Raw genomic sequence first — 72,089 nt, forward strand, 5'->3', positions numbered from 1 at the left:
AGGATACATACGACTATCCCATTCACCTAGAGGATGCTTCTAAGTAGGACATGCAAGAAATTGCTACTCAAATCATATCCAGTAGCTTTTATAAAAAAAAAAAAAAAGAGAAAGCATGACATAATATAATCCATGATATACTATGTCTGGAAAAAAAAAAGGCAAGATAATTATGGCTAGGATTCTTTTTGAATATAGAAACTAGGGATAAATAATAAGAAATGATGGATTCTCACCCATCCACTGCTTTGACTAAACTTATTTACTTTCACCCAAATTTCGGTATTTTCAATAAACTGTAAACTGGACTGCCTAGATTTCAATGAAATAACTGAGAAACTAATTGAAAATGGTGGGATTCTATTGGCTATTGACAGTTTGTTTTTAATATTATCATAACATACTACATTAACCAATCAGAAACCACGATTTCAGCAGCAATGTTTAGTTAGAAGTAATCACCTTCTTTGAAAGGTGTAGTAAATGAATGAATGCATTAAGGCAGAATGAATATTGAGCAGTCACAACACAATGAATCACTGTCTACAAATCCAGACAAGTAAACTCGATGTCCAGTCACTGAGATTGTGAGCGAGATTTAGAAAATAGGCAAATGGAACAGAACTGGGAACTATAAATAAAGTAATTGTGGGAATGATCTAAATACAACAAAACCACCAGAAATAATAGACAATGGTTTTACGCAAATCACTTTTACACAATTCATCTTATTTGCATCGTTCAATATATACTTATATATATATATATTTGTATATACACAAGAGCATGTGTATAGGTGTGAGTATATGTGTGCATGCATGTATGTGTGTGTTTGTGGAGAGAGAGAGAGAGAGAGAGAGAGAGAGAGAGAGAGCTCACATGCATACATGAACGCATACACGCATTACACACACACTCATACACACAATATGATCATTGTCATCATGATCTTCATCATGATCATTGTCATCACTTTATGTCTGCCTTCCATGCTGGGATGGGTTGGGTGAGTGGACAGGATCTGACAAAACAGATGACCACAGCATGCCTCAGTTTTGGCATAGTTTCTACATCCTGATGCCTTTGCTAATGCCAATCAAATTACTAAGTGTACTGAGTGCATTTTACATGGTATCAGCGCTAGTGGGGGTCAGTTTGTAAGACTAAAGAACTTCCACAACTGAAAGAACACGTGAGATGTGGGTTTAGGAAAGAGTGAAGCATAATAGGAAGACTAGATTTATTGTTGTGAGGGATTGGTGGTGGGAAGTGCAACAGAGTAGATATTGTTGGCAGAGGGAGTATGGAAGATACACAGATAAAGAGGATGAGAAGGAATTGAGTCAGGAATTTCCTGGAAAGAGGGAAAAGGATAACGGAAAAGGCTGGTAGGATGGTTTGTGTAGTGAGCATCCAATGCCATCCCATGTTATAAGGATGAATATGAGTGGAAGGTGAGGGAGGAATGTGCCATGACATGGAGAGGGATATGAGGGCGATGTGAATTAGGAGAGGATGTGGGAAAAGAGACAGTGTAGATTAAGGGAGAAGTAGAGGAGGAGAAATGAGAGTATGCTGAGGAAAGAGAAACTGTGAGGGGAGAAGAGGGAGAGAAAGAGAGGCTGGGATAGTGGAGGAGCAATGGGTGAATACAGTGAAAGTAATGAGAGAAAAGAGAGGCTGAAAGGCAACAGAGGTGGCAGGAGCGGAGATGATGAATGCAATTAAATCATTACAAGAGAAAGGAAGTGGGGTAGAATGGGTCGATACATCGAGAGCATCCCAGACTCTAGCCACTCTCTTTGTTAGAATTCTCTCTACATGCATGCCCAAAAGAAAGGGTTTTCTCTAGTCCATCAGGTTACCAATTGTCAATGTCCCTCGTCATTCTTTTTTGTAAGGTGTAGCACCATGAGATCAGTTTTCCCCACCACATCCCATGTTGTTGGGATGCAAACTTCTTATCACACAACCATCCCAGGTAATCAAAAACTGTTGATTGAAATACAGTTTATTTTTAACAGTTGACAACAAAAAGAAAAAGAAAAAAGGAAAAACTATTGATTTACATAACAGTAGCTCAAATCAGTAATTAATCAAATAATAACAAATATTTAAATATTTATATACTGTAATGTAGTTTGCATCAGGAAGGGCATCCATCCATAGAAACTATGCCAAAGCTGACTCTGGAATTTGGTGCAGCTCTGAAGCTTGCCAGATCCTGTCAAACTGTCTAATCCATGTCAGCATGGAAAATGAATGTTAAATGATAATGAAGGTTTAGATGTATATTTTTTAAAAAGTTGTTAAATCATCACATTTTATTAAAATTTTTTTTTTTTTTAATTTTTAATTAAAATGTAAAAACCAGCATAGTTTATGAGTGTGTGTGTGTATGTGCATGTGTGTGTGTGTGTGTGTATTATGTTTGTATTCACAGTCTAAAAATTGATGTCCTTTGTCTGTAAACATAAACACGACAGACACACACTGACACACACACACAAGCGCATATGTATGTGTGTATGTTGTTATAATGTGAAATTCTAATATATTTTTGTAACTTTGTTTAACAGCCAATTTATTTGTAGAGTAGAACCATTAGCACGATTTTCAGTTATTGATTCAGTTATCACAGATTGTGAACCAGCAACGATAAAGGTCACAAAGGGACATTAACAGAAACTATACCAGATTTCCAATTACAAACATGATAAACACAGCCTTTTATTCTTTTATTCCATTATTTGTTTCAATTACTGAACCACATCCATGGTGGGATGCCACTTTGAAGGGGTTAAGTGAGTAAATCAATGTCAATACTTATTTTAAGACTGGTGATTTTATTTTATTGGTCACTTTTTGCTGAACTGCTTGGTTACAAGGATCTAAACACACCAATTCCAATTGTCATTTAGTAGGGAACTAACATGAAACAAAAAGATGAGTATTTGCACCCCCCCCCCCCCCACACACACAGAGTCATTTTTACTCCTCAGCCAATTCCAGATTCTTACCATCTTCCTCCCTGACCATTCCTTGACATTGCTCAACCACCCATTTGTATTTTGTCCATATGTTACCATATTCAGCAGGACTAAGAGGTCATGGTGTTATGTCACATGACCAAAATCATTTCATTTTCTTTCTTTTGACAATTGACAGAAACAAAAGCTTCAAACTTTATAATCTTCCCAACAATCTCTTTCCTAACATTCTGGTTACTTCAATTCTCTATATATAGAATGAAAATCATCTTTTACTCACATTTCAAAGGCCATCATCTTTTCCCTTTCACTATTCAACATTCATAACTTACACCCAGAGAGATACAGCAGAGATAAAATTACAATTGCACTTAAAAAATGAATTTTTGTTGTTATTGTAATTTTTTTTTTGTTTCCAATCATGGTCTAATTTTTACAAGTTATTCTAGCTGCTGCGTTCTGACATTCTACTTCTTTCTTTGATTTCATATATTTTGCTATCATTTTCCCAACAACATTAAAACTCATCTATTTATCTGAGCATTTTACTCTCCTATTTCAACTGAATTCTTTATTTTCTTTCTGCTATTTGTTGCCATTTCTCTCAGCATATTTTTCCATTCCATATTTTGTTGCAGTTGTAATAAAGAAGAGTTGTTAAATCTCTTATGACGTTATGTATATAAAATAAACTTCTGTTTTCACTCTTAAAATTTAACAGCAATTACAGCACCATGGAGAGAGTAAAATTGAATTAATTAGAATACGTGTGGTTCAGCTCAGTTGAATGGTTATGAAATTTGTTTTGCAATTTCAAGATCCCAAGTTCAATTCCACTGTGGAATCTTGCATAAGTGACAAAAGATTTAAGAAATAGAAAAATTAAAATTTCATAATTTGCTTGTTTGTTGGTTTTACGATGATGATGATGCTATATATATATATGTATGTATGTATGTATGTATGTATGTATGTATGTATGTATGTATATATGTATGTATGTATGTATGTATGTATGTATGTGTGTATGTATGTATGTATGTATGTATGTATGTATGTATGTATGCATGCATGTATATATGTATTTATGTATGTATGTATGTATACATATACATATGTGTGTGTGTGTTTTTGTGTGTATCTACTACTGATATATTTCTCTGTTTTTTAATACTATACATCTACAAGAGATACTTTCTCAAGATGAATGCTGCAGTTTAGAAGGCTTTCAACAATACATACACTTTAAGTATGATATACAGGTTGCCAATATATGTCTAGATATAGCTTAGTGACAACTAATCATGGTGCTAAAATATTTCATGTAGTGAACCAAGAAATTTTAATTAGTCAGAATTACACCAGTAGTGAAGAGAAAACGTTATCTTCTTGACTAATTCTGGTCAAGGAAGACAAGGGAGGCAACTCAGTTGGATTTAAATTAGATATAGAATGCAGTTTGAAAGTGAATGCAATCTTTATCAGAGTGGAGATGGCTCTTAGAATGTTTTAGTTTTATTAGAACTTCTCAGTTTGGCATTGTCAGAACAGGTCCTCTGTTAATAGTCACACAAATCACTTCTTGGTAACATTTTGATAACTGGAGACTAGAACTATAAAGTCAAATCAGCATGAGAAGCTCTAAATCACTGCACAACCTGCTAGAAATAGCAGCAAAATATCCCTTAAATAACACTATAATTTTAAAAATGAATATGTTGAGAAATGTGATATGGGGTTCCCTCTACATAGAAAAAAGGACAGAATAGTGAACACTTATGCAGGGTTAAATAACAATAACATTAAACCAGGTCTTTAGGTAATGAAGAGAGATTTTTTTTCTAGAGAAATCAATGGATTTGTTGTGGCTATTCTTCAGAACTTATTGTCAAAGAAGGGCAGTTTGAACAGAAGGGCATGTTGTGTGTTTGGTGGAATTTCAAGGAGGTGTTGCCCTTTGAATTTGTCCTAGATGATCATTCTGTGAATGCCAACCTTTATGCTCAAAAACGATGCTTTGAAGGGTTTCTGCATGACATTGGTCAGTGAAAGATGCATGTTCCTACTGCATGACAATGGCCTAGCACAGAGACTGCCAAGGCAATCAAGAGCAAACTTGAGGAACATGAGGGGCTGGAAGTGATGCTTCACCTTGCCTGCACTCCTTGCACCTTCACATTACCACTTTTTTTAGTCATGGCTTATTTCCTACATGAATGGAGGTTCGATAATGCAGATGAGTTTTAAAAAAAAGTGCAGACCGTTTTTTGCCTTAAAAGCAGCCAAATGGTATAAACATAGAATTTAACTTTTGGCTCAATGATGGCAACAAGCAATAGAATATGGTGGAATATATTTTCGTATGTAATTTGTTTGAACTATTACTTAAAGCTTGAAAAACTAAAACTTTTGACTTGGCCTGGACTATATATATATATATATATATATATATATATATATGCATATATATATATGCATATATATATATTACTTATATTATTATTTAATTGAATGCTACACATCCATTTCCAAGTATATGTATATATATATTATATATATATATATATATATATGCATATATATATATGCATATATATATATTACTTATATTATTATTTAATTGAATGCTACACATCCATTTCCAAGTATATGTATATATATATTTATATATACATGAATACAGACGTAGTAGATAACAGCTAGCCTTCGTCCACTTGGACCCTGTTGTGTCCACTGCTCTGATTGGTTGGTATAGGTGCAATTTGTCTCTTGCTCTATTACACGCCAGTGTGCAACCCAACCAATTGCAGCCTTCTGATAAGGTCACATGAGACAGTCTCTTCTAAATCTCTGTTTGTGCTGACTGGTCCCTATAAAAAGCTAGCTTCAACACTGTATTTTGTCTTTTGGTTCTAGACCTTCTAAGGTCTAACCACTGACCACAGAGCACACAGCCAGTTCCAGTGACAACACCAGCAGCCACATGGAGAAACATCAACACTTTGTCCAGCAGCATCAGGACCTCCATCTCTGTCGCCTCCGTCTTAATGTCAACAACATCTCTCTATGTACACGCAGGTCCTATCTCAACACTGTTTGTGAATTACTTCACCATGGTTAACAACAAATACAACCTGCGAGATCTTCCGGTATCAAGTGACCGGTAGCAGCATAGTAGCCACAACATCTCACACGACATGTGCTTCAACTGGCTCTGTTTCTTCGCCACAACTTCTTCTTACAGCACTTCATCTATTGCGTACCTTACTACGAACTGGTATTTATTTTCATTGTGTCTGAACATTCTTCGAGCATCCTATTGTAGACTCTTTCAATGCTCTGTATTTTATGCACACACATACACATTATGTATGCATGACGGCCTGTCTGTTATTATTAGAGACCGAGACCTATGGAAGTATGCTGTGCGTGAGAAGACCTGGCAAGACTAATGAGACCATAACCCGTGGCCTCTACCTGGTATGTAGCCAGTCGACTTATACATACCTTTCCTTCTTGGGACACAAAACTCTAAAATTTAGATTACATAAAATGAATTAGACATGGAAATGTTATACAATGAGGACTAGTTAGTTTAGGTGGTGCTTACAGAGAAAACTGGATTTATTTAACCGATTAACACATAGTTAATGAGTTAAATAATTTGAGGTCATTAAGCAGGGAATTATTGTTTGTGAAAATAAAGGCATAACTACAGATTTCTGCACACACCCCTCCGACTTTGGATGATCACAACTTTCAGAAAAATAGAAATTTTTTAATGAAATTTTCTACGAATATGTGTTATATCATGCAGATTCCAAATATACAAAACATTTTGGGGAAAACGTTTTAGGAGGGGCTGGGTGGGGAATTTCGGAAAATTCACCAGAGTTCACTTCAATTCGTCTTAACTTTCAAGAAAATGGATGTTTTTTAATAAGATCTTCTACAAATATACCTCGGACTATGTAGATTCAGAGGATATAGGAATTGGTGGGGGGGGGGGGAAACAATTGGGGTTTATTTTTGAGAACTGTTCTCCACTCAGGGGTGTTTCGTACCAAGTCGTCCATATTTGTTTCCTTTTCTCCGTTTTGTGTGTTTGTGCATCTGTAGATTTTTACTGAAGCAACGAAGGCAAATGAAGCCCTCACCAGAAAAATCGTAATGCTAAAAACAACAGCTAAAGGTCTGGTACACAGAAATATGTTATTAAGACGACTTAACTGTTGCATACCATTTTGGATCTTTTCGGTTTGAACGGCAGTTTTTAACATAATTTCTAGTTAACTAAACACTTTTAAACTTTGTATACTGGTAGAATGTGTTTATAAAACATCTTTTTCTCTTGGCTTTATTGAGAAAATTCTATAGTTTGTAAGATATTTTTTTGTTGTTTTTTCTTCAATTTCTGCAATTTCAACCAATCAATGACGTCTATTGAGGTAAAAAAAAAACATTCTGTGCTGTATGAATATGTCCCTCGTTTAAGAAACAGATTGGGTTTATTTACATTTGTGAAGAAAAAAAGATACCCTTCCCCCACCCCTAACCCTAACCCTAACCCTGATCCTAACCCTAACCCTAACCCTAAAACAGATTGAAATGCAATAGATCGATACTAGGGTCATAATTATGGGTGACAGTTTCATATGACACCGCTAGAAAAAACTGCCGTTCAAACCGAAAAGATCCCGATTTTTCCTCATTTTAAATAAATTCCCAGGTAAACATTTGTAATAACAATTGCAGAAGACACCAGAAGCAAAAATAAGGAATATACACGCACAGTTAAATATAGAAGTGTAAAGTATAATTTGGTACATAATCTTTATAATAATTGAATGAAATAATTCCCCGTTTGAACTTTTTTAATTACATGTGTGCCATGTGGATGTGTGTGTGTGTGTGTGTGTGTGTGTGTGTGTGTGTGTGTGTAGAAATCTATGGATGCACAAACGCACAAAACGGAGAAAATGAAACATGAACGACTTGTTCTGAAACACCCCTGAGTGGGGAAGAGTTCTCAAAAGTAACACCTGATTGTTCCCCACCCCAATTTCTATGTTTTCGGAAACTAGATAGTCCGAGGTATATTTGTAGAAGATTTCATTAAAAAATATCCATTTTCTTGAAAGTTAAGACGAATTAAAGTGGACTCCGGTGAATTTTCCGAAATTCCCCACCTCACCCCCTCCTAAAAGACTTTACCAAAAAAGTTTTGTATATTCGGAATCTACATGATATAACACATATTCGTAGAAATTTTCATTAAAAAGATATCTATTTTCTGAAAGTTATGATCATCCAAAGTCGAGGGTGCAGAAATCTGTAGTTATGCCGAAATAAAATGGGTGGTTTGTTAGTCATTGTTTATAGGAATGCATGCAAACTGACATCACGCAGACACATTAGATGGATGGACGGACAGATGGATGTTTATTAATATGTAAGATAAACAGGATCATATATTAAGAGACTCTACCCATTTCGAACACAATGGGGTATTGTTCACTTTTGTTTTCTTACAACTAAATAATTATATATATGTATAGTATACATTTAATATATATATATATATATATAAACCGATCTTCTGATTACTTCATTTCTTCTAATATATATATATATATCATCATCATCATCATCATCATCTAATGAGCATTTACCATGCTGGTATAGGTTGGATAGTTCAACAAGAGCTGGTGAACCAAATGAATGTACAAAACTCTACTGTCCGCTTTGGCATAGTTTCTGTGGCTTGATGCCCTATCAGGATTTTTCTAGATCTGAGTTTTCCCACCCAAACCAATTACTTTTATTTTGCTTTCTAACATGGGCTTTGAGTGATTATAGAGACCCAGAATTGTTTGAAACATTTGATGACAATCTTTGCACTGGATTTTAAAGAGTTTTTTCATTGATGGTGGCTGACCTTCTTTCTCATCACCTGTCTCATGTGCCCCTTGTCTTTTCTGTCCTGTTCAAACAGTTTGCAAGACAAGACAGGTGAGATTCTTCTATTGCTCTCTACCCCCTATGACAATCCTGATCTTCTTTGGTTGGATACCACAGAGTGTGAGGTTCTTCTTTGGGAAGTCTCTGAACCTTACTTGTGGTCTGCCACTAAGATGTTTTCCCATTGTCAGTTTAGAATAAAAGATGGTCTTCAGGAGTCATTCATTGTCTATTCTTTGAACAGAGTCAATCCAACATAACTAATGACTAAATATCATGATGATCCTTAATGTTTTGTCACTTATGCTTGTTCCAGGACAAAGGTGTTCAGCTTTTTTTACCAGTTAATACCTAGAAGTGAGCAAAATAAGTTTGATTGGCAGAACTGCTACAAATGTTTGATGTGAGGGCAATAATATGTCCATATCTTGCAAACATAAAGAAGTGTACTGATAACTAGTTTCGTACATGTATAGCTTGCTGGTAGTTTTGTGGTTCTTGAAGCCTCTTTGGTAAAGCATTCTATATGAAGAATGAACTGCAAGTATCCTGTTGGTGATCTCATTGCTTGTGGCTGCATTTGAAGATAAGATGGAATAAAGATATGGAATGTGGGAGACCTGTTTGATTGGGTTGTTTTATTGATTGGGTGGGCCTTAGAAGAGATTGGTACAGGTTGTGAGTATTGCTGATGTTAACTGTTAGGTTGTAATTTTTATATGTTGAGACTAATAAGAGTCACTTATTTGTTGGATGTGAATTTAGTCATGACTGGGTACAGCATTGTCAGCTGCATGTTACAGCTCTAAAGTGGTATTGGTTGATGTATTAGTCTTTGAGAAGAATTGGCTTCAATTGAAGACACCTTCATCATACCTAATTGTTAGTTTCACATATAAAGAAGTCTCATTTTCATTTACAGCAACTAGATGAATGACATAAGTAAATGAGAAGAGGATTGGTGCAAGGATGTCCACTTGCTTCACACCAGTTTTAACTTCAAATGATGATAATGCTGATTGTTTTGATAACACTGGAAACTCCCTATTGTCATAAAGCGAGTGAATGATGGCAAGGAATTTTGGTGGAATGTCTACTTCCTGAAGTATTTTCCATGATATTTTACAGCATATACTGTAAAACATCATGGAATCATAGAACAAATAGCGTGGTGACTTGTGGTCTTAGGATTTTTCTTGCTGTTGATGAAAAGCAAGACTCACGTGCCACATCAAAAATATTTGTAGGAGTCTTTTTTATAAGATTCTTGCAAATATTTTTCCAGCAGTGTAATGAAAAGCTGTGAAATTTCTCTATTCCACTCAATCTTCTTTCTTAAAAATTATTACAATTTCTTTATCAAAGAAATATCATGTCAAAGGAATCATGTCTCTCCCAGATTTGAGGTATGAGAGGATGCAATCAGGTAATCAGTAATTGTCTACTTTTGTTGAAAATACCAGCAGGAATATTGTCTGGCCTGGAGATTTGTTATTTATTTTATCAATGAGTGTTTTAACCTCAGTGAGAGTTGAAGACAATGATGCTCAAGAAGAAGGGAAAATTGTGGAATCAGTTGATGGTGGTAGTGTTGATGTTAGTTGGGTACCTGAGAAGACTGAAAATATTCCATGTAATGGTAAAGGATATCAGGTTCATCCTTGAAGACTGTTGATCCACTTAATGAACTGAACAGAGTTACAATAGACAGAAGAAGGCCATTGTTGATTTTGATTTTACTTGCTAATGGTAAATCTGAGAAACTTTGTTGTATCTATGGTCAGTGTTTTCTTTAAGTTGATCTCCTACCCTGCAACGCATTCTCGTAACCCTGGCTCTTCATGATTTAGCTACATGGAAACTTGTCAACAGCTTTATTGATGTCGTCAGCATTTTCACCGATCCTCCCCCTCAACCTTCCCCTCAACTCATTCTCCCTGTCTCAATAAATCATTACCCCTCCCCACCTTCTCACATGTTTTTGTTCCATTTTTACATGTAAACAACTTTATAAAATGTACTCTTAACCTCTACTTCATGTCAGCAACACCACGTGACTAGTGTAAATACTATAGTTGCTGTTGTTGTTGAAACTCAGCAAGTTTTTGCCACCTGGCTTTCACCCTGCCAGGTCAGTCAGCCTGTTTGGGAAGCAACCGAACAAAGCACGCAATCCACATTCTGTATAGAGTCACCACACACGCTCTAATGGGTATTAGTGCAGCAGCTGTCTTACTCTAGAACTAGGTTTATTTGAAGATGGACAAACTTGCCTCGTCACAAGCTCATTGTTGGGAATCAGTCGTGTCCCCTGCAGACTCCTCTCATGCTGCTGCTGCTGCTCTGTAATTGCTTGTTTGGCTGAACCTTATTTACAGCAAACCTCCATTATTTGAAGGCCACTCCACTATTCATTACCTGTGGATGTGCCATGTAAATATACATGCATGAGTGTGTGTGTGTGAATGCATGTGTGTGTGTGATGATGATGATGATTGTAGCAGCTTTGCTGTTTCCAGCATGAAACCTCACAGGTTGCAAGTAAACTTTGCAAAACAGCACATATTGCCCACAATGCGTTGAGTACTTGTTTTGATTTGCAAACATCATAGCTCCACCAATAAACATACTCATACTACTATACATACATATACACATACGTGCATATAGGCATACATAAATAGATTTTCTTTTATTCTTTTATTTGTTTTAGTCAATTTGACTGTGGCACCACCTCGAAGGGTTTTGGGTTCATCAAATCTGATGCTTATTTTATCAATCACTTTTTTGCATGCATATACACAGATGCACACAGACACACACATACACACGATGGGTTTCCACACAGTTTCCATCAACCAAATTCACTTACACCTGGGGCTAGTTGAAAGATGCAGTAGTTACAAGGGTTTTTACCTACAAGTAAATTCATATACAGAGGAGAGAGAGAGAGAGAGAGAGAGAGAGAGAAAGAGAGGAGAGTGATTAACAGAAAAAAGTAAATTGAAAATAAAATTGTTATTTATGAGATATATTTTTCAATCTTTATCGAGATCAGTGATTGTGCATCACTTAAAGAATATATAGTATTGGCCAGCTGGAAAAGATGTTTTCCTGGGACCAAACCAACAGTAACATTGTCCTTTATAGGACTGTCACATTCTGTTGGCATATAAACTTTACTATTTGGTACTGTTACTGTATCACTCAGTGATTTAAAACAAATTGTTTTTCTCTATAAGAGATCACTGTCTGTGCGTTACTTAAAGAATATATAGCATTTGCAAGTGGAGAGCTTTTGTTGCTAGCTTGTGGTTTTCTCACACCAAGGACGAGTAACCACTCAGAAACCTAGGTCTGTGAGTATCACGTAATGCAAGAGATAGGAGTGATGACCTCCCTTGCAAATGCTATACGGACACAGACTGTTGATAGCCTGCTGTAAAAGATGTTTTTCTGGGGCTAAAACAACAGTAACATCATCCTTCATAGGACTGCCACATTCTGTTGGCATATAAACTTTACTATTCAATTTTTATCCTTTTCACTAAAATAATTGGATTTTTTGTTTTGTTTTTTTGTGGGTTATTTTACATGTATAGACTAGAACGAACCAGCCTTAACTTCCTCCATCCCTTCATTTACAAATACTAATGTGAAATTATATACATAAATAGGCGCTGGCGTGGCCCTGTAGTGAAAAGCTTGCTTCCCAGCCAATTTGTTCTGAGTTCAATCCCACTGCATGGCACCTTGGGCAAGTGTTTTCTACTATAGTATTGAGCCGACCAAAGTTTTGTGAGTGGATTTGGTAGACGGAAACTGAAAGAAGCCCATCGTATATATGTATGTGTATCTATCTTGGTCATCTCCCACCACTACTTGACAACCAGTGCTGGTGTGTTTACGTCCCCAAGTGAATGATAGAATAAGTACCAGGCTTCGAAAAAGTAAGTACTGGGTTAGATACATTCGACTAAAATTTCTTCAAGGCGATGCTCCAGCATGGCCGCAATCTAATGACTAAAACAAGTAAAATATAAAAGATAAAATAAAAACAATATAAACAACAGCTACTGAACTGTTTTCTTTTGGATCTTTCTTTTCTTTTACTTTTACTTGTTTCAGTCATTTGACTGCGACCATGCTGGAGCACCGCCTTTCGTCTTATTCTTTGTAAGCCTAGTACTTATTCTATCGGTCTCTTTTTGCCGAATCGCTAAGTTACGGGACGTAAACACACCAGCATCGGTTGTCAGGCGATGTTGGAGGGACAAACACACATATATATATATATATATATATCCGACGGGCTTCTTTCAGTTTCCGTCAACCAAATCCACTCACAAGGTATTGGTCAGCCCGGGGCTATAGTAAAAGACACTTGCCCAAGGTGCCACGCAGTGGGACTGAACCCATGACCATGTGGTTGGTAAGCAAGCTACTTACCACACAGCCACTCCATGTAATTTCTTTATCGAATAGTTGTTTAACCCCATTTCAACCGAAATCGAACAGACAGACGATCAATAGTGCTACAGCCGTCTCCATTTCTCATTTGAAATATACTTACAGCATTACATTGTTAAATGCATTCTTCATATTGTGGATCAGTGATTTCCAACCATTTTCAAACCCATGAACCCTTATGATTCCTATTTTACTCGGGTGGGTCCTCGTAACCATTCGATGTTTAGAAAATCCTATAATATTTTTATAATTAAATGTTATTAGGAATTATATTAAAAAAATTTGGGAATTGTAGGCGTATATCCAATTTATTACACAAAATTTAATATGGACCCTCAAAGGTCAAATGCACCTCGGTTGAAAAATTATTGCGGCGATCTTTCGTCTCTAGTAGACCTTTCCGTCGATTACACAACATACTGTCTGTCTCCCACACCCCATCAAACACACACATGTACATCAATGCTCCCATGCACGGTAACTTCAAAAGAACTTCCCTCCTCATACAATCGCTTTGTCTTAGTCTCTTTCGCTCTCATTACTTCAAAAGTTCCCGCAAGCCCATATGTAAAAAAAAAATTTTTTTTTTTACGGAAATCGACGGAAAGGTCTACTAGAGACGAAAGATTGCCAATTATTGCTGTAGAGTGTGATTTGTGGAAAATTCCGCTGCAGAGTTAAGTGCGCCGTGACTCCATACAAAATGTGGGTTACGAGCTTTGTTTATTTTGCTTCAGAAAACAAGGTTGGCTGAGTTAGCAGTGAAAACCAGGTGGCAAAAGCTTGTCAAGTTTCCATAATAGTAACTGCAATATTTACACTATTCACGTGGTGCATGAAAGCAGAAGCTACGAGTACTTGCTATAAAGTTGTTTACAAGTAAAAGAAGGAACAAAAGCATGCGAGAAGGTGGGGGGGGGGAGAAGGTAAAGATTAACTGAGAGAGGAAAGGGTGAACTGAGTAGCAATTGAAGGTGAAGGTCGATTAAAATGCTGACGACATCAGTAGTAAGGCTTGTTGACGGGTTACCAGTAGCTAAACCATATCGAGCGCTCGAGCTTGTGTCTGTCCCCTCCCCTATACAGATTTAATCTCGAGGGTTTAAAGGTATCTATTTCCTCCTTTTCAGAGTGACTGATAAAAACAGGATTAAGTTTCTTTTTGTCTTGGGGAGTGGGTGTGCTTAAGATATAAATTTCATTTATTCTTTTGCTTATTTCTCTTACTGGACTGTATCTATGCTGGAGGGACAGTCTTGAAAGACTTTCCTTATTGGTCTTTTGCCGAATCGCTAAGTGACACCGACGTGAAAACACAACACCAATTGACAAACGATGAGACACACCTTCCACTACCTCTCTCGTATTTATGTATATATGCACGTGTGTGTGTGTGTGTCTGCATTTATGCACGTACATATGTATGACTACAGCTGTAGGAATTAGAGCTCCACGTGGATTATTATTATTATCCAGTTAACATCCAGTACAGCGACATTCATTCACAATAATCGTGTGATGTGAAGACAAGGAGATCACAAACGTTGTTCTCAGGTGGTCCCATTCACTCTAAGGAGTAAAGTTCAACACAGAATAGTAAACTAAGTAAACCACTCAATTTTAATTAACACCGTTTATTTATTTATTCATTAATTATCCTGGCACTCCATTGTGGAATTAATGTGGGCGTGGCTGAGCACTCCACAGACATGCATACCCTTTATGCAGTTCTCAGAGAGATTCGGTATAACACAAAATGTGACAAAGCCCAGCCCTTTGAAATACAGGTACAACTCATTTTTGCCAGTTGAGTGGTCTGGAACAACGTGAAATAAAGGGTCTTGCTCAACAACACGGTACCACCACTGGGAATCGAACTCATGACCTTATGAATGTGAGTGGATTACCGTAACCCCCAAGCCACACGCCTTCCCTATTTATTATATGACTTTATTCAAAGGAGGAAGAGAAGCATTTTTAGGCCCCTTGAGGCTTATCAAATGGAATTATCTTCACACTGGTAATCAGACCTGAATGCTTGGAACAGAGTTACCTTTGCTTAAGATCCTCAAGGGCCTGGCAGTGGTGGTGTTAAACTAGGCACTCCATCATGAAGCACCCCAGACAACATGAGTTGCAAGGTACCTTCAGCCAGCCCTGAAATACTGGAAACTGAAGTAACAATTTAAGTAACTTGATTCTGTTAAAAGATCTGTCTCAATATATCTCAAATTAATATAATCAATAAACCACTAAACTTAATTACTGAGGGAATATTATCCACAGTTAAGTTAAAATTGATTTCAAATTTTGGCAGATGGCCAAAAGTTTGGCAAGGGGGGGGGGTTTAAGTCAATTAAATTGATCTCAGCGTTTATCTGGTACTTATTTTATCCACTCCAAAAGGATGAAAGGCAAAGTTGATCCCAGCAAAATTTGAACTTAGAACAAAAACACAAATGACATACTGCTAAGTATTTTGCCCAGCATGCTAACAATTCTGCCAACTCACCTCCTTCATTTAAGTGAATATTAACATATTTAATGTAGTGAGATTAAAAAACGATAATTGGAAATATATGTAGAAATGATTAAAATAACGAGTCATTGAACTACTTAATGTTGTCTTTTCCTCACCATATAACAATTATCTAATTACATTTTCTGATATTCATTAGTTTTTTTTAGTATTGAATGGGCGCAGGAGTGGCTGTGTGGTAAGTAGCTTGCTTACCAACCACATGGTTCCGGGTTCAGTCCCACTGCGTGGCACCTTGGGCAAGTGTCTTCTACTATAGCCTCGGGCTGACCAAAGCCTTGTGAGTGGATTTGGTAGACAGAAACTGAAAGAAGCCTGTCGTATATATGTATATATATGCATGTGTATGTTTGTGTGTCTGTGTTTGTCCCCCTAGCATTGCTTGACAACTGATGCTGGTGTGTTTATGTCCCCGTTACTTAGCGGTTCGGCAAAAGAGACCGATAGAATAAGTACTGGGCTTACAAAAGAATAAGTCCCGGGGTCGAGTTGCTCAATTAAAGGCGGTGCTCCAGCATGGCCGCAGTCAAATGACTGAAACAAGTAAAAGAGTAATTGTGAAGCCTACCAAGAAATGCTAGTTATACATACAACAGGCTTCAACACAGTTTCTCTTTTATCTTATTTCACTCGAAAGATATTGATCAACCCAAAGCTATGGTAGAAGATATATGGTCAAAATGATATGCAGTGGGACTGAACTTGAAACCACAGGGCTGTGAAACAAATTTCTTAGCCACACAGTCTATTGTCATTGATAATGTAACTGAAGCTACAAACAGTTGACATTACATGGCTAATAATCAACATTGTACATGACAAACTTCTAATTACTATAATTATCATTCTGACAAAATACACAGGTATCCTGACTACACATTATAGAAAACAACATTGAGTCAATGACAAGAACTGTAAATGTAGACACTTGACCTACTAAATAAAAAAAAAACCCATCAAAAATCAGTGTCATTCCAGAGATTAGTGTTTCAAATCTTTTACAACTTTAACAAATTAATAAACCTTCAGTGATCCTTTTTGTAAAGAATATTTCTATAGGACACACTTAATATTTCATACATTTGAAGAGAAATATTCCCTTTTTTTTTTGGTAAATTTTGTCTTGTGGCCTTTATGCTTATACCTTACTGTATAACATATTCTTTAACACTTCACATTTTCCCAAATTAAAAGATAATGACACTGCAACTTTTTCAGAATTATCATTTGATAACCTCACAAATACACAAACTCCTGTGTTACAACAAGGTCACTTCATACCCAGAATCTCTAGTGATGGCCATCTGGAGAACAGTGTTTGCTACTTTACTTGCTTATCCAAAAGGTTCCAAAGGGCAAATGATAGTACTAGCTTATCATCTGCTCTCGAGTTCAGCAAACTGTACTTTATGTAGCTTCATCGTTTCTGAGATAAGTCCCATATCTTTGACTTGGTATTAAATTGTGTTTTCCATGAAAGATTTTGTGCTCTATGTAAAAGTTTCAGATGTTATACCATGACCTCAAGAATTACTGCCCAAGATAGATTTTGGCTCAAGGAAACACGAGATGGTCAGAGCTGGAACTCCTTGGACCATACATCTGTCTGATCAGGTTTGACCTAGAGCTTAATGCTTTTGTTACCAATATTTCTGTTGAAATACCCTGCCTTTCTTTCAATTATTTTCGAAAATAAATTTATTATTCACTGGTATTTGGATCACCAATTAACATGAAATTTTGCTAGGTTTTAATTTAAATCAACTTTCAAACTAAAAGTTTGTAATATAGAAAGCTAGTTTTACTATCAAAAAGGGCTTAAAAGAAAAAAAAAGGTTGTGCAAGATCCATGAATGACATGTCTTTTTCACACTTAATGCAGAGAGCTACACATTTTAATTGAAACTTCTTGATGTCAACTTTTAGAAGCCAGAGCAATCTTGGTGAAGATGCATTTTCCAACAGAATTCAAAAGTTTTAAGAATGTAATTTCAACATTGACTCCCTCCCTCAAGTTAAGGATAGAGTGACTAATGTAATCTGGAAAAAAATGAATGGTCATAGATTTTAATTCATTCAGTCTGGGTTGAACACCACCACCAAAAACAACACATCATTAGTCTTGCTCAATATGGAATACAAACCACACAGGCCTTAAAGAGGAACTTTCTTAATTGCTAACACAGAGCTGAAAATTCTATCATTTGAAATGTTGGGGATCACATAATAAAACTGAAGTCCATGCTCCTCAGAAGGATATTAACAAAGGAGAAATTAAGTTTCATAACCTATTGAATTTAATAATAAATTAGTTTCAATTTATCAAAAATTTACTCTCTACTCAATGGTACTTGCATTAGATGAAACTGTGATTACTGACCCAGTTTAGAAGACCACAGATAATGTGGATGAGAATAAGGCTGTGATAATGGTCATTGCTTGCTTTCTTGTATGTATTGAGCAAGATAAATGAATTGAAATATTAAGCTAGAATTGAAAATTACTGATGAAAAGTACATCTCAAGGTTAACATTACCCTGGTATTTACCACAATGTAACTAATCAATAAGGTTTAATCAATATGAATTTAACATATTTAAGGGTATATCATGGCTTAGTGGTAAGTAGACTGACTTCAGATTAAGTTGCTGGGCTACACAGAGGAAAAAAAAAAAAGGTCATGAATTATCAAAACTATACTATTGTATTTAGAAGCAATGTATAATATTCTGTTTGTTTGTTTACCAAGTGGGAAGTAGGTATTTGAACTTCACAGCAAATAAGTTATAAAAATATTTAGCTCACAAGAAAAAAAATCCTACTCCAGTAGACTTTTTTTTTTTTACACTACTTTTCTTGAAAATGATGAATAACTAATTTAACTGAAAACCAACCCAGCAAGCAGTAACTTTATATGTTGAGAATGTTTTAGTACTTGTATGTATTTAAAATGATAAAGTGTAATGAATGATCATTGACTAGACTAGAGGGTCAGTAAAACAGGTGGGTCACTATCACTGAGTTCCCTGTGGGCCTCAGACCTTTTCTAAAAGGTTTTAAAATTTAAATGAATTTGCAGGGTACTGAGCAACTGATGGCTTTTGGAGTGTCTTATGCTACAGTTTTATTCTTACTTACATAAACATTGTTAATAATGGAAATAGGGAGATACACAGGGTTGTTTTTGTGGGCTATAGGTATATGTAAAAGAGAAAGATTATACCTAATATATAACAACCAGTTTGATTAGCTATCCTTTTGTCACAATTTTGTTTCCACAGAGCTACTTGGGACTAGATTACAAAAGCAACTGACAGCAGATTGATATGGGCAAGTTTAGGATCAATTATATTGAGGTAGCCAGTAGACATCTTAACTTTACAAGATGTACCTTTTGGTTAGAAAGACAATTGTTAAGTGACCAGCATCCAAATTAAATTACGAGGTTTGAAAATCTGAATCAAAGTGATTTATAAGATATTTGATAAAGTATTGTAAGATGAAACTAATAAGAAAATGGAGGAAACATGCTTGGAAATTGGACAGATGGAATGAGGTAAAGTTGGACAGTAACAGGTTTTATGAAATGATTATCAACATTTTTGAAAGAGCAAATAATATACAATTACAGCATAAATGAAAACGGGGACTTGAAATTTTCAACGGTTGATCTAGTTAGACTTATTATTTCATTACTGTCACACTGGCCCATTGGAACTTGTAACCAAAGGTGCTTTTATTGTTCAAAATTTGCCATATAAAATAGAAATAAATTAGAGTTAAAACAGTCAAGCAGCTCAACCAAACTGTTAATTAATCAAGATGAAATCTAAGCATTTTCTAATGATGAAGCACTGACGATAAACAGACATTATACACTGCCAGACTCTCTCCATCAACAACAAAAAAAACCCCATCAGTGTTAATAGACATAATATTGTTTACTTAAAAAATAATAAATTATTTCGACAGTTAATAAATAATTATTTATTTGAGTTTGCTACATTACTTCTTTTGTACAGGAAAAACACAAATTTTAAAGAAGGTTTTTAAATTTCATTAATGCATGTATTTGAACATATAATTCTTTGGACCATTGCTGTAAAATATTATGATGATAAATGTAGAGAACAAAACAAAACATCTTGGAAGAAGATCTAGCAAGGAAAATCTAATACATTTTCACTTGCTGGATATAATTAGCTTACTTCACTCATCTCTAATGACATTTAGAATGGTATAAATACCACACTCACTATAATTTTCATTTCTTCTCAGTGAAGTTAGGACCTAGTGCCTATCTAAGAAACTGATATTATTCAACAGGCACTGGGATAAAACCAGTTATCTGCAACAAAGAGGTAAGCTCCAAGCAAACCATGTTTAATCCCAGGTTATATCCTATCACACAATCTTACTTTCCATCCTAAAAAAAACAAACAAAAAAACAAAAACAATTTGGACTAAAACCCAAAGCAAAATGAAATACTTTAAATGGTAGATAACAAATAACAAAAAGTTTTGACCTAAAAATTATTTATTTAAAGATTGGATTGGGATCAGATAGGGGAATTTTCAGAAGTCAAAATGGGGCATTTGACTGAGAGTGTCAAATTTTCACAGTAAAAGTCACAGGTCGACTGCCTGCTTGAGTAGAGGCTGCAGTACTGCTGCTACCAGCATTTGAACCTTTGTTGCTAAATAGTGCTTTATGAATTAGATTCACATCAACTACAGCAGTTGATGAAGTAGAAGAACTCTGTGAGGTTGTTCCACCACGGGTTGATGTACCACTATCCAGTTTAGGATTGGCACCAGAACTACTGTTTAAATCTTTCCGGAACCTGCAATCAAAACAGGTGTGTCAGTTAAAAGAGAGAACAATAAAACAAGAACAATTCTTTTATTTAACATTTGCACAACATTCATAAAATGCATTCTCAGTTTTTGTCAAAGTTTCTACAAAGACCGATTTATAAAGGTTACTGATGAACCAATGAGTTATTTCTATTTTTCTGCTGTTTTTATCCTTTTCACAGCCGAACTGTTTCACACATAAAAAATGTTGTTTCAGTACACACACAATAAAACTTAAATGATAAATGCAAAAATAGCTGTCAAACTGTGTTAAATTAACTTATGTAACTTTGCATGGAAAGTGTTAAAAGTTCGCATGAATGAAAATTATCTTGATTATATTGGTATAGCAAACTTGAAAAATAAATCAAAAAAAAAAAAAAAAACATGTACTTATTAATTTTAGATATTGTAATCCCCTTTTCAAAAAAAAATTATTGCAGATAAAAAAGAATAAAAGCTAGATAGAGGAGTGGCGGAATAGATATGAAAAAAATAAATAAATAAAAAGAGTTACGTGTCATTAGATCTCCAGTATTCACTTTTAGATCTCTTTATAATTAGGAGAGAAGGAAGTGTTGTGATGGAAAGGAGGAAGAAATCCTCAATCTGACACCTGGCCTCAATGCTTGCTATGGACTAAACTCTGCTAAAGGAATGCAAGGAGCCAGGTGATGAATTAAGTCCACCACCTAGGTAGGTCAAGGCAGGATTTAAATTTTGAATGCAAAGAACTGGAACAAATCCTGCAAGGTATGTGGCACAACAATCATACACTTGTATATATCTACTGTACTTTATTTTGAGCACAAAAAGACAAAAGGTAAAATTGGTTTCAATGGGATTTCAATTCAGGGAGTTGAAACAAATAGCATGAGACATTCCATCTGATGCTTGACAACTCTGCCAATTCACTGCCAACAAAGAATTATATGGTATTTATTCTTGTAGTTGGGTAATCCTGAAATGATCTGGTTTAGAAGCTCAGTCGCTGTGAAGTACTTTGATGTTTAAACATCAACATGCTGTGATAATGATCATTAATTAATTACATCAGAGAAGCACTCAACATTTGGTTAGCATTATACAAATGCATCTTCAATTTGTGATGTTTATTGACCTCAACCCTAAACAATTTTATTGTATTATACCTTTTAATCTTATGACTCCCAGCTTAAAAGAACCAACAACTGACAGAATTGTTAGACCTTGTCATTAATATAGCATCGTAAACTAGACTATGTAACTCAATAAAGGAATCACAAACGGAATACATACTTGAGAGGTTCTCCCAGAGATTTTGGTATTGCGGAACTGGAGTGGAGAGAAAACACTGGAGATGTAGGAGTCGTCATTTTTACTATCATTGGCTGACCTATATATATGTGAGAGAGAGAGAAATGTATTTATAATGTTGTTTAGTCTACAAAGAATACAATTAAAATCTTAATAGTTAAAAGTAGGCAGCAAATGAAAAAGTAAAAGGCTTTGTGACAACTGAAATTTTAATTAACATAATGGATCTTTCAAGAATTTTGACACCGAGCATTCAATTATCTGATCAATTCCACATTCAACTTGTTAAATTAAAATATAAGTGGCTCAGTATTCTACAGACACACGAATCCTTAATGTAATTCTCAAGCTGAGTCATGATCCGTGACACAGCCCATCTTTGAATTAAAGATACGATTCATCTGATAGGCTTCCAGGTTCCAGCTTCCCAATTCCACTCAGAAGGCTTGGACTGATCTGAGGCAATGGTGGAAATATTTCTTTAAATTGCTATAGATTGAACCCAAAGCCTCATCACTGCAAAGCAATCTTCTCAACCACTCAGCCATGTTTGCATTTTCTTCAACATAATATCAGGGATGATTTTTTTTGTCAAATTGAAAACTTTCAATGACTTTAGATTTGCTAATGGACAGCCAATATCAGACAAGTAACATCAGATGGTGAATCAAACAAGTCAGAAATGGTTTGATTTTACAAGGAAGAATGAATAAACATGAAAAGATTTTTAACCAGGGTTTTAAAAGTTGCTATTCACTAAACCAGCAGGTCACCTTTAGCATAGGATTGATGTATTTCAATACTGATTTAATCATCTTTCTACTTTGCCCCAGTAGTATACTTCAGTCACAAAGTTTGTGTTAAGAAAAAAAAAAACACCTGCCTTATGTAAAGACAGTTTTATAACTATTTTAAAGATAGAGCTGACAGTATTACAAAACTGTTCTATTGAATGAGTGGTTTTAGCCATATAGATATTCACAACAATGTTTCCATGGAAACTCAGCTTTCTTTTACCAAATTCATTTGCTATATTCATGACTATGAGACTGTTGTAATCACACTTGCTGTTCAACTCTAACAGAACAGCTCAAAGTTGTTCCAACAGTGACATCCCCACAGGTTTTCAGGCATAATGTATCTAAAACTATATTGTCCAAAGTGTTCTTTCCTTTTTTTTTAAAGACAGTAGGGAAATTAGTCAATTTCCGGCAGGTTGAGGAACAACAATAAGGTTCACTCATTGCAAGTTTTCTATTCTGGAGGAATTTAAAAATAAGCTGGAGTGCACTTCATGGAAGATCAATTGTGTATGTGTGTGTGTGCGTACACTAAATCCTCACATAAAAACCAGTAATATGTTGACATTTCTTGCCAGCAAATCTTCTCTAGCTCTGCACTTTCAAAAACAAAATTTAATAAAAATCCTTTACACAAAAAAGTAATGGTTACCAACAGGAAAGGCATCTGGCAGTAAAATGAATACATATCTATCAACAAAATATGAAAATATTCTAACAAAAGGCCTTATGTACAGATTTTTATGTACTATTTGATATCTGGAATCAATATATAAAGTTGAACAACAGTTGTCAATTTCCCAACACATTTCATGACAGAAGAAAAAAATTAATTTATGCATGTGAGGGTCAAATATGAACAACAGTGAAAATTCGTAAAAATCATATCTCAGTACATCTGATAACAACTATTTAGGGGGTTAGGCAAACAAGATTATAGTTTTAAAAGTATATTCTCAAACCTTTCTATTATATTTTATATCATAATTTTCTAATTTTATGACAAAAATCGTTATCAGTAAATTTATAGCCGATAAGGGCTTGTTCCTAATGTGCTGAAAATAAATACATAAAACAAAATATAAATATCTACATTTCCAGAAGTATCAGACATCACGTGTCATTAAAAAATTACAAGTATCTGAGCAAAGACATTTCACACTTTCTGGTCTAGTTCATTTACTGTCAGTCACTAGCACCCTTAGGTAATTCAATGCTTTGCAACCCTGTTGCAAGAAAGAGGATGAATAACACCAACATGCTTCTGATAATTATAATTAGTATTAAGGTGATGAAAGGCCGAATCATTTGTACACAGACAAAATGCTTAGCAGCATTTCATCCACCTCTATGTTCCGAGTTCAGATTCTACTAAGGTTGACTTTTACCTTTCATCTTTTCAGAGTCAATAAGTACTGGGGTCAATTTAATTGACCTAGCTCTGTTCCCCAAAATTTCAGGCCATGTGCCTATAGTAGTGAGGATTACCATTTGGCCTTTTATCTTTTCAGAGTTGATAAAATACAGTCAAAAACTAGTACTGAGTAACCCCTTTCCTCAAAATTATCAGTCTTGTGTCTAAATTAGGAAACATTACTATCCAAGATGATAATCACAATGACAAAATAGTAGATACTACAAATATATATATCTCAGACAGTACCTGAAAATGGGTATGTCTGAACATAGATATAGCTCTGAAAAGAAACACTGGTTTTTTGGATGCAGACCTAGGGATCAGCTATTTTGTGGACGTACTGGGAGAGAGGGAGAGGAAAAAAAAAAGTAAATTTTATTTCATTCTATTTCTCTCTTGGCTATCACTGCCTCCAAGTTTCCTTATTTCTTCACACCAATTTCTTTCAAATTTTGCTGCTACCCTCTGTCACCATTGCTTTGGTCAATTATTTTTAATTCCCCACCATTCATTCTCCTGACCAAACATGGATCACTCTGGCCACTGACTTTCTTTCCCAGTTTAAGTTTCCATGCATTGAGAACTACAACAATTCAAGGTTGCTGCACCTACATGTACCTACATGCTTGCAAGGTTCAGCATTAGTAATAGTGGCTTGTTGTGAAAATGCAGTTCCTTGTCGAAGATTTCTTTGCTTTGTATACAAGTTACACTACTGACATATACACGAGTAAATAGAGTATCTTTCCTACTGGCCATAGAAAATCTTCCAGCTGTCATATCCATTTAATATAGATGCTTCTATACAATCACACACACCACAAAGAGAAATAATAGAGCTAGATTTGAAAGAAAACAAGAAAGGAAGCCTACCATCAAGTTCTCTGTTGTGGTATTTATTGACAGCAGCTACAGCATCATTATATGATAAATAAACAACTTCTGCACAACCAGCTTTCAATAGATGGGCCTTTTTTAGGGCTCCAACTGCACCAAACAACTCCTAAAAGAAAAAAAAAAGAAACCCAAATCATTCAACAGATATTATTTCAAGTATATGAATAATGAAAAGAATTTATGATTTAGGCACAAAGCCAGTAATTTTACCTAATTCAGACTACTTTAACCCTTTAGCATTTAAACCGGCCATATCCGGCCAAAAATATTCTACCTGTTTTATGTTCAAACTGGCCAGATCTGGTCTCTCACACCAACCCTACAATATCATTTTAAAAATTAACAGCTACCTCATCAAAATCTCATAACTACAAGATAATGCATTAGTTCAAAACAATGTGGATAAAAAAAGCATTAATTTCGGCAGAACATTGTGAACACTAAAGGGTTAAACCATAAACCAAGTTTTCTAATATAAAATGAGTTATTTTTTGCTGATGGAATATTGTAAATAAAATATATATATATATATATAAAAACTCTGCAAAACAATATACAATGAGTAAAAGAAAGAGATGCTATATACCAGCTGATGTTTTTCTTTTACAGATTTCAAATACTAAAAGTCATTGTTCTGATGACAAGACAATGAAAATATGCTAATACCACTATAAACGGATATGATTTGGAATGTTGTTAAGCCTTAATGTCTTACATACAAGCTGATATCTATGAACATAGATAAGGTAGCAGGAGGCCATAAATGTCTAGTAGCAATAGGGAAGCGGGTTTTGCAAGGCATCCTTGACAAGTAAAGGAACAAACCTGATACTGGGTCAAACAATGTCTAACCCTACATGCCAAACAGCGACAGTTTTGGTAAAAAAAGAATATGACTTTTGGTGCAGTAGATGTACTGGAATACTTAGCAATAGAAGTAGCCATGAAATGAAGGCTAGAGAGTGACCAGGTGGGTCACTGGAAAAACAAACAAGTTCTGATATCAATGTTTGTTTAATTTGCTCTAGAGAAAGGTTGAATGACAGTTTAAAAAATACATAAACTTGGTAATGTAGAAATATATAAAATACAAATTAATAATAACAGGTTTTATGCAATAGAAAATACTGAATGGACTATATCTTTTTTTTTTTTTTTTAATTTGCCATTAATTACTGACTGGTAAAAAAAGAAGACAGTAACAGTAAAAAGATTTCTACTTCAGTGTTGTAAAATGTTAGTTCTGGCTAACAAAAAAAATCCCAAAATATAATTTCATAAAATAGAAAGACAATCTGGGGAAGTCAGTACTTTTTTTACTCTATTGCAATGGAATACTAAATTAGCAAAAGTGTAAAGCAAGACAGGCTATGCATGTGTACATGCATAGATGTGCATGAGTGATCAATTTTCATTCATTCTTTTTTTTAATACTTGCAGAGGTCAGACAGTTCTCCAATACAGTACCTTACTATTTGTCACCATCCTTGTCATATATTTATAAGTTTCAGTTTTTACCACTTGCCTCCTCCTCTTATATATTTTGTATATAGGTAGCAGGATTGCCAGTGAGGTGACTTTCCAAAGCCCGGTCGAGTAGGAGGGCGCCATGGCGAGCATGGAAGTAGCTCTCGGTGGTAGTAGTAAATATTCATATGAGATCTTCAAAGACTGAAGTGGAGAAGGGTTCTGTGCCAATGGCAGTCGAGCAGGGGTCAATCAGTCAGTCCTAAGAAGCTGGTGAAAGCTTCCATGAACCCCCCCCCCTTGCACTTCAAGGTAGTGCTCCAGCATGGTTGCAGTCAGATGACTGAAACAAGTAAAAGAATGTACATACCCAATAAATTAAACCAACACATACACACACACACAGTGATATATCTGAATATGCACATATGAGGTGTCTGGTGAATATTGTGCTCATACAAACATACATGTGTATATGTCTATATATTAAACGAGTACACATATAGGTGGATCTGAGTTGGTGTATTCATAGATGGCATGAAGCTCTTGCTTTTAAAAGTTAGCTGCAATTACATAACAAATTACAAACTCAATTCACAAATTCATTTTGACACAATTACAAATTCACTTCAGATCTTTGAGGATGTCATACAGGACTCCAATTTCACTACTGATAAACCTGATAAAAGGAAGACTCAGCATCAACTGAGATAGGCTCACTTGCAGAGTGATCCAGTATTTCATCTTGCTATTTGTTTCTTAGTGATTCCATTTTCTCACTAAAATGAGGAAAACTAAATGGGGACAACATACTTGTTCTCCAGCTCAATTTGCGCAGATACTCTTTTACTCGTTTCAGTCATTTGACTGCTGCCATGCTGGAGCACCGCCTTTAATTGAGCAACTCGACCCCGGGACTTATTCTTTTGTAAGCCCAGTACTTATTCTATCGGTCTCTTTTGCCGAACCACTAAGTAACGGGGACATAAACACACCAGCATCGGTTGTCAGGCGATGTTGGAGGGACAAGCACAGACACACAAACATACACACATACATACATACATACATATATATATATATACGACGGGCTTCTTTCAGTTTCCGTCTACCAAATCCACTCACAAGGCTTTGGTCGGCCCGAGGCTATAGTAGAAGACACTTGCCCAAGGTGCCACGCAGTGGGACTGAATCCGGAACCATGTGGTTGGTAAGCAAGCTACTTACCACACAGCCACTCCTGATACTTTATTTTAGTTGAGAAATATGTTTATATATAAATGGCACTCCATTGATTATGACAAGTGTTCCAGTTGATCTGATCAACAGAACAACCTGCTCATGAAATTAACACACAAGTGGCTGAGCACTCCACAAATGTACATACCCTTAATGTAGTTCTCAGGGAGATTCAGTACAACACAGGTGACAAGGCTGACCCTTTGAATTAGAGGTACAACTCGTTTTTGCCAGCTGAGTGGACTGGAGCAATGTGAAGTAAAGAGTCTTGCTCAAGGACACAAATTGATACCAGGAATCAAACTCACAACCTCGTGAGCCAAATACCCTAACTACTAAGTCATGCATTTTCTCTCTCTCTCTCACACACGCATGCATGCACACACACACACGCATGTATGCACACACATACACACACACACCTGCTTCTCGTTAGTTGATTACGATGAGTTTACATTACCAGCAATTTAAGCGAGGAGGGTTAACGTAGCAAGTGACTAATACCAAAGAGAACACTACTTCTGGAAAACAAACAGTGGCCTAGATAAACCAGGGATGGCATTACAAAACCTACATAATTAACTATTTTGTCACAAACTATGCAGATTGTAATTTAGTTGTACCCCAATTTCTGAATGGTGAAAATAGGCATTAATTACCGACACCAGCCAATGACTATTTAGTAATCTATTTTATTTTCTCTTGCATTCTTGACTAGGAGACCTCACTGCCACTTCTCAACTGGGCTTCACATGGGAAGCAATTATTAGATTTTCCTCACAACACACATTATGTACTTTTCTTCTACCTAGAGTAAAGACTCTTGATTTATTAAGACTACACACCCACTCACATGTGTATATATGTGAACACACAGAGAAACACTCTTTCTTTGCACTTTGTTTGGCTAAAGGCGGTGCTCCAGCATGGCCGTAGTCAGATGACTGAAACAAGCAAAAGAATAAAAGAATAGCAATTGACTGCCTTCTTTAACCAACAGACAGGAGATTATACTGCACAGTAATCAATAGAGTTATTGTTTACAAAACCTGCATGCTTGTTTGTATTATGTCAAATCATTTTAAAAGATGACCTTTATATATCTATTCAATACAGAATACACCTATGTTTGAAGATAAGCTTAACTGAAAGTAAACAATATCATGATCAAGGCCACATCAAAACAACATTTAAAAACATTTGAACAATATCAAGCAGTTAGTAACAGATGGCATGCTAAGAGGATATATATATATATATATATATATATATATATATATATATATAAAATCAGTCCAACCCATGCTAGCATGGAAAACAGACGCTAAATGATGATGATGATGAATAATGTTTAAAAGATAGAATTAAAGGCAGAGACTTTTTATTCTTAATCCTGCTCAACAGTCAAATATCCTAACCCAAATCAACAAGTACACAAAACAAAACCAATTATAAGCAACAACTACGTGTATGCAAGCACTTGTAAACAGATCGGTCGACAGGACAACTTTCAATTTAGGTATATTTCTTTCTGATTCACTTCAATTTAAAGACAAGAGAACTCAGAGACTGCAAACCTCCAGCAAGGTAACACCAACAATTAACCAGAGATGATTTTTAATGAGAATATTTGAAATAAACTAGACTGCTCTCAAAAATGAGAATACTAAAAATGAACCTGACCCCCCCCCCCCCCCCAAAAAAAAAAAAAATTAAGCAAAAGACCAGAAAAATTATACAGAATTCTTGTCTGGTAACAGATTGATCCCAAAATCTAATCAGTTCGTGCCAGTCACAAGGCCAAACATGCCTGAAAGTTTAATCTGAATCCATCCAGCGGGTCTTGAGATATCTTGTCCACGGACAAACAAACAAATGTGACTGAAAACAATACCTCCGCCTTTGCTAAGGTAGAGGTAGTCAATAGCCTAGTAGTAAGATTTTAGAATACGTATGACTATCATTCTATAACATAATTCTAAAGTATGGAAATGTATCATTTAAAGTAAGTTAAACAGAAAATATAATTAAGGACATATATAGTAGAAAAATTTACTTTACTGTTGTGTAACACCCACCCACTGACTGTATCTGGGTCATTTTGTTCACATTTTACTGACAAATAATGTCAACTAGTGTGAGATATGTCTGGGTGACATGTAGCTCTAATTCATCACCAAATATATGAGCCACACCCAAAAACAATATAATTATGAATGGAAACTTCAAGAATGTTGATATGCAAATCTAAACAAGTGAAACTGGATTCTTAATATTGGGTCATCCCATAAATGTGGTTTTTTAGACTTCTATTTTCAAAAATTAAGATATCTTTTTTTAAATCTGAAATATACTCTCCTTCATTTTCTACAATGCTCTTCCCCTCTATCTTGTAGACTTGCAAGGACCCTCTTCCAAAACTCACTTGTCCGTGATGAAAAATACTCCACCAGTACTTTTCTGACCTAATCTACAGAATTCATATTTTTTCCATCCAAATGATTTTATGGGGCAATGTCCAGTAAATATGGTGGGTGGGGCATCATTTCCCATTCAAACTGCTTCAGCCTTTGGAATGTCATCCTCGTTGTAGGTGGCCGACCATTATCCCGAGGGAAGAACACCTTTCATCTTGAAACCAAAGATGGTAGTTTTTCTTCTAGCACTGACTTAAGCCACTCAAGCTGCTCACAGTAAATCTCCTTTGTTATTGTTTGGTTTGGGTTTAAAAGTTCAAAGAGGACTGAAGCTTTCATATCGCACCAAACAGATAACATCTTACATGGGTGAAGGTCTTTAGCCTGGGGTGCCGGTGTTTCTCCTTTCCCTACCCACAATCTTCGGCCCATTACTCATCACCAGTCACTATTCGGTTGGAAAAAGGTTCATTTGTGACTGACAGCAAAGAAAAGCACACATTCAATCTCTGCACGCAATTAGACTCAGAAAGTTTGTGAGGAACCTACTGGCCCAATTTGCAGACATTTCTAGTAGCATGCAGTTGTTGATGAATGGTTGAATGACCAAATCTAAGCTTCTCTGCTAGTTCCTCAACAGTTACGATGAGATTTTGTTCCACCAGGGTTTGCAGGACATCCTCATCAAGCTTTACAGCTCTTCCAGGACGAGGCTCATCCAGGCTGCAGTTTCCGGCTCGGAATTTCTGGAATCACCACTGACACTCGCTCACACTTATTGTTTGATCCCATATACTGCATTAATATTCCTCAGACTTTCCATTGTGCTGGTGCCTTTATTGAACTCATACAGCAAAATATGCTGAATATGCTCCTTTGTCACTTCTATTATAACTTTGAAAAAATAACTTAAAATCAAACTGCACTCTTGAAAACTTGCTCAAAGAATAAGAACAATGTAAAATTACTACCTGCTTTTATAGCAAAGTTGATGCCTGTAGTTTATCCCGTCCCCCCTCCGACTTTTAGTTCATGCAACTGGGCAAAACTGCATTATTTATGGGATGACCCAATACAAATACTTGTAAGAAACAGGTATAAATATTAAGAATTCTGATTTGAAGATGGAGCAAGGTTCCAATCAGGTGTAGAATGATATTGTAGATAAAGTCATAAAGCTAAGAGATAAATAAAAAAAGAAAGAAAATAAATGGATAGCAAGGAATACTATCAGACAACTTGGCTTGCTAATTTTCCATATAGAAGGGACCAAAAGCAGAGGTATTCTGAATTATGAAACTGTACCAGTGTGAATCAGAATATTGTTGTCAAAAACTTTGTATATTTTGTGTAATTACCCTTGCCAAGACTGGGGCATGAATGCTATTAATAGTTGTTGAAAAAAAGGGAATACAGTAGACTCCTCTGAAAAGACTCAAAAGTGGGACCAGCTGTTGAGGCAGCCAACTATACAGTTGGAAGAGCCATTATGAATATGATAACAGTGAAAGCAGAACTACCAGGGATAGTTGATGCTGAAAATACCTAGTGAATTAAGGGATACACCAGTTATTCACATAGCTAAACAGGTAGTATAGGGTGTCATTCCCAAAGACTGACATATTAGCAGCATGGTGAAGAGTTCAAAGGAGATTCTTTAGACAGGAGCAATTACAGGGATATGAAATTGATGAACCAAGACATGAAAGTGGCAGAGAGAATTAGAGGAGGCAAAGTTTGGTTTTGTGCACTGCTCTATTTTTAGCAAGGAAGCTAGAGAGAAATCTTACCCAAGAGTGCACTACTGTACCTAGTATTCATTTATTTTATACATGTTAAATAAAAAGGAAACTAAGATATTTCTCCATGTTGCTGCACTCATCTGCTACTTAGTTTGTAACCCAAATATACAATCATCAGCAAATTCCCACGACAGAAAAAAATCAGGCTAAACAAATAAGATACAACAATCTATTTCTGGATTGTACTAAATATCACAGGACAGAATAATGGCATTATAATCTCAGACCCAGTTCTGCAGTCATTCTCAAGACACTGATTATGCCTATGCCGTTTTAAGATTGTACAAGTAGAGTTGATAGAGACTAAACAATAACTGCATCATGATAGCTTATAATAATTTATTAAGAAATAACTACATGAAGAAGTATTTAATAAGTATTTGACAACTCCATAAACATATATTGACACTGCTTACTTAATAAAGAAACCAAGGTAAAATAAGTTTACAACTAACAATATTTTTTACTACTGTGCCACAATTTTTTATAGAATGAAGAACTGTTTAATCTACACCTATTTTCTATCTAAAGAAGAGTCATGAAATTTGAATGGGTACTTTAATTCTATGTCTATGTGAAGAATTATCAACAGAAAAACTCCATAAGTTTCTAGCAGTCAAGTGTAGAGTTTTAAGATTTCCAGCAGCTCCCAAAATTTATGCAAATACTGAAATAAAATCGTCATCCATTCTAGCAAGACAACAGATGGTAGTAAAATACTCATTACAATTATTAATCAACCTTTATTAAATTGAAATGTATGAGCATTTGGAATCATTGCCCATCAAAGAGAACAAGTAACTCCAAAGAGGAACTCAGGCCATGACAAATCATCCAATCTAAGCTGATATGAAAAGCAAATGTAAAATTATGACTGATGAAATAAAGTATATGAAATAAAATTGATATGGAATATGTTTCATCTTTTTTAGCTACAACTCCTCATTCCAGAATATGAAGGAACAACAGTACAACAAAAGCAGGTACACTGCAATGGGTGCAGCATGATTGTATGGTTAAGCAGTTCACTTCACAATCACACAAGTCCAGGTACACTCTCACTGCATAGCACATGGTGAAAATGATCTTCTACAATAACCCCAGGATGAACAATAAACCTGTAAGTGGAATTTGGGAGTTAGAAACTATGTAGAAGCTCTATTTCAACTACTGTGAAACTATTTGAAAAAAGAATGTTGCAGTAATGAAAAAGACAAATGACAAAGATGAAAAATTCACCATGAGCTTTGCTCTGCTCTTTCTATGATGCACACCTTGTGCAGTCATATGCTTCATGCAAATATTGAACTTCTTAGTCACCAGATGAAGCAACATAAGAAATATGTGAGAGAAGAAAGAATACTACTTGGAAATAAAAAAAATTGGTGATATTATGTGTGTGAATGTGTATATTCTACCAATGCATATCAGTAAAGTGGGTAAACATCACTGAGAAAGACAAAAGAATGATTCTCTTTGAATGAAATTTTTTGTGATATTTGTTCTGCCCTGAATTTAGAAACTTCCATGTGTCACTTTTACAGTCAAAAATGCAGTGAACTAGAGACTAGTTGAACAGAAACTGAAAATGTGATATAAATACTGCAAAAGGTAAGCATGCTCAGGTCATTGCTACAGGAAGGGAGATAATAACGGTTAACCCCTACAACTAGCGTTAAAAATTTATAAGACTCAATTTGTGGAATTTATCACCATTACATCACATATAAACACTAATTTACGCTAGTATATACATACAATTAAAAGTACTTTTAAAATAAGCTTTTGAGGTCCCACTCTCTTTCCAGAAGAAAATTAAAGACATTAGACACAATTCTCAGTAATATGAAAATATCACTATTCCCACATTCATCACAGCTAAAGTTAAACTATTAGAATTTGTTCATATTTATTCTTCTTTGAGCTATTAGGATTTTGTACGGTTGTAACATTTTTCTTCTAGAGTGAAATAAAATGCTTTGACTTACAATTATATCATCTTGAGTGACAATTGGATGAAGATTAGTGACCAACACACGGTAGCCAGATGAAGATGAAGAATTGGAGAGAATGTCAGAAGAAAACTGAAACAAATCAAATCAAGAAATTTATGAACAAAAACATATTTAGATAAAGAAGAGTTCCTTTCTAAATGTATCTGAGACATTAAAGAGATTTATCTATCAAAACCATTTACTGTGAAAAAAAAACCCCATTACTATCTGGTTTAAATGGTTCCTGTATATTGTACATGACTGCTGTAGGAAATATGTAAACAAAGGCTACCAAAATGAGCATGCAGTGAAGAACAGAGCACAACAGAATAATTGCTGAAAACAAGTAAACAAAAAATGTGGTACACACAAAAAAAGAAAAAAGTTTGCTTCAAGCTTAATTTTCATGGTAATTAAATGGATGACATTACAAGACTTGCTGCCAAAGAGGACAGCAGCTTGTTGCAAGGCCAATCCCAATCCAGCTAACTATTGCTGGTATGTGTTTTCAGCTGCATAGATTGTAATGAAATGCTTTCCTCAAAAACACAACATCCTGCTCCATAAATATAAAATTCAAAAGTTCTTGATACTGTCAAAATGATGAATCTATATGTATGGGAGTATTCACAAATACTTATGTATTTATATAAATTTGGTTGAAAAAACAGGAGAAATTTAAGTGAATATTTTAATGTCTACTATTCCAAGCTTGCATAGGTCAGAATTCACTTTGGCAGACCTTCTCCAGTTTCCTGCCCCTCAAGTCACCAACCTGTCAGACTTTCTCCAGTTTCCTGCCCTTCAAGTCACCAACCTGTCAGACTTTCTCCAGTTTCCTGCCCTTCAAGTCACCAACCTGTCAGACTTTCTCCAGTTTCCTGCCCTTCAAGTCACCAACCTGTCAGACTTTCTCCAGTTTCCTGCCCTTCAAGTCACCAACCTGTCAGACTTTCTCCAGTTTCCTGCCCTTCAAGTCACCAACCTGTCAGACTTTCTCCAGTTTCCTGCCCTTCAAGTCACCAACCTGTCAGACTTTCTCAGTTTCCTGCCCTTCAAGTCACCACCTGTCAGACTTTCTCCAGTTCTGCCCTTCAAGTCACCAACCTGTCAGACTTTCTCCAGTTTTCTGCCCTTCAAGTCACCAACCTGTCAGACTTTCTCCAGTTTCCTGCCCTTCAAGTCACCAACCTGTCTGACTTTCTCCAGTTTCCTGCCCTTCAAGTCACCAACCTGTCAGACTTTCTCCAGTTTCCTGCCCCTCAAGTCACCAACCTGTTTGTTTCCAAACAAGCTAATATTTCTCCGTCACATGACATCTATGGATGACTAGAAAGAACATCATTTGGATGACAGAGGCATTTGTTTAACTATCGTGGGATGCCAAGACAATAACATACACAACTAGCAACTTTCTGTTTCCATCTACCAAAAGCACCTGCAAGATTTTGGTTGATCTGAGGCTGCTGTAGAAGACACTTGTCCAAGGTGCCATGTACCAGGACACAACCTAAAATCATATGGTTAAGAAGCAAACACCTCAACCACATAGTCATACCTGTATACACACACACACACACTATATATATATATACATTTCCTATCCATGCAAACATGGAAGATGGATGTTAATGATTTTAAAACAATGACTGGAAAATTTGGTAATTTTTCATTCCTCGTTGTTTCATTATAGGAAATACAGTATGAATAATAATAATCTTTTCTGCTATAGGCACAAGGCCTGGAATTTTGGGGGAGAGGACCAGTCGTTACATCAACCCCAGTGCATAATTGGTACTTAATTTATTGACCTGAAAAGGATGAAAAGCAAAGTCAACCCCAGCGGCATTTGATAATGATAATTTTACAATAGTTATTTATATACATGTAGAGGATCTATTGTAACTCTTCAGACAAAAATTATATTTCAATCTCACAGGAGACTTAGCGGTTGATCAAAAACAAGATGCATGGATAGTATCCAATCCAACCAAAAAGTGTAATGATGGTTACTTCTGATAATGACCCTATGAAGAAGGTGCCTGGGGACAATACCCCAACAACCCTCCCAGGAATAATGGACAAAGAAAATGCATGGATGGACAATGGGTAGAAATCATGTTACCGTTTTACAGAGTTTATTAACATGACAGGATATATTATAGTCACGAGGAATATTTTTTAAAAATATGTCAAAAACTGTAGTTCCAAGAAAGTACAATTCATCTCAAATTACAATGCCAATCTATTTTCATCATTTGACATGTAATATGGAGTTGGAATACTTGGTCTGCTAGTTTCTCACTTAGAATCATACTCTACTGAAACACTAGACTAATTGGTCCTAGATAAGGAACTCAAATTTGAGAATGGATTTCAATGTTCCTGTGGAGAATTTGTGGGCAATAGATACCATATAACTTGGAGATGTTATCTGTAATAAATCAGTGTCTTAACTAGGAGATATTCAACTCACATCAGTTTAACCCATAATAAAACTGGAGTTAACAACCATTGCTTAAAAATTATATGAGGTTTAATTTTTTTTCATGGCTTAGTCGGGAGTCCATGATCTCTGAAGAGCTGTTGAGACTGGGCAGAATTGAAAAGAACTAGTTACAGATTGTTGCAGTAGGTAGCATTGCAAATCAAGTTATCTATCCTCAGGACCAGGTGATGATGTTGAAATGGTGCATCAAATTAGGTCTAAGACTTACGTATGTATAAACAAAAGAACAATCCAAGCATGGAAAAGAAGTTTGGTTACTTGCCAACTAGAGTTCAAACTCTAACCTAGTAAACTACCATGACTTGTCTCTTTGTTAATTTAGGTGTAAATAGATTGTGACTATAATTACTAATTTCTTGGTTCAATGGCTGGGGTTAGGAAGAGCATTGAACAGTGGAAAATGTGTTTCAATATTTACTTAATTTGGAAAAAAAGAACCCCAAAAAACTAACAAAGAAAACCTTTAAACCTTTCTAGCACTGACAAATTGTAAAATAAAATAGTGATCATTACTGTTTTGACATTAACTTGTACTCATGAAGATGTCGAATTCAAAAACAGAATTACTCACCTGGTCATGTGAATCAACATTACTTGCAGGTTTCATACGTTTCGTAGCAGATGGAACAACCCCAAAATCTCTGGACTGACGAGGAAATTTGATAAGACTTTCCCGATCTAATGGTAAGGAAGATTTCGATGGATTGCTAGCAACTTCGTATTTGTCTCTACTACGAGTCATTGATGAAGAAGAAAGTACAGAATTCTGGCTGAGCCGTAATGACCATGGAGATGAGGATGATGACTGTTGTGGAGGTGGTGGTGGTGGGGATGAGGGTGAAGTAAGGTGTCGAGCAGAAGAAGTGAGAGAAGAGTACCCAGAGGTACTCAAATGTTCGTAATCATAGTCTATGGATTTAGGAGTAGGGATTTTCTCCCGATAATGATCATTCTTCAATTGTATAACAGGACCTCTGAGGGGCTCATAAGTTGCGATATTTGATCTTTCATCACTCTGAAACAATTGAAAAAAAGTTAAGTTAGAAACTGAAAAAATAAAATGATACAAATATGTATATTAAACTTCTCACAAATTGTATTTCAGCAGGCACCTAGCAGCATTTGACAAATCCATTAGATTTAAACATATGTGAGAAATCAGTTGCAGAGTGTTAGAGAAAACTGTGTGGTGTGGTTATGTGACGTGCATGGAAAATGTTAGCTATGTAAAGCAGTTCAATGTGGATGGAAACATAGGAATAAGAAGTAGTGATGACTGATCTCAAGAAGTTGAACCTCACAAAGAGGATTGGTCAAAGGCTGCAACAAGTGGAGAAATGTTGTGCTTAAGAAAATCGAAGTCCATGAAAACATAGAAAAATAAATGTAAAAGAAATGCTGGTGGTCAAAGAGGGTGGGATAATATCTACAATTCATGCTAATATTTCCATACACGACCCCCATCTTAATTACTATACATCATTCTCTCATCATTCCTTTTCTGCAGCTAGTACCTTCCTACTGTCTCTTCTATCATATTCTCTTCCTCTGTCACCATCTCACTTGTCTCTTTTCAATCCAACCAACAACCTCCATGCAATGTCTATCTCTATCCCTTTCCATTACCCTCTTCTCTATCATTCTGGTTCCCTTTTTAGACTCCCTCTTTCTGCCATCACACTGCCTATGTCATGGGAGATAGCAATGCATGCATACCTGCCAATTCATCCTTTGTTACCTGGCTAATTTATCAGCACATCTCACCTCAACAACCTATTCCGACTACATGGGTCCAAAAGCTGATCTAAGTCTCCCCAACTCTCTTAGCACGAAGACCTTACCTGGTGCCATGGAGACAGCATCAGCTTGCCACTGACAACCAACTGTCTTTTTGCTATTAAAAATACAAAATGGACTGATGCAGAGGAGGCAGCAATGGGGACAATAACCTGTTCATTTGCTGTTACACTTCAAGAAGGGCCCTTGCCTGATGAACTGGGTACAATCAACACATAGTTTACATCAACTTTCCCATGCCAGTAGGGGTTGGATAGATTTTTCTGAAGCAGTGCTTTATGTCCAGATACCCTTCCTATTGTCAAGCTTTTATTTCATAAAACATGCAGAGATTTAGTGCATCCCACTCTAAAACCGACCTACATATTGTTAGATACTGTATTTAAGACATAATTCTGACTAACAACTTGAATTTTAATCAAGAATACTATTAAAGGAATAATACAACATGCATGCACACAGATGCAGTGAGGGGACTTAGAGAATATCACATACAAACATTCTTTTTCTGGAAGTGTGTGAATATGTAAATTAATATCTATCAAGGAAAAAAAGTATTCTTAATTACCAATTGCTATTCATTATTTTGCCTTTTACTAAGTTGAAACATATAGAGGTGCAAGTATGGCTATGTTGCTACAGAGTCCAATTGGTTTCCATCCCACTGCATGGCACCTTGGGCAAATGTTTACACCAAAGCTTTGGCATGACAAATGCATTGTGGGTGAAACTGGTAGGTAGGAACAATATGGAACTCTGCCATACACATATTTCATTCATTTAATCTGTTTTTTATGCTAGAATGGCTTAGATTGGGATTAATTTTGAGGCAGGATTTCATAGCCAAATACTCTTCATATCTTCATTCCACCCTGTTTTCAGCAAGGGTTTTTAATATTCCACAAGTCTTCAAAACTAAGAGTAACCAATCACAGAAAGTAAACATCATTCTTCTCAACCCGAACAAGTGAATAGTAATGCTCACACACAGGTATGTATGTATGTATGTATGTATGTGGTTGCACTGACAAAGGTTGGGTGACAGTCATGTTATGCATACAACTCCTGTAGCTTGACAATTTCAGTTTCAACATATGAAAACCAGTGGAATAGAAATACTTTACTTGAACAGAAATAGTTAGGAGTTGAGTGAGACTTCTTGAAATAGTATTCTAAGATTAATATGCCAGAAAGGGTATCTGCCTCAAGAAGTTTCACCAAAGTAATGGCAGCACAAAAAGAAAAGCTGATGTGAAAAACTCAGAAAATTGATATTCTAATTTTTTTTGTCATAAATGAAAAAAAAAAATAAAAGGTAGTAACACAGAAGGCAGCAATGGTAACAGTGGCAAAAGTATTGGAAAATATATTTGTTGTCATACAAGACACATGCAGCTGAAAATTTTACACTATAGTTTTGAACATTTACCTTATTTTGAACATTTAGTCTATTTGGAATATTTTTATTCGTTTGAAGCCTTTTGTTGGTGTCCGTTTGTGAATGAAGATATACTGTGCCCATATCAAATTGGGATGCCATAGGACCACTGCCTGCTGAAAGGAGACCAGTGTCTGATGGTGCTAAATCATTGGTCAACTGAAAAATAAAGACATTATTTACACCCATTGTAATGGATGAGAGGAGCAGTAAGAAGATGAGCAATTCATTACATGGGTATGTTAAGCAAACTCCTCCTGTTATTTCGACATTGGTAGGCTCACGGAGCAGATGCAGCTGTTGGAGAACTCAACCAGCAGTCTGGCCACAGCCGTTTTGTCTTTATTAGGAGGTACAAACTGACCTTAGAATTAGCACTTAAAGCATGTGATTTCCTACATTTAAAGACCAAAGAGAGTTTGTTGAAGGAAATTTGACTGCAACAGTGAAGCAGATAGTACAGCCAGTCATCACTTGCAAGAAAATATGGTTTGGTGACATGAATCACACTTCTGCTCATTGTTTTAGGTACCTATGTAGTCATGAACAGCTACAGACATCCTCTTGGCTCTCTTACACCTGACCCAGTGGAACAGCTGCAGAGAGAGAGAGAGAGAGATGAGTAGATTGGAACAAATGCACCACCTGATACAGAAACTGAACCCATGAACTTATGATCATGAGCCAAAGACTAACCCACTGGGCCATGCAGCTTCATTAAACAAGTAAAATGACTCAGGTTCCTTGCTTAACTTGTGTTATTATTTCTACAACTGGATCTTGCTCTGATAAAAGATGACTTCGATACTTAAGTCAAAATAAAAAAGCAATATATAAAATTCCATGAGAAGTCAACCTGACAGAGTCTCTCAGTAATCAAGGTGTGCTCTGATTAGGAGACTAAAGACATGCTCTCAGTTGCCAAAATTAATAACTCAAATAATGGTGAGAGATCTTACTTCTCTATTCCAGTTTGTATTTCAGTCGACAAACATGTAATGGGGATGTTGTATGTTAAGTATTCAATCATAGATGCAGACAGGAGTGTGTGGTTAAGAAGTTCAATTTGCAATCATGTGGTCCTAGGCTCAGCCCTAATACATAGTACCTGGGTAAATTATTACTTCAGGCCAACCACTACAGGGAATCCAACATGTATAAGCAGGTGAGAAAGTTGTCATTTCTGCTTCTCACTTGAAATCACTTGAGGAAAAAAAAAATTGTGTTTGTATTTCTGGTAGACATTAACATCTCTTAACTCTGCACTCTCAAAATAGTTGCATAAAAACTCCCTTACATGCAGAAACAGGAAAATGTTGTGACAGGAAGAGCATGCAACAGTAAAAACATTGCCTCTAACACATGCCAGCATAGGAAAACAAATGTAAAATGAACAAATTTAATTCCAACCAAATAGCAGTTTATCCTTCTAACCAAGAAGACCCTTTAAATACAAGGAGTAAGGTCTGAATTTGGGCATGCAATAGTTCACACTTGTTAAACTCTCAGATTTATGAAGTATACATTGGCTTATGTCCATAACAATGCAACATAAATGGCAGTCATTTCAAAAATTTTATACTTTTTGTTGATTTGAAATTCGATTATTTTTCCATGAACTTTCATCATAAATTTTCCGCATTTACCATTTGAGAATTCTTTCAAGGGCTTCCATAAGAATCATCCCTTTAACATCCACTTTTCTAGATATGCACGAGTGGGATGGAGTTTATTGAGGCATATATTTTCTATGGCCTGATGTCCTGCCTGTCACCAACCATTACTTGTTTCCAAGCAAGGTAATATTTCCCCATGGCTAGTCTTTGCAGAATAATAGAAATGAATGACATTCATTTACAATTAAATGACGTTAAGACAAAGAAACACACATACATATATACACAACACACACACACACACACACACACACACACAGAATGGGCCAATCAAATCCACTAACAAGACTTTGGTTAGCCCGGGACTATAAAAGAAGTCCATGGTGCCAGACAGTGAGACTGAACCTGAAATTGTGTGGTTGGGAAGCCAAATTCTTAAGCACTCACACATGAAGAGAAATGAAATAATCAAACAGTATAACGATATAATGTAAGTTGCCTTTGCAAACATAGGTAGAGACTTCAACAATAACATACACCAACTATCATGTATCTTTCTGACCAATCCTAAATACAGGGTATGCCAGGTATTTGTAAAGAAAATTTTTAGGCCATAAATGAAAGACAAACAAGTGTAAATGTTTTGGGACATACTCCAAATTTTAACTTTCTCATCTTTCAGATGTACTGACATAGCGTATTCCAATTAGTCGGGAAATGAAAAGGTATGCTGTGCTTGTGTTCTTAGCAGCCAACCACAGCAACGTCAAGATTGATATAAACAGGTCCTTTGTGTTTAGGATCAGGAAACAGCTGGAGAGATATGTTACCTGTGGCCAAGACAAAAAAATGTTAACCAGACATTGTCAGGGCAACCAAGTTTATCCAGCAGGTTCAGGACATCATCAATGACAAACTCCAGCAAGATGACGAAGGCTATTGCTGAGAAGCTCGAGGTGGTAGAGCCAACTATCAGAAGCATGTTGTAAAAGAACATCAGGTAAAGTTCTACAAAAGAAGGAAGGGCCAGTTCATATCTTGCTAGACCCAGACAAATGTGTTCATGTGACCTTTTTCCTAGCTCTCTGTTGTAGAGGAGGTGGATGGCATGGACAAAAACTATCCTGGCATGTAATCACTATTGATACACTGAGGCTGTCAATAGAGCTGTGTGCACTTTTGTTGATTGACCTATTTCTTTGATGTATCTAGCAGAAAATGCAATGTTTCTCAGGATTTTTTTTTTGCCCCTAGTTTGATGAGTTTTTACCTGGTGCATTGATTTGTTCTTGCTTGCCTGACACACTCTCAGTAGCTGTATTTTCCGACATCATATAACAGCATCTCTTCAGGCATGACATGTAATATCCCCAGGCCACATAACAGACTGACTTAGCAACGAATAGCCACCACAATAGTATAAAGCTTCCATCCCATTCATTATTGTTTCTGATTTTAAAATAGACCTATAATATTTATATTATTACATGATATATTTTGCACCTCCATTTTTTTTCTTTTTACTTCTGCTTTGAGTGCATGGTAAACTTTCTGTGTCTAAATTCAAACCCTACCATAATTCAAACATCCAAAATAAAACTGAATAACAATACAACTTAGAAACTAGAATAAACCAAAGCAGTACCAAGACACTGTAGTGTGTAGTAATACTCTCTCACAAAAATGACATTTAATTACACAAATGACAGCTGCTGCAGATTGTGTGTAATCTTGAAATTATATGGTTTCAGATTCAATTTCCTTGAGTAGTACTACTACAGATAAGTGTTTTATACCTTAGTCTCAGGTCAACCAAAACTTTTTTTTGTAAAATTTGGTATACAAAATCTGTGGAAGTTATCAGAGAAACTGTTCCTGTTCTTGGGCAGGATTAACTCTTGGGAATTAACTGGTCATCAAGTTTAACATCACCACCTGACCCATAAGTGACCCTAATAGAGTCCAGTTTGTTTTGAGCATTCTGGCCAGGCCAATGATCTGAACATAACTTCCATACCCTGAAAATGATCATGGGCACTGGCCTTCTTTCTCAAACTAAGCATTTAAAAAAAATAAAAGGTTATTAATAAAAACAAGTGGATACAATAATCCACTTTAGTAAAGGTGGAATCAACTAAAACTTAAAAGGTGGAGAAACTTAGGAATTGAAAATTCTTTTTATAAACTCCAATGTAAATGGCACCAGGACATAAAATATATTTATCACAGATGGTCAAGTAAATGAAATTTATGCAGGAGTTAACGATGATACTGAAAGATGTCAACTATTTCCAAATGAATAGATTGTGATTATTCAGATGATGGAAAATAACAATGAAATAATATTTACATTGGATTTTACTGAGAAAAGAAACAATTTCGAAAGAAATAGTAAAATGCTAAGTCTTACCAAATGAACAAAAATTAATGGCCATAACCATATCAGTAGAGAGGACGAATCTGAGAAATGTGTAAGGATTCTTCACATAAGAAAGAAATGTTAAATGCAGATATTACTATATAGAGAGTATAATGCTAGTCATACACTCATTCATGAAATTACACATGGATATATCCTTCTTAATTTCTGAATAACAGTGCTATTCTAATTACAATAAAAGAGTTTACATGTTTAATCCCACAGAACAATTTGAGAAAACTTTCATTGTTATTTACATGAACTGAACCATTATTACTGTTGTATAATATACAGTTTGTTTATAATTTTTTTACAAAAAAAAAATTCATTGAGGATTTTTCCTTTTAAAATTATATGCCTGTTCCATTTAACAAGATATCATTCACAAAAAGTTTTGCCAACTTTTAAAATACTATTTTCTGATTAGGTAAGACTGATCAAACTCTAAACCTCTAGCATTTTCATAAAATTTTTCTGGAACACATCAATAGCAAAATCAGATTCAGTGTGAAAAATTACATCAATATACCAAATTCGAAAATTCTTGCTTAACTTTAAAATTTCAAAAACACTGACAGCAATAGAAAAGATCCAAATTTGCTAAGTAGAAACTGAATGGAAGCTGGTCATATGCAATCATCATTTTACATTTGCTTTCCATGTTGGAAAAGTAATCATGGTCTTCTCCTTCTAGATATGTTGGAGGATCATCTGCTGTCCATTCATTCTGACTTGGTTTCTATAGCAAGATGCCCTCCCTATGATCAACTGCAAGAGTGTAGTGGGTGCATTTTCTTATGACACTAGCACTAGAGAGGTTGTCACACCCTCAACAAGATAAAACTTAAGGGTTCTCTCAAACCTACACTTTCTCCAAGTTCTCTGACTACTTGTGCTTCATTATTGGCTTGAATTCTACAGCAAGATACCCTTCCTAACATTAAACACTTTACAGAATTTATGAGGTGCTTTTTCCACAACACCAGGACTAAAAAAGTACCACGATCTTGATGAAACCAAAGAGTCCTTCCATCTTTACACTTCACAGAGAGCAGTTGGTGTGTTTTGAAAGCGACCAACACTAGAGAAGTAACCATGTTCTAGAAAGGCCTAAAGGAATCGCATGACCACATGTGACTCCTTGCCCACTAACTGTTTTACAAAGTGGTGGGGCACAACTGATAAAAGAGTAAGGAATACAGGTATTTAGTATTTTGATTATATATATATATAAGATATGGGACTTCACAACCCTATGTGTCAACTTAATTTGTTACAGAAAGACTTAGGCATGAATGATAGTGATAAGTAATATGAAGAATGTGTGATAGAGAATGAAAGATAAGCAAGCTTAAAATTCAGGATGTATGTATAGTAAAGATATTATGGCCAAGAAGATAGAACACTGATAGAAAGCAACATGACTAAGGGACAATGATACAGACCCAGGATATGTAAAAGGAAAAGGAGCAAGAGTATGAGGGTAGGTAGTAAATTGAAGTAGTCGAACAATGGGAGTGGGTAACAGTAGAATGTACAGGGTACAGTTAGTCCAATGTAAACTCAGATGAACTGGGGTTCTAAGTATTCTGTGATCTACATATATAATTAAAGCAACATGGCCAAGAGAATAGCACAGTGGTAATAGGGAATATGACCAAGGAGATAGAGCAATGACATGAGATTTAGGGTATATTGGAGAATAATGGTAAAAAAGCAGGTCACCTTTGAAAAAAATTGTGTTTAGTGTATATTATAGATTTTTATTCAGAATGTGTTTTCATTACAAATTACTAGTGTTTAAATATAGCATAATGGAGGGTGAAGACAGAGTTACCGGAGATAAGTGATCCAGAAGAGCAAGAGTAGATAGCAGGCAATATATAAACACACACACACAATACAGTGATCCAACCATTGTGAGTGGATTTGGAAGATGGAAACTTGAAAAGGTAGTCTATTGTGTGTGTGTGTGTGTACACATACAAGTGTGTATCTATATTTGTATACATCAGTCACTTGTTTGAAAGTCATAACATTTATGTGGTGTTCTGTTGCCATTTCTCATGATAATAAACCACCTGTTGACTTCCTACTATCAAAGCCATGTGGAATATAAAATCCCTCACTTGAAAAGCAGGTAGGAATTAACATCAGAAAGGGCTGTAAAACAATTCTTCAATAACACATTCAACTAAACCAGTGGTTCCCAACCTTTTATTTGTGCTTAGCCCTGCTTGGAATCTTTAAAACACCCCACCCCCAGTGAAGAAAATACTTAATAAAAATAAAATTTATAAAAATAAATTATAACTAACAATGAAATTTTAAATTAGTTTCATTAGGTTGGTGCATAATTATTGCAGCTTTTTTTCAATAAATTTTATTCAACAAAAACAATAACACTTAACAAAAACATCTTTAGATGATTATTCCAGAGCATATTCACCATCTACTTCAATTACTGCTTTCCATTTGCTTGGCAGCTGGTTGGAATAATCATTTAAAGATGCTTTTGTTAAATGTTTTTGTTGAAAAAAAGCCGCAATAATTATGCACCAACCTAATAAGGAATTTATTTCTATGAACAATTTCTGAACAAAAATTTATAATAAACCTTAAAAAATATTTTTCAAAGGTGATCTGTTTTTACCGCTAATGTAATAAAATCCATAAAACTATCAGTGTCAATTAATTGCACATTTATTCCCTATTCCTAGATTTAACAAAAGCTAAGATATTTTGAGGGTTTAATAAAACAACCATTTAATAATTCATTATTTTCCTGGTATAACATACATAACAAAAAATTTGCACCGATATCCAGAAAATAATTTCTAAAAATATTACTTTTTTACCATAAAAATAACATCCTTTAGCAAAAATCAGAAGAATGTGCCATATTTCTTTTTACTGTATATATTCAATAAAATCTTTGTGACTGATGCAGTTTCACAAGCTTTTCAATATCAGGGTCCAATGTTGTTAGACATGAACAAAAATCACCTCTACATACAATTTCTAAGAGATGTGAATTTTTGATAGCAAGAATGATACTCACTTAAACTGGACACAACTAGGTAAAAAGTAGGAAAGGCAATAGAACAAAATCTTATTTTCTGCTAAAGCAATGGGAATTCCATAGCAATTTCACTGGGTGTCAATAAGTTATCAAGTCCATGATTAAATTTAACTTAAATAGATTGTTTACACTGCAACTCAATTATAGGGCTTTCTTGTTGCCCATATCAACAACAAATGCATTTGTCTCAAATCAATCGACCACCCAACTTGGAATGCTCATTTCAAAGAAAACACTGAACCTAGACTCCATATCATTGAGCAATTTTTTCAAGTGTTCAATGTACACTCAAATATCAACCTCTTGCAGCAGCTCCTCAGTAGTGACAAGAGTTGGAAAATGCATCAACTCCTTGCGCACAAGATTTATCATGAATAGATTAAGTTTTCTAAGGAAAGTATTCGTAGCCTCTGTTTGTTCTGCAAATTTAGCTTTTTCAATATATCTGAAAGGCAGAATATGTCCCATTCAATAGCTGAGATTTCTTCTCCAAGCTGCTTGCCATTCACAAATGTTACAACACTATCCCAAAGTTCATTATTAGCCTCAGTGATTGTCACCAGTTGTACGAACTTCAAAGCAATAACAATATTGAATTTATACAAGATTTTCAAGTTCAATTTGATACTTGATCAATGATAAATTATCATCGTTTAACATCCATTTTCCATGCTGACATGGACTGGACAGCTTGACAGGAACTGGCAAGCCCAGGGGCCATACCAGTTCCCATAGTTTTGGCTTGGTGTCTATGGCTGGGTGCCCTTCCTAACACCAGCCACTTTATAGAGTGTGCTGGGTACTTCTTACATGGCACCAGTGCTTTTTTCATGGCCCCTTGGTTTTAGAATATTAATCCTTTTGTAGTGGGTGGGTCTTCTTGAGTACAGCAATGTGCCGCATAACTCAGTCTTCAGTGATCTCCTTTGTAAGGCTCAGTGCTTTGAGATCAGTAATCACTATTTCCTCCCATGTCTTCCCGAGTCTCCCTCTTCCACAACTTCCCAGCACTTTTGTATGCAACTGTCTACATCCATATGCATTACTTGACCAAACCAGCAGACTTCTCTCTTGCACACTGCATCTAATTCTTAAGCTTAACCTTTCTCTCAATATTAGTGCTCTGTAGCACATGTACAATGATATTGCACATCCAGCAGAGTATACTAGCTTCATTCTTCACTAGTCTCCGTATGACTTCTGCATTCAGGGCCCATGTTTTTACAACCATGCAGCATAGCAGTTCATACACATGTATCATATAATCTTCTTTTCATTCAGAGAGAGATTTTTGGTTGCCAACAGAGGTAAAAGATCTGAACATTCTCCATCTTATCCTTATTTGTCATAACAGAAGATATAGAAAATGCATTGTGCGTAAATTTCAAAGTACAAGAGACAGTAATAGAAAATTTTAGGAACAAAGTGGTAGTTGTGTGGCCCCCTTCACTAAACCTATGACCCCTCCATTCCCCAATTTTTCTGTGGCTCCATTTGAGGTTATATGGCACCAGTTGGGAAACAACAGTCTAATTCATGCCAGCATGGAAAGACAAACATAAAATTAATAAGCATACACACATATACATGACAAAAAGGAAGGGACAAATGAAGACAGTGTAGGATCAAGGGGTCTTGTTTTCATTGGAGACCTCTCGAATGCTCTACACAGGTAAAATAGTATAAAAGTCAAGTACCTTCTTTTAACTAACTCAAAATTAACTAGTGTATAAACATAGTAACAATTCAAATAATAGTAATACAAAATTACTATATCCTCACTATATAAGTAAACAATATAATCCCTAGATCTGCATAGGTAGTTGAACCTTGTGCAAAATGCAACAACAAAGTGATGAAAACCTGAACAAGTGCTTAAGCTGGTTGCCCTTTCTGTCCCATAAAAAACAGGTGCAGGTGTGGCTGAGTGATTAAGAATCTTGCTTTCCAACCATGAAGTCTCAGTTTCAGTTCCACTGAGCAACATCTTGAGTAAATGTTGCTCAAGGCAGACCAAAGCCTTGTGTGAGTGGATTTGGAAGACAGCAATTGAAAGAAGCTGGTCATGTATGTGTGTGTGTGTGTGTACCCTTGTTTCGACATCCTGATTGTAAACAAGCATCACTGTCATGTAAGTGTTGTTCATTTCCAGTCCTCTGTAAAAAGAAATTGCTCGAAAACAAGTCAGGATTGGCAACAGGAAAGGCATCCAGCCATAGAAAATCTGCCTCAATGAATTCTCTCTGATCCATGCAAGCATGGAAATGTGGATATTAAATAATGATGACATACATACATACAAATCCACACAAATATAAATATTCATGCACACACATGGCTTCTCTACAACTCCCTGCCAGCTACATGTCAAGAGTATCCTAATTAAACTGTAGTTAGTCTGTGTGTTTGACAGGCAGAAGAACATGTGTCATATATTTGAGGTTATCTTTATTGTACCCCTACCATTGCTCGTCAACTTCAATGTTTCTCAATTGGCTTTAACTTATAACTCTCTCTGTATCCCTCTTTTACTTGTTTTTCTCTCTCTATACAAAAAGTGTGACTGGAGCAATCAATCAACATTTATAATGGCTATTATAATATGAGATGCATATTTCCTTCAATATAAGCTAGTGTAATTCAAGAGAGATTTGGTTGCTATATCTAACTGGTCAAACAATCATTATAAAGCTCTGTTATTGGTTCCAAGGAGCTGTAATTTTGAGAAGTAAGGGTTAGTCAGATATAGGGGAGGTGAGAGTGCTTAGCATGGATTAAAGAAAGAAGAGAGGTAGCTGCATCAGTTAGCTTTGGATGGTACACAGTTAATTTAAGACAGCAAGGACTGTCATAGTAATCGAAGAAAGGGAGAGGATGCCCAACATATTGGTGAGGAGATAGTTGTAGTGTAATGGTGGTACTAATAGTCAAGACTGATCTCAATACCATAGTTGATTTATCTACTAGCTAATAAGAGGAGGATGGAGAGAATCAATAATGGGTGGCACGTAGGCTTCATCTAAGAACAAATATAAGTAACAAGTGCTGACGATACCAAGGCTGTGGGGTCTAAGTTGTAAGTATGGGTTGCTGGAGCTGGGGTTGGTAAAAATGTACCAACTCCAACTAAATGTAAATTGTAATACATTAAAATTCATAATTCCACAACAATGCTTTCAAATTTTAATGTAAAGCCAGAAATTTCAAGGAAGGAGCTAAATCAGTTAGACTGGCCCCAGTGCTCAACTGGTACTTTTTTTATCGATCCCAAAAGGATGAAAGGCAAAGTCAACCCTAGTGGAATTTGAACTCAAAACAAAGACAGACATGCTAACATTTCTGTCAGCTCAACAATCAAAATAAAATAGGTTCTGATAGAAGCAATACAGTTTCTAAAAGCAAGATGTCAACAAATGTTGAATTTGCATTTTTGATATAACCGTAATTCTACAAACAAAATGTTTCTTTAATATATTTTGAAGGGATAAATTTTACTATATTTTCCAAGATGATTTATTTCAATTAATGTAATTCTTCACATCCCATTCAAACAATATTTTAAATCTAGAAAAGGAATGACTATGTATTGACTTCAGCTTATTTGTTAAAACAGTGATTTCTCAAGTTGCCTTAGGTTTTAAGTCATTTAGTTTTGGCTTTGGTGTACTTGAAACTGGTAAGCAAAAGATGCTCTGAACCTTCTCTCATAGTATTTATTGTTGGTTTCTTTTATATTTTGCTAAAAATCTCTTTATTTTTCCAAATTAATGTTGTAAGCTTTGTCTTATGCTTAAATGCTTGTAACTTCTTAAATAATATTTTTAAAAAGCCACAATGGCAGAGATAATGCCTTTATATGCAAACTGATAGGTGAGGGTGTTAAAACGTAGCCTGATGACTACTTTTTAAGCCACGTATATTGTGTGCTTTGAATTTAAACACTGTAATATACGATTAGTCTACAAATGGAGTTGTAACTGGTAGGACCATAAATTGATGAGTTGGAGTTAAAGGTTTTGTCGACTTCACAGCCCTGGATGATAGTATGTAATAATAAGCACAAATTTAATTAAAACAAAAACTTACAGTTCGCTTTAGACTAACTTCACTTGATGGGTGAATTCTAGATTGATGTCTGTTGTTTACCTGGAAATTAAAGAAAAATATTAAACTACAATACAAATATATACAACATTCCTTCCCTGTTCACATTACCCTTAACAAATATCTACCCACATATTAGTATATGTCAAATTAGACATATACAGCATATTCCATTTTCATACTATCCCCTAGTCTAGCAATGGTACAGTCCTCTTTGAACTTTTCTAACACCACCACTAATAACAAAGTTGAGTTGGTTGCTTAAGCCAGCTACCCAGATTTTTAAAATTGTTTTATATCTCCCAACAAAGTGGCTGCTTGAGGACTGATTTATTACTGGTTACTTGCTGCCATATTGGGAGTGACTGCTCACCTCACAAAAAAATGAATACCTTGAATCCTGTTACACGAGATATGATGTTATTTCAACTAAACTGAATCTAGAATCATGTAGCTGTTAAACAAACTTAACACCTGCTTTATCAAATGCATGTAATTAACTTAATAACTTAATGAACTGAGAAGAAAAATTGCCAGAAAAGTGAACAGAGATATTTACCGTACGAATAATGTTGGCCCCAGCTGTGGTCATTTTCCCTGGTACAGGGTCCTTAAATGACTGCGGTTTCCCTAAACCCATTATTGTTACCTTTGGGTTGTTTTGACTATTTAGATTCAATTTATGATTCATGATAATTTTCTTCCTGGCATCTTGAACATATTTCTTGGCTTGAGAGTTTTGGATTTTATGTCTTGCATCAACAACATTACTTCCAATTTTTTCCCTGGCATCTTTGAAGGATTTTGCAGACAATTTCAGGCGGGCATCAAACTGAAGTAATGCTGGCTTTCGTTGAGGAGTTTTGACATGTTGATTGTAAACTTGCTGCTTGTGACTTGAAGGATTCTGACTGCCACTGCTAAGCCGTTGCTTTGCTGGTGGCCTTTGATTAGAAAAGTAAGGGGGTTTCTTTGTCATAGGTTTCAAGTTACGAGAAAGTGAATTGGTTTTCAACAATGGCTGCAAGCGTTTGTTTTTCCAAGATTTTCCTTGTCTGAAATTAAACCAAATTGAAGAAAATAAATAAAATGAATATATCATTTAATAAGTGATAACTAGCAAAATCCTTTGCTTACAATAATCAATCCTTGAACATTGATAATATTAATGGCATTAATATAATTAATAATATAATTAATATATAATATGCTTTGATAAGCTACACCTGACATGTTACTAAAATAGGATGTAAACATGTCAAATGTAGCATCTTATCAAAGCAGATAGTAATGCTGCTATCATCATTTAGCATCCGTTTTCCATGCTAGCATGGGTTGGATGGTTCAACTGGGATCTGTGAAGCCGGAAGGCTTCATCAGGCCCAGTCAAATCTGGCAGTGTTTCTACGGCTGGATGCCCTTCCTAACGCCAACCACTCCGTGAGTGTAGTGGGTGCTTTTTACGTGCCACCCGCACAGGTGCCAGACAGAGCTAGCAAACGGCCACGAACGGATGGTGCTTTTACGTGCCACTGGCACGGGGGCCAGGCGAGGCTGACAGTAATATTTAGATGTTTAAATACTAAAGATTTAAATGTGCAAGAAAAGAAAAAAATAATGAAAACTTGAAACTAGGATATAAACTTTACCCTTTAGCATTTAAACTAGCCACATCTGGTGCAAACATTGTACCTGTTTTATGTTAAAAATCAGCCATATCTAGCCTCTCACACTTACCCTATACTGTCATTCTACAAATAAACAATCAGGTAATCAAAATCTTAAAGCTACAAAATAATGCATGATTAATTCAATTCAATGTGAACAAACATAACATCTTACAGAATAATCTGAATGCTAAAGGGTTAAAATCTCTTTCCTTCAGTCACAATCAAATGTGATCTCAGTATGAAGAATTTCATAATGACTGTAAAATTTGAATTCTTCCGAAATAGATACTTGGTATAAATTCCTTCATTGATTCATGCCAAGCTGCGGATTCTAACAAATGTTTTAAACAAGAGAACAATCTTCTTGTCCCTACAACTTTTTGATGTTATTTTACATAAAATGAAGACCAAGTGTGAAGTAAGAGAGAAGTGATACAATGTGATAAAAGTGCAATAATGAATGATATTGATTTTCAACACATGCACAAAGGTTACAAACTGATTTTGGAGATGAAACAATCAGTTACATCAACTCTCATACTTAAACCAAAAAGGGTCAAAGCTAAACATCAATCATGGATGTTGATTTAAACTGAGACAGTAAAGGAATGTAACCACATATCAGAAGATATTTTCTCCAACACACTACTGATTCTACTAGGTTGAATTTTCCATGGTCACACTAACTACAATCTACTGGCAAATGTGTATTTATGAAACTATTTTCTTTGGTTTCTTGAAGTATCAAGCTCAAATCATCTAAAGTAATTAATTACTGACTGAGAAATGAATTACTACCAAACTTTTGTCCAGTGATCTAAATAATCTATGTTACTGAATGATTTGAGGAAGATTTGGCTGCTGTTTCAAGCAATTTATGTAAAGGCTCTCCTATTGGTTTGTTTGCACAAATTTGTTGCTGAGAGGATTTTTGTGGTCTCTACGACTAACAGCTTAACCATAAGAACATTAAGCCTGTTGACTTGAGCCTATTCACTGAGAAAGTAAATTATAAAAAAAATTCTTTTTTTAAATATTTGTATAATGGTTTCAAAATCAATAAAATTTATATTGCATATCATTATGCAATATATAGATGCAGCAAGAGCCATATGGTTCATGTGGATCCAGATCTGACCCTTCACCTCCATGTAGCACCATGGGCAGGTGCCTTCTACAGTAGGTTGACCTATACATTGTAAATGAAATTTAGTAGATGGAAACTATGGAAGCATGCAAATATGTGATCATCTAAACCTCTTGAATATGGTACTCCAACAAGACCACAATCTAATGACTGAAATCAGTAGAAGAGTAAGATATTCCGTGAGTAGGGTGATACACTGCACAACAATTTTGTCAAGTGTTTGATGGGTGATCCCAGAGTATGCTGAACTGAAATACGGAATAAAATTTTTCCAATAAAGCTTAGTTTACTTGTGATGCAATGTTCATGTTATTCACATTTTGCTTAATCAGCACATGAAATATATTAATATAGGTTGTAGTTATTTATTATGGCAAATTAGTACTATTTATTCCTTGGAAAGAAAGTTCTCATAATGCTGGCAGGATAAATTTGGTCACGCCAACAGACTGTTCAAGTTGAAATATGTTCAGATCAGACTGGAGCCTGGTGCAGCCTTCTGGCTTCCCAGACCCCAGTTGAACCGTCCAACCCATTCTAGCATGGAAAGCAGACGTTAAACAATGATGATGATGATGAGCCTAGAGTTTGTCTGTAGATCAACTGCAAGACAGTCTGCTTGTAAGCTCTCTACTGTCAGCAATGAGACAAGTCTTCCCATAGTGCTCATCTTCCAAGACCAAATATCTTAAGGCACATATCACTTTAAGTGTTGAGGAATCATATGAAGCTGGAACATATGAAGAAAAGGATAAAGACATTTCTAATCCTACATTTCAGGATATCTGTTCCTTCAATGGACCACATTTACTGTTATAAGGAGATCTGAACAACCTAGTTCACAATTTGAATCTAAGTGGCAGGCTGAAGTTTTAAATGCAAGATCAAAGAGTGAGAATCGACTTGATACTCTACCACAACCACCAAGATCACTTCAAAGAATGGGTCTTAATTGAAGATGGATTCGTGCTTTGTAAACATTCGGTGAAGGAAACTCTAGTCGAACAGAACATAGATTGTTGATTGGTTCTTCAAAAGGACCTTTCCATAACAGAAATTCTCTAAACCTATTGTACATGCTACAAACATCAAAGGCTTGGACAACAAAACGGTCTTTATATGTTTCAGTAACAGGAATATGAGCGAGATATCTGTAGAGGTCTGAAGATCATTGCACTTTTACTAGGGCTGCACTGGGATCACATCAAGTCTTGTTTTTAAACTCCTGTGAGTGAGACAGTAGGGACAAATACACCTACCATGTTCAGAAGAAGTGACTAAAGCATACCTCACTTGTTCCAAATGATATAGATGGTTTGTATGATCCTGATAAATTGTATCTTCCTCCTTTGCATATTTAGCTTGGACTTCTAAAAATCTTTATAAAAGTGATAGATAAAACAAACTGGATTCATCATTTTTGTAGGTCCTTATATCAGAGTATTCTTAAAGGAAGAGAGATTTGAAGGAAACTGGAATGAAGTTGAGAAAGCTGCAAAACAAATTTTCAAAAGTATCTGTTTTGGAGAAATCAAAATACTGAGAACTATTCTGACACAGTAGGTAATCTTAAATCTTACCAAGTGATGGGTACAGTGTGACAAAGTGTTTTCTGTTTGGAATGACTTTCATTTTTTTTATTTATTAGAAAAACTGGGTCTGGTGAGCATTTCCTCTATGATATTTCTACCATAGAAAAAGCATTACATGGCAACAAGAGCCTGAGTCTGCTTGCTGACCATTGCTGGACCCTGAGGCAAAATATAGTAGAAAATCAAACTAGGCTACTTTTTTTAACCAAGCATATCTTTTCCATTGTATTTTAAGATGTGTAATTATAAAAGCCGTTAAAAGTTAAATTGCACACCACACAAAAACCTGATCTGATAGAGAAACATCGATTTATTTGGATTCAGTGAAGGAAAAAAAAACTGAGAATCAGGTATTTTCATTCTCACTATTCATTGTTACAAAATAAAAACAACAGAGCAAGTTATTTCAATTCCATGTGTCATACTTAAAATCCATTTTCCTTAAAATTATATATTATGCATGACAATATAGAATGATTTCAAATTTCAAAAATTATCCTCACAAAATTCCTTCCATAAAGACAAATCAATAAAAAGAGTAGTTTTGCTTATATTGCTACCAGCACTGGAGGAGTTAAGTAAGAGTTTGCTGATATTACTTTGAATACGAATTATGCAATTTGTAGAATTAACTTTTACCCACCAGAATTTGGCTTTGCCCAGTTCTACAAGGATTATTGAAATTTGTACAATTTTTTTTCTTTTTGTTAGATTAATAATCATTAACCCTCATATACAGAATTTAGTACTCCTTTCTAATATTTCTCCATGGGGTTGGTGTATGCAAGGTTCAAAATAGTCTTGAGATATGAGGGGGGGGGGGGGTCAGAGATTTCTTCAACAGTTAAGCATTTTGACCACTTATTTCTAAACGTCGATGTTTAAGACTATTAACGAAACAATATGTAGAGGTGAGGGTAAGGCTAAATTATTTTGTAGTCAAGTATGTTGTTATCTACCAACTTACCAAGAATAATCATTTCTTCTATGGATTTCAAACACTAACAAAGTCTTTAATTTCGACATTAATACTTGAAAGGGGAGGTGGTTCTATCGACTACAAATGTTTAAGAATATAACAAAACACAAGACACTCTTTCTATTCTGTTATCATCCATCATTCACAGTAGATTCCAAATGTGTGTAGAGGCCATACATCTGTGAGGAAGAGTGTAACTGATTGTTATACCAACCTCAGTACTTAAGCTTATTTCACAGACAATGAAAGAATAAACAGTAAGGACAAAGAGAACGAATTTTGAAATTGGAATAGAAAAAGTTGCGAGGCAACGCCGCTCTGCCGATTCGGCAATTCCATCCATTCGTCTTCGAGAATAACAATCTAAGGGGAATAACCAAAATTTGAACTGAGGAATCCTATTGTAGACTTAGAATATATTTCTTCTGCATGTTTGTCCGTTTTATTGTAATATGGTTTGAAGAGTAAAAGAAGAGAGAAGAAACAAAGAGGAACTGATAAATATATTTATGTGTGACTTTGTTAAACCAGGACAGCTTCGACGTTTACTTGAAAAGCACCTTTCTATTTATATGGAGCTAATTTAAAATTAGTTGCGAACACATTTAAAAGAGAAACAATTGCCTTAATGAGTGAAGCGAACACAGATTGAAATGAAGAGTGAATTTAAATGGAAATCTATTTTACACACCAAACCGAGTACGGTGGTTAAGATGTTACTTTGTTATCCATCGCAGTATCTATATTTAAGCAGAAAAAGATAATATTTACTCCGAATTCTTCTTAGTTTAACTTCAGAGAGAAATATCTTGTCAGGAATGTTAATCAGATGAGCCCAAGGAACAAGTCTGTAGTGATGCGATAAGGATTACACGACTATTCATACATTTATAGGTGAATGTATATTCAAAGTTTAATGGAATTTAGGAGCATTTTCAATATAATTTCTGTTTATTTATCGACCACAACGAGGTGGAAAATAAATTGAAGCCTACACAAGATTTCAACACATAATGGTAGCAGTACTCAGTAGTAGAACCAAACAACAGAGCTGAATATAAGATTTGGTATCTTGGATGTCAAGTGTAAGAAATAAGCAAATACAAAAATCAATAGAATGAAAAAAGAAATGAAGTAAAAGATATTCTGACAAAAATGGATAATTGAAATACATAAAGATGAAGAACGGAAATATTTTTAATGAAATTGTCAACTTCGGTTGCAACAAACAAATAAATTTTAAAATTACTGATTAAACTAAACGTGAAATACAAATACGTGGAACCATAAATAAATATTTATATAATAATTGAACATTAATACAGATATGTATATATATATATATATATATATATATATATATATATATATATAAACAAGGCTACTATTCATTATTATTATGGAATAAAACCAAAGTGAACCTGTTTAGATACTCTAAAAAAACAAAAGGTTAACTTGTTTCTTTGAGTTCCTGACAGACGGAGAGCTTAAAAATACAATTAAGGCAAAACTAAAATCGATTCACCCCAATAAAAGCTGACGTTTTCTCATTGGAAAAAACATTTTTGAATAGTAAACATAATCAAGAAATAATATAAATCGCTCAAAATACACATATTTTTGGTTAAGTCAAAAGGAAAGTGAAATGTTTAGTAAAAAGTATTTTTGTAGAGAATTCATTTGGAAAGAAATTTGTCAAAAGAAAGATTTCAATTGGAATTTTTATAGAGAATATGTTATAGAGAATGCCTAATCAGCGAATCTTAATCCTGTCAAGCTGTGCAGAATGAAGAAGTGGAACACAATTTGAAGTCAGAGAAGAGTTTAAAGAAAGAGGAAAAAAGAATATTTACAAATTGTTAAAGAACACCTGGGGAATATTTCGAATTTAATAAAAGATACGCTTCTGGGGGGGATTTAAAGCAATATATTTTGGCGACTTTAATGAACTGAAAGGATATTTTGAAGAGAGAATTCTTAGAGAGTAAATGGATTCGGTGTTTATAGATTTCCTGATGTATTTTGGTGAAGAAAGGAGGCATGTGTCGGCGGAAAGCGAAGAGATTCGCTGAGGAGAGCCAAGTAGAAGGAAGCAAATAAGAGGAATGGTGACGACGTATGTTGGTAGAATGAAACGTGGCAGGAAAGAATAAAGGAAAGTGCACACGAGTCAAAGTGAATGGAACAATAAACGACTACTCACGAATCACGCGAACGGAAATCTTTCTTGATGTAATCGTCGAGCGACAGGTCCGCCATATTTAACTGATTAATTGAAAACCAACTTCCGTCTTATATCCTCTACTTCCGCTTATAACATTGACACCACCAATTCATTTAGGTTTTATGGAGAAGTAATGCAAGATATCACGTATATAATATAGAGTAAGGTGAAAGTCGCCGTTCAGCAGAGATTATCCAAGCAATTAGTAGACAATAGCTCTCTCAAGAGGTTTCTGAAAATTAAAAATCACATATTTTATTAGAGCCAACCAGGAATCCTTTTAGTATTACCTTGATCTCATGAAACTATCTTAAGAGAAATGGGATAGGGTCTCATATATGTATTTTATAGGGTTGGGGTGAAACACTTCTGTCAGTAGTTGACAAAAATCTCTCGTGTGTTTGAAAATTAAAGATCATGTATTTTATTACAGCCAATGAGGGGGGGGGGGTGGCTTGGTGCAAATCTTGGAAAGACTGATTCTTGCTGGCAAGTCAAAAACTCAGAATCTTAAATCATATTTTCTAAAATGTTTTGAAGGCCTTATATTCGCTATCATTGACTGATTTAAAAGATTTTCTCAGAAAGCAAATAATAGCTGAAAATATCTATGATGTGTATGTATAAGTTATGTTAAGTCTAGAGGGCAATGTGTTCCATTGTGTTTATAGCATTTGAGAATAATCTCACATGGCATCATATTGCCAGTATATCTGTACCGGAATGACCAGGCATAGATGTCAGCTGCTGTGATTTTTAAAAACATCCCTCTTACAAAAGCACTTATAGGCTGGTAGTGAGCACCTTGTCCAACACATTTCCTAGCAAAATGCGTAGATGCTCACTGGAAAAGAATAGGCTTCATTGGTGTGGTAATAAGATGAGTGGAAGAACAGGATTGTGGCGTTAACGGTCAAGGGACTTGATCAGAACAGGAAGGGTGAGAGAGGAAGTAAGATCAGGAACCTCCTAAGAAGAACAGAGGAGCGAGCAAGCTGAAAGAATTTGGTATTAGCAGCTGCTATCGTTAAGTGCACGAGCAGGGCGCGAGTTTTGGATTGAGTACAGCTGGACGGCAAAACGACGAAAAGATAGGCGAACGTTTTTTTATTTCCCCGCATAGAGTTCCCTCGTACTAAAAGCTATTTCGGCACTCGTACTTTGTTATCCCCTTCCACATGATGGCAGCGATTCCGTTAGACTTTTCTATGACGAAGGACGTGTGGTAACCTGGATTTGTAAGTTCAAAGTAGTGGCTCCTCGATGGACAAGGAAGCCCATCTGAGCGCGGCGAAGATCAAGCAGCGATTAAGGGGAGCTTATACGGAGGGGATGTACACCACGTTGGCTAAGCTGGGAACAAGTCGATGTGTATGCCGCGAAGGTTGGGAGACTGACCGTTCACAGGCTGGTGCTTTAAGTGCCAGGGACTCTGCGGAGACGAAGCTTAGACCCATTTGCTACCGGTGCAGGCAGACTGGGCATATTGCTCGAAATTGCAGCCTGGAAAAAGGTGACGGGGAAGTTGCTGCCTCTCGAACTTCCTCCACGAGTGAGTAGAGACGCTCATGCAGTTGCTGCCCGTAGTTGAAGTCTTGGTAGGGGAAAAGGCGTCCAAAGCCCTGGTAGATATGGTTAATATCTAGTTTAACACCTGGCCACCAAAAAGATTAAAAAAGTAAAAGAAATGTGTGGTAAACGAATCTGGAAACCACAATTTGCACAAACGAACTGAGGAATGGGAAGAAGACTTTCGGAAAATTCCTGTGAGCTGATTTTTTCCCTCACAACTTTCAGGAAAATGGAAATTTTTAAAAATGAAATTTTATAAATACCTTTCAAACGGCATAGATTATGATTATAAAGAAATTGGTATGGAAAATTCTGCCCGAAGGGCGGGGGAGGATTTTGGGAAAATTCACACGATCCAATTTTTTCCCTCATGACTTTCAGGAAAATGGGTATCTTTTAATGAAAGCTTATAAAAATACTTTTCAAACAGTATAGATAGATTACAATTATAAGGAAATTTGTGGGGAAAAATTTTTCTGAGGGTTGGGGTGAGGGAAGTTTCGGATCATCATCATCATTCATCATTGTTCGACCGTGGTCGAGACAATGGAATTTACTATGCTACGCCAGACTTCACGGTCCATCATGGCATTACAGAGGTCCTGTTGCTGGATGCCTGTATCCCTGGAGATTACATCAGGGTAGGAGAGTGTGCTCCCTCTGGTATTGCTAGTATATGGCTTCCAGAGGAGAAGAGTAGAAATTACTTCTTTTTCAGCTCTACAACAATGTCCAGCAAACTGGACTCTCCTACCTTTCACAAGAGATGACACAGGTGGTAGTTTCCCATATATTTGCATTTTGGTTGGATGGCGCTTCCACAAGAGAGCTCTCATAAGGAGGCGAGTATAGGTTCCATCCAACCGCCTCTCAAGCTTCTTTAATAACGTCCAGGTTTCTGAGCCATATAGTAGAATTGGTTCGACTGTGGCTTTGAAGATTTCAAGTTTGAAGTCTCTACTTAGATTTGATGACCAGATCTTATGCATGTCATTACAGGCTGACCAGGCCATACCCTTTCTAGTTAGAAAGTCTTTTCCAGATGATGATATGCATGACCCAAGATATTTGTAATCAGAAACCATATTTAAGGGCGCATTGTTGAGAGTATGGATGATGCAATCACTGTTGGACAGGCACTTGTTTACGTATTCAGTCTTGGCCTCATCGAGGTAAAAACCTACACAATTTGAGGCTTGTTCAAGAGATTGTAAAAGAGACTGGGCATTGGAGAGAGAATCACTGATAAGAGCGATGTCATCAGCAAAGTCAGTGTCTGTCAAGTACTCAGCTGGGTGTCTGGAACTTCTTCTTGGTTTTATTTCAAAGCCCTTGCCAGAGATGGTATCAACTGACATACGTAGCACATAATCAACAACAATGATGAAAAGAAATGGGGCGAGTGTGTCTCCCTGCAGTATTCCGGCTTTGATTGAGAAAGATGATGTTTCTCCGTCAGGGGTGAAGATGGTTGAAGACGTATCTGTGTAGAGGACCTTGATGGCAGAAATCGGATCAAGAAGACCACATAAGTTGGAATTTCTCCGTTTTGACGGGGATTTTTCCAACTGTTTTATTTTTTTATCACAGCCTTCGAAATGATGGAGAGCATATTTTTATGAAAAAATTGTTTGGAAAATTTATGATTTTTTTTACTCCCCTCTCCCCTTAATGACAATACCAATGCTAAATAACAGTAGTATGATTCCCTTCATGGGACTGTCACATTAAGTTGACAGTATACAACTACTTTATCATACCACTACTGCATATATCTCTCTGAGATATTTAGAAATGTATTATTTCTCTCTCTCTCTCTCTCTGGATATATATATATATATATATATATATAATCTTGGGCTCTCACTTTCCCCTTTATCTTCAACACTGGGTTTGTGTTTTTCCTCCATCTATTCTATCCCTCTATCTTTTCATCTATCTACTTTCCTGTAGAACATCATTTTCCACTGTGTTACTTTCACACATGTCTTGTCCTGATGCTGTCTCAGATCCATATGCCCTTTATTTCCTTTGTACATTTATATTCATACCAACTATCTGTGTAGCATTTGTTTTTGTCACTGTTCTCTATGTTTGCCTCAAGACAGCTCTGAAACATGGCACAGGCATTTCTCAATGGGTTCCTGAGAAAATCTTTGAACACCTCCTTGATCTTGACCACTAGCTTGGCCTTGGTATCTTTCTCAACTATACCCTGGGATAACAATCAGAAGAATTAGGGGGCAGAAATTAGGGCTGATGAAGTCTTACTAATTCCCTGACAAACATTTCTTTCTTTTTCTAGAGGTATGGTAAGGAGATAAATCCTGTAGCTACACATATGGCTTTCCAGCAGCAACTCTCTCCAGCCATAGTTTGAACAGTCACCAGTCACTTCACAGAGCCATCTAAATTGAGCCTAAGGCTCTGTTAAAAGATGTGGGGATGAATGCCACTATGTAGATGCAGTCAGAACACCTGCTATGTCCCTTCCTGATGGACCCAGCTTTGTAGCTTCCATTACAGCTGTTCTTGTCACATCTTATAGCTTTTACAGTGTTCACAGAGCATTGAGCAGCAGTCGTGATGTCAGCGTTTTGACACTAGGTGCAAATCACCATGTTACAAGTAACTCTTTCCCAATATTCAGATAGCTCCCAGTGCTCCCTGTTAGCTAACTTTTTCTCAGCTACAACTTAAATCTTTATGTTCTCCAGTACCATTAGCTGTCCACCAATACATTAAACAGTTGCTGAAAAAAGGAGATATTAAAAAACCCATCAGATTTAGCCCAAACACTAAATATTTATGTATGCATGCATGCATGCATGTATGTATGTATGTATGTATGTATGCATGCATGCATGCATGCATGTATGTATGTATGCATGCATGCATGTATGTATGTATGTATGCATGCATGCATGTATGGATGTATGTATGTATGTATGTGTGTATGTATGTATGTATGTATGTGTGTATGTATGTATGTATGTATGTATGTATGTATGTATGTATGTATGTATGTATGCATGCATGCATGCATATATGTATGTATGTATGTATGTATGTATGTATGTATGTATGTATGTATGCATGCATGCATATATGTATGTATGTATGTATGTATGTATGTATGTATGTATGTATGCATGCATGCATGTATGTATGTATGTATGTATGTATGTATGCATGTATGCATGCATTTTTTCTTTTATTCTTTTAATCTTTTCTTTTACTTGTTTCAGTCATTTGACTGTGGCCATGTTGGAGCAACATTTTAGTCGAACAAATCGGTCACGGGACTTATTTTTTGTAAACCTAGTACTTATTCTACATTGGAACATTTTTGCCAAACCACTAAGTTGTAAACACACCAACATCGGTTGTCAAGTGATATACGAATATATAAGACAGGTTTTTTGCAGTTTCCCCCTACCAAATCCACTCACAAGGCTTTGGTCGGCCCAAGCCTATAGTAAAAGACACTTGCCCAAGGTGCCACACAGTGGGACTGAACCCAGAACCATGTGGTCGGTAAGCAAGCTACTTACCACATAGCCACTCCTGTGTCTCCTTATTTTTTTTCCTCAGTTGATGGTCAGTTCTATTGATTTCAAACAGTGAAGGAATGAAAATTATAATGTTCCTTTTTTTATCACAAGTGAATTATTGAATTAGCTGAACAAGTGAAATAATTACTTCAACGAGAAATCCAAACAAAGTTGGACTCTTGGCTCCACTGGCACCTACTGTTCTACACTAATGAGAAGCATCTACAGGATCACTCAAACTGCTAGAAATAGCAGCCAAATCTCACTGCAATCTTAAGAAAAGGAAGAAAAACTTTGTACATAATGTAGTTATTATTATCATAAGCATTTTACATCTACCTTTCAATGCTGGCATGTGTTGGACAGTGTTTCTGAGGCAGTGCTTCAAGTCCCAATATCCAACTTCTTGTCAAACCTTTTAGTCTCTTTTTCTGGTATGCAAGGATATGTGTCGGCTCCGTATTAGACTTATTAGATGGAGCCAACATTAGACTTCAATGGAACCAAGGATATGGTGTGCCTATCCTAAAACATGGAGATATATAATAAACATTGGATAATACAGTCTTAGATTTATAAAAGGAGGCAATAGTCACAGCTGGAATGGCACTGATCATAGGTCTGCTTGCTTAGAGCTGATTTGCATGGGAAGACATTGTCATGTTTATTTTGTAGCCCTGATCATTACTGCTTCAGTTGGCATAAAAAATAGGAGCAGATAAATGATCACTAAGACCAACCCCCAAGCTCAGCATCCGGTATATGCTATATTTACTGAATGTCCACTATATAGGCTGAAATGAAGAAGATTGTTTCACTGGTGGTCCAGCTGAGATTTATTATGAAGAATCATATTTTTACAGGGAAACTCAACAAATATAGTCCCAAATAGGGATATTGCTTAAAGAGAACTGGATCCTTCATAGAGCCTCAGATTAAGCATGCAATGGGCATGTGGTTGTTGTTTCTCTCTCCAGATCAGACCTGATCAAACAGACTTATTGATCAAGTACATTTCAGCTGTGACCGTCTTGTCTGGTCATACTGGACAATTGATCTCAGCCATCGCTCACAAGTGAGTATAACTTGATAGCATATATCATATTTTTGTCAATTATTTTTGCTGCCTATGTAGTCATGAGCAGACATAGTTACCCTTTCAGTCCCCGCCATTAATCCAGCTGGAAATTGACTATATAACAGCTGCTGGTGGGGAAGAAAGGTTTGCACAAGCTCTCAGCTGGTATTTGTTTCTCAATCAAGGACACAACGCATCACCCAGTCCAGGAATCGAACCCTGCTTAACCAACAAACTTTGTGCCCTTGTCATAGGAACTACATTGACTAATAAAATTCTTTACATTTAAAAAGAATTTGGTTGCTGCTTCTAGCAACTAAGTTCTATTGATAGGTGCACTTATTGACGATAATCAAACCATATCACAAATGAAATAACCTAAGTTACGCTCTGGGATAATCCATTCTGCTGAATTTCGCGCGCGCGAAGACATGTAAGTCGGTATGTTCGTGCATGCGGTTAAATGAGACACGACTTTGTTGGAGTAAGCAGAGTTACCTCCCCTGAAGCACTTGTCAGGTAGTAATGCTTATGTGACGTAACACCTCCACATCATCATCATCAACGTAAGAAATGATGTATTAAAAATTAAATGTAAAATATTTACAATTACTTTATATACGGGAGAGGGAGTGCTTCTTTAGTTAGATTAAAGGATGGAAGAAATTTTCACTCAAAAACCAACAGCCAACCATATCTGTGTGTGCGTGTGTGTGTGTGTGTGTGTGTGTGTGTGTGTGTGTGTGTGTGTGTGTGTGTGTGTGTGTGTGTGTGTGTGTGTGTGTGTGTGTGTGTGTGTCTGTGTGTGTGTGTACGCGCGCGCATACATATATTAATAGGCCAAAGTAAGCAGACAAATATTTATGACTTGCAAGTAAGGCGGCGAGCTGGCAGAACCGTTAGCACGCCGGGCGAAATGCTTAGCGGTATTTCGTCTGCCGCTACGTTCTGAGTTCAAATTCCGCCGAGGTCGACTTTGCCTTTCATCCTTTCGGGGTCGATAAATTAAGTACCAGTTACGCACTGGAGTCGATGTAATTGACTTAATCCCTTTGTCTGTCCTTGTTTGTCCTCTCTGTGTTTAGCCTCTTGTGGGTAATAAAGATAAGATTTATGACTTGCAAGTATCTGACCATCTCGTTCTTCTATACACAACATTCTCACCTCTACCTATCTGTCTATCTATTTGATTCCTTTTATGTATCTGTCTATCAATCCCTCTACTTAGACTTTCGTTTAAAATCTTAACTTGTCACTTGAGTTTCTGACTAAACTTTTTGAAACCATATCGTTTCATTCATTGCCTTGGTTCTCAGTTGCAACAAATTCAACCCTATACATTCTATAATTGCTATAATTATTTTATCATTTTCATTTGATAAGTACAGTAGAAAGGATAAAACTGGCTATATGTAAATTTAAAAGAATTTAATAGATTGAAATGAAATATTACACATTTTATTTTGTTTTTGTCTTTCAAATCTGTCTAAAAAGATTACAACAGTTCTCTTAATGGTATTGTGCACTTTAATCCATTTTTTGTTTATATAACACAACCTATGCAGGAACCTCTAACTACTCTTCACTGTCTGTCTGTCTGTCTGTCTGTATTTATGTATATCTCTTCTGTTTTTTAATTATTATAAATCTTCCACTGAGAAGGGAGCTGGTTTCTTACAAAGATACAAGACTCCATCTTTGGGATGTAGTTAACACAGCCAAATTCACATTTGGAACTTAAAAAAAGTCTTGCATATTTTTACTGTTCCACTCATAGATTGTACTTGTAATTTACAAATTAGCCAGTCAATTTTTCTTTCTGAAAATCCCAGTTTATCCAGATTTTCCTTTAAGCATTTTGTATGCATGTATGTATGTGTGTACGTATGTATGTATGTATGTATGTACATACATATATTCTTTTATTCAGTTACTTGTTTCAGTCATTTGACTGCGGCCATGCTGGAGCACTGCCTTTAGTTGAACAAATTGACCCCCAGAACTTATATATATATAAAATGGCTAAAGAGCTAGAAACATCTATGCCTGGGAATTCAACAGAGGGCAGCGCTGAACAGATATGGTGTTTCTATATCTTTTTTACCATAAGAGACAGTTTTTTCTCCACAGTAACTGCAGTGAATTTGCCTTCATATTTTAATTGACCTAAAGTTCATTTATACCTAAACACTGCTTGACGCTGATATCACCGTCATTTTCACAACCTTGATGGTCTACTGTCCAAGTTGTCAATGTATTGTTGACTATATTTTAGTTAAAGTCATGGCTTCAAGTCTGTCCAGAGATACTTCTTTTCGGTATTTCCCATTGATAATATTTGAAGAACTAGCACCATCAATGTCTGGGAAGCTGACAGAGGGCAGTACTGTACAGATATGGTATTTTTACACCTTTTTACCATAAGAGAGAAGTTTTTCTCCATGGTAACTGCAATGAATTTGACACTACTTATGCATTATAAGTAGTGTATAATATTACATGAAAACCTTTTTGTCCAATTTGGCAGAGGAAATGAGAAGAACAATTAAAAATTTTTGTTGGTGTCCTGTTGATGCTTCATGTTATTATCCCATGTACCTATTTCTTTAATTAAGTCAATTACATCGACTCCAGTGCGTAACTGGTACTTAATTTATAGACCCCGAAAGGATGAAAGGCAAAGTCGACCTCGGCGGAATTTGAACTCACAGCGTAACGACAGACAAAATACAGCTATGCATTTCGCCCGGCGTGCTAACGGTTCTGCCAGCTCGCCGCCTTCTTATTATCCCATGTACCACCAGACCATGTGTGTGTGTGTGTACGGCTGGGTAAAAGCACAACAAACCCATTCATCCATTCTCCAGAAGTGTCCTGTTGGTGTTTCGCATTTCCAATCGTGCGCAATGCAGCATGGCCCAGCAGCGTGTCTCCTTTCTATGTCATTCATTTCTCAACTATATAATGCAAAATGTTCATGCAAAAACACAAACTGCTGTTGTGACTCACAGCCATTTCAGGTTGACTGCGTAACCACTTCCAGAAGCTACGCTCGCCACCTGCAATTAGTCCACCTCTGTGTTCTTCCCTCCCCCATTTAGTTGGATGAGTAAATACAGGCTGTCCCAGAATTAATGATGATTTGATTGAAATTGGATGCATTTTTTTAAAAAACTCATTTTTATTTATCATGTTTAATATGTGTTAAAAGTGTATAAATTTTGTTTATAATTTTATTTTCATTCCTTTGGACTCCTCTTATTTTTTCATGACAGCTTTTTTCCACTTTGACAGAAATCATTTTCATTACTCCAGCTGCAGTGACCAGCTTGTCGAGTTCCTTGAGGACATTACTCAGATTACTGACAGTGGTCACTCATGGGTGGATTGTCTACCTTGACTTTGCTAAGGCTTTCAACTCTGTGCCACACAAAAGGCTTATGGTTGAAACTCTCTGCAATGGGTGTGGGGGATGACCTTTTTAACTGGTTGAAATCCTTCATCCTCAGCCGAAAGGAGGTAGTCACAGTTCTAGGACAGCACTCTACACCATATGAGATGTCATCGGGTGTACCACAGGGATCTGTCCTGGTCCCCTCTGGTTTGTGGCATACATTAACGACATAGATGCCAATTTAAAGAATGCCACAGTATTGAAATATGCAGACGACATCAAGCTGTACCTTGAAATCAAGAGGACAGATCCTGATGTCTACAACTCTTTCCTGCAATCAGACCTAGACACAATGCAGCAATGGATCCACAGACTGGCAACTGAAACTGGCTGTGGACAGGTACCACCATGCATTTTGGGAGAAAAAACCCTGCGTTCACATACTCCCTCCACAACACTGATATCAAGAAATCCTCTTGCGAGCGTGACCTAGGCATCACTGTCAGCAGTGATTTGCGTTGGTCAAAGCATATCTCTAAGATTGTCAGGAAGCCGAGGGTGTCTTGGCATCACTCAGCAGGTCTTTTGTTAGCCGCTCTCCAGCCATCTATTTAAAACTGTATACAGCTATGGTACGACCACACTTGGAATTCGCATCATCAGTTTGGAACCCCTATCTTGCACAGACATTGACCTCCTGGAATCTGTCCAGAGACGTGCAACCAAACGCATACCCTCCATCAGACACCTACCATATTCTGAGTGCCTTGTTTCCCTGGGCATGGATTCACTGAAGCTCCGGCGTTTGGCGACGGACTGGGAAACACCCACAAAGTTATCAACCACCTCACCAACAACAACACTGAACACCTTTTTGATCTCCATGTGTCTACACATGTGGACATGCCTACAAAGTCAGAAAAAAACATACAGCTCCCATGACTTTCGGAAACATTTTTTCACGCTCAGAGTTGCTGAAGCATGGAATAAACTGCCTGCGTCAGTGTTGACTGCCATGACACTGCATCTTTTAAGGCCCTCATGCTTTCCGAAATCCGCCGAAACTACACCTGATTATATATACACTTTAGATGAGTTGTAGTGCACCTGAGCACTGTACACAATTATTATTATTATTATTATTATTTATTACCTCCATCCCCAAGATGGAGCAATTGTTTAGCTGAGCTTAAAGAGCACATTCAGTTAGCAGTGCAGGAGCTAACTCCTGAAATGCTTCAAAGTGTGTTTCACAATGCTAAGGAGAGATTTGAAGTATGCAGGGATACAGACATGTTGAAAATTTTCAATAAAAGTTTGATGTATGATTTATAAATCTATTTGTTTTGGTAATAAACATAAAATTCTGTCAGCTTTTTAAAAATTTGCTCAATTTCATTGAAAAAGATAGTTAATTCTGAAACACCCTGAATGGTGTGGCACTGTTAGTTGTTGCATTGCTTGAGTAAATATTAAAATCAAAGGTCTTCTTACTGTAAACATCCCATCTTTTAGTTAGGCATAGTGTATCAAGGAGTCATCATCATCATCATCATCATCATCATCATCATTTAACGTCCGCTTTCCATGCTAGCATGGGTTGGATGGTTCAACTGGGGTCTGGGGAGCCCGAAGGCTGCACCAGGCCAGTGGCTGTGTGGTTGAGAAGCTTGCTTTCCAACCATGTCGCCTTGGGTTCAGTCTCACTGTGTAGCATGTGGGGCAATTCTCTTTCATTACAGCTCCATGCCGACCAAAGCCTCCTACACTACATGATTGCCATTACTGTATTGATATATAAAATAACACATAAAAAAATTAATGCGCCCTTTTAAAGCCTAGCCAGGCTCATGGGCCCGGTTTCCGGTTTCTATGGCGTATGTGTTCACCAGCTGGACAAGTCACCAGTCCATTGCAGTGTCGCTCATTTTTGCCAGCTGAGTGGACTGGAGCAACGTGAAATGAAGTGTCTTGCTCAAGAACACAACACGTTGCCCGGTCCAGGAATTGAAGCCACAATCTTACGATCATGATGCTGACACCCTAACCACTACGCCATGCGCCTCCACAAAAAATAGCACATACAACTCACTTATTATTGTCAAATAATAAACAATTAGAAGTTTGGGTATGAAATTGGTCTTTTTCTACTTGAATTATTACATTGTCTTTTTCTTATAAAATACTCACGGGCAAGAGGCGTATAACACTTTGAATGTGGCTTCTGAGAAAGAGTAAAAGTAGTTACTCGATCAGCGATGGGTATTACTGTGAGTATATATTTATATTTAACACTTTAACATTCAGATTAATTTATCAAATGTAATGCTTATTTATCTACATTTAAAAAAAAATTAATCATGTAGTATCTTGTGGCTTCAAGATTTTGAAGATGTAATTGTTTATTTCTAGAATGACATTGTATGGCAGGTGTGAGAAGCTGAATCTGGCCAGTTTCAAAATAAAACTGGTGGAATATTTGGGCTGGATATGGCTGGTTTAAATGCTAAAGGGAGATGTGTGTGTGTGTGTGTGTGTGTGTAGTCAGTTCCTCATTTCTGACTATTTCTTTTTTTGAAGACATGCCAGTAGATCAGATTTTTTAGGGTGTATCCTGACTTGCCAGGAAATGATTCATGCAATAAAGTCGCCAAGGCATCCTCTGTACCACATGTGAAATGTGACATGCAATGGCCTGCCATCAATCCAAGTACCGTTTGAGGAGTGCCTTCATGACCAGTCTGTCTAGTATAGCCTTCTTCCATCAGTTCAGTTGTTGAGCTCCTCACAAGCCTTCAGCTGCTTGTTCTATCATAGGAGACATCAGCTTTTTTTTCATTTTTTTTTTTTTTAGTTATACCTCCCTTGATCTGCTTAAATCAGTGTGATGGTATCAATTTCAGGTGTTTCCCCAAACATGACAGATCACTTAGGAGTGTTAGGATCAGTATCAGAGGAGAGGCTATACATTGCATGTCACATAGTGAAGGGTACTACCAATAATCAACCTTTGAACCTATATATTTGTTTAAAAATCTATGTCAGAAAAACACAGGCACTGTATATTTGTCAATAGAGAAGGTATATTAATATTAATACTATACATATTAATATTGATATAGGCTAGGCTCAACCCACATAAAAGCTAGTGTATAATTTTATTTAATGAATTTAATAACTTAATATATATATATCTTTATATATTCTTTTATATGTTTCAGTCATTTGAATGTGGCCATGCTGGAGCACTGCCTTTAGTTGAACAAATCAACCCCAGGGCTTATTCTTTGTAAGCTTGGTACTTTTTCTATTGGTCTCTTTTGCTGAACCGCTAAGTTATGGGGACATAAACACACCAACATCAGTTGTCAAACAATGGTGGAGGGACACACAAATACATACATACTTAAATACTACGAGCTTCTTTCAATTTCCATCTACCAAATCCACTCACAAGGCTTTGGTTGGTCCAAGGCTATAGCAGAAAACACTTGTCCAAGGTCCATGCTGTGGGACTGAACCTGGAACCATGTGGTTGGGAAGCAAATTACCACCTTACCACACAGCCATATATACATACACACATGGGAGCAGCTGTTTTATCGAAAGCATATATTGTTGTTAAATGCTCAAAATACGAGAGTAGAAAAACAGCCAACAACTGATGAAGGGTCGTTCTTTATGTTGTTTTCCATTTTTGTCTTTTGTTGTTTGAAAAAATAGTTCATATTCCCTGTACTCGTACTTCGTATTTCTTTGTTGTACACG

General features: G+C 36.1%; 1 protein-coding gene across 6 annotated transcripts; it reads right to left on the reverse strand.

Annotated features, from left to right (window-relative positions):
* Nucleotides 1–20,479: 20,479 nt before the first annotated feature.
* Nucleotides 20,480–58,856, reverse strand: LOC115211904 (polymerase delta-interacting protein 3). 6 transcript variants are annotated; one of them, XM_036503018.1, is made up of 10 exons: nt 58,703–58,856; nt 51,671–52,166; nt 51,094–51,153; nt 39,882–40,049; nt 37,227–37,670; nt 34,141–34,236; nt 25,278–25,333; nt 25,204–25,235; nt 22,096–22,192; nt 20,480–20,804 (listed from the first exon to the last, which is right to left on the reverse strand). In XM_036503018.1, exons 1-10 carry the CDS (start codon nt 58,756–58,758, stop codon nt 20,570–20,572), a joined length of 1,740 nt encoding a protein of 579 aa, XP_036358911.1. In that variant the 5' UTR covers nt 58,759–58,856; the 3' UTR covers nt 20,480–20,569. The 6 variants fall into 6 exon arrangements, with proteins under 6 accessions (XP_036358911.1, XP_036358913.1, XP_029636508.1 ...); XM_036503020.1 differs by lacking the exon at nt 34,141–34,236; XM_029780648.2 differs by having other exon boundaries at nt 25,204–25,333.
* Nucleotides 58,857–72,089: the final 13,233 nt, after the last annotated feature.

The sequence above is a fragment of the Octopus sinensis genome, linkage group LG5, assembly GCF_006345805.1.
Source record: "Octopus sinensis linkage group LG5, ASM634580v1, whole genome shotgun sequence".
Taxonomy (NCBI): domain Eukaryota; kingdom Metazoa; phylum Mollusca; class Cephalopoda; order Octopoda; family Octopodidae; genus Octopus; species Octopus sinensis.

Excerpts from the sequence above, each read along its gene's own strand:
- LOC115211904 (XM_029780648.2), bottom strand. The coding sequence starts at position 58,758 with ATGGCGGACCTGTCGCTCGACGATTACATCAAGAAAGATTTCCGTTCG. Across the intron at positions 51,154-51,670 it reads GGGCCAACATTATTCGTACG|GTAAACAACAGACATCAATC; the intron begins GTAAATATCTCT and ends TTTAATTTCCAG. Across the intron at positions 34,237-37,226 it reads ATGTTGATTCACATGACCAG|TTTTCTTCTGACATTCTCTC; the intron begins GTGAGTAATTCT and ends GATTTGTTTCAG.